The sequence below is a fragment of the Eptesicus fuscus genome, chromosome 10 (genome assembly GCF_027574615.1).
Source record: "Eptesicus fuscus isolate TK198812 chromosome 10, DD_ASM_mEF_20220401, whole genome shotgun sequence".
NCBI lineage: Eukaryota > Metazoa > Chordata > Mammalia > Chiroptera > Vespertilionidae > Eptesicus > Eptesicus fuscus.
Genome location: NC_072482.1, coordinates 44,168,221 through 44,229,168, shown reverse-complemented (window position 1 = coordinate 44,229,168; position 60,948 = coordinate 44,168,221). Strand labels below are relative to the sequence as shown.

Here is a 60,948-nt window from a genome sequence, read left to right as displayed (position 1 = left end):
AAGAGTGGTGAGAGTGGGCAGCCTTGTCTTGTTCCTGTTCTTAGGGGAAAAGGGGTGGTTCTTTTTCAAAATTCAGTGTATAAATGACAAAAATTCATTAGGAAAAATTCATGCAGTTGGCACAGCCTGTATATATCCCACTTTGTGGGATACGAAAAGATGTTCCTGCTACATCCTCTGTAGCATAACATGCTTTTAGGACTCTGCCTAGTAAAGGCAACTATTTGCCATGTCATGCCAGTGTCTTCAGCCAGTCTACCCTCTTGGTAATTGACACTCCAGATCTTAGCATCTGGGAGGTAACTGTAAATGAATGAGGAGTGATTTGCATCTTACCCACCAGCTCTACCAGTTATTCAAGATGGAGAAAACAGAACTGCTAGGAACGGGATAAAACTGTCAAAAATACATGAAAGCAGCTACATAAAATATTTAAACTTAAAAACATTTTTGGTAACTGTACTTTACCCAATTATAATTAAAAATCATATTTTTCCAATTAACTAAAAATAATATCCCCAATTATAATTAAAAGTAATATGTACCATTTTAGAGAACACAGAGAAGTATAACTTATACTATATTAACAGAGAGAAATTTCTCCATAGTATAAACACAAATGCAGAGTTTCTTCAATTTTTGTATTCTGTTCATCATTTTAAGGAGAATTTGAATGGGGATGGGGAGTTATGTATAATTTATTTATGTATGCATAGATTATGTGCAGAAACATATATGAGGAACAGAAGACATAATTTCTGAAGTAGGGGAAGCGAAAGGTCATGTTTGGAAGGGACAATTCTTTTGTATAACTTATTTTGCTACAACATGTTTTAAAAATATATAAAAGCACTGCAAACATTAAAAATGCTCTAAAGTATTCATATGAATTCCCTGATATTCTTATAAACATTCTTAAATTCATATAAAATATATGAAATAAAAATAAAGGCCATTATTAACTAAATCATAAATAATATGAAAATGGTTAATAAGAGCACACAAGAAACAACATTTCTTCTTAATCATCCAAATAAAAAAGAAAAAAGGATTGAAAGAAGGACAAATGGAGGGGAGAGAATAGAATAAAGGAGAGTGAAGTGCCTTAATGGGAGGAGGGAAGAGAGAAGGCTAACCCCTATTTTGTAAAACTACTGTTTGAAATTCTCTGCTATTTAGATAGTCCCTTATTCTGTAAAGTCAACTCTGCTGTTTTTAGACAGCCCCTCATTCTGCAAAAATAACTTTGCTTTCTAGCCTGCTTGAATAATAAGAAAAATTAACTTAGCTGTCTGATCTTGTAGGCCAGAGACTAGACACTCCTGAGCTCTCATGCCATGCCAAAAAATACATAGATGTATTTTTTAATTGAATAGAAATGTGTTGTTTTCAAGGTCACAAGCTTCCAGTGAGATAACTACTAAGCACACATAGGGCTGGCTCTTTAATAAAAAGGAAACTTCTGCTGCCGAAACCGGTTTGGCTCAGTGGATAGAGCGTAGGCCTGCGGACTGAGGGGCCCCAGGTTCGATTCCGGTCAAGGGCATGTGCCTTGGTTGCGGGCACATCCCCAGTAGGGGGTGTGCAGGAGGCAGCTGATCGATGTTTCTGACTCTCTATTCCTCTCCCTTCCTCTCTGTAAAAAATCAATAAAATATATTTATAAAATTAAAAAAGGAAACTTCTGCTTATTGCTTTGCCCAGAATTTGAAAGACATTTTTCTCTGGGACCGCGCTCCAATCTCTCTAAGCGTTGCTTGGTTTTCTCTGGGCTTCTTCAATAGAAGAAGAAGGAATTTTTTCATGACTTGAAAGGTGTCCTTCCCCTGAAACTATGAAGGCTCCAGATTTCCAAAATAAGTCTGCTACTTTGAAAATATGCTGCCAATCCTTTGAGATTTATTAAATCCTCACCCGAGGATATTTTGAGAGAGAAAGAGAGAGAGGGAGAGAGAGAGAGAGAGAGAGAGAGAGAGAGAGAGAGAGAGAGAGAGAGAAGGGAGATCGACGTGAGAGAGAAACATGGATAGGTTGCCTCCCATAAGTGCCCAAACCTGGATCCAACCTGAATCCAACCCACAACCTTTTTGGTGTTGGGACCATGCTCCAAGCAATCCACCCACCCAGCTGAGGCATTTGAGGTTTAAATAACAGAAATTCATGAATAACGATGACACCAATAGTTACCAGGAAAAGGTGAATGGATAGTGTAGACACTGGGAGGAACCATCGGAAGGAGATGATTGAAAAAGGTTTAAGAACAGAAACAAATCAATTTATCACAGGTTTTAAATTTCAAAACAACTTTCTCTAGCCAATTTCTTTGTGTTAAACAAGAGTTGATTTTCTATCACAAGAATCTTCCAAGCTCTCCCTTGGGACAGTTGCTGGTAACATGAATCTAAACCAGTCCCTACAGGAATGGCCCTGAGCCCAGTAGATGGAGACAGGAACCTTTTGAGGATCCTAATCTCGGTGGGGATAAAAGCAGCACAGCCGAAGCCTGAGGAGCTGGGTAGGTTTTAGAGAGACTCTGTACTGGGACTCTTGGGGTTAAATGCCCCACAGCTGACAAACCTCAGCACGTTTATCTTCTGCTTAGGAAGAAACTAAGCTTTACAACAGTGAAGTAAGGCCGGGGGAACAAGGCACAAATGTTGAGCCACCACCAGTCCCTCTCAGAACTGCCTCATACCTTCTCCCTGCATCCTTATTAAATCCAGATGTGCCTTCGATTTTTGAAAAGTCTAAACAGGCATGTGTTTTATTTTTCTGTTTTCTACCGGAATAGTGTTGCACGCCTGGTAATGCTTTGTATCTGCGATCTGAAATTTACAGCTCTTCTCCTGCTTACTTTAAGTAAACATCAGGTACTTAGCTAATTAAATGTCAGACCCGTAGGGTCTTGTTTATAGGAAAGTGTCAGCTTTCAGGATGTTGTGTGTAAGTCTCGATAAAATTACGTAGAAAATGACTGCGTGCTCTCATTTCATAGGCTGACCTTGAGGCCATCACCGCCTGAAAATGGCTCAAAACTAAAAAATGATCTGAGGGTTGAAACAAGATAAGATCAAATTGATGTCATGGTAATTACACAGAGTACCATTCAGTCATTAGATAGATTTTGCTGCTGATCCCTGGGCTTAGATGCCGGTGGGAACATGCAGTTTTTATTTCTCTGCAGGTATAAAAGCAGGTGAGGACTTTAACTGCAGTTACTGAGAAACCACAAAACGAAGCCAAAATTCTTCAGACCCACAATCAACTACCCCGAACACATCCTGCAAAACGTCCGGAGGAAGGTAAAGTAAAATGAAAAAAAATCGGGGGCTTTTAATTGAGTGAGGATTAAAATATTTGAGAATATAGGGGAGCTGTGCATAAACCTTAGTAAAAAGAGGGAGCGGCGCTTACACATTCTCTTTCCAGCACTCATGACTGAATTGGGAGGAAGTCTGTAATATTGTGGTCTATGATCACAGCCTAAGATGTTATCTAACAGAAGCCAGAAACCAAATGTCTCCTGCTGAGATGTGTGAGTGCCTGTCAGTGTCTAAAAAATTTCCTCAAGAAATACTGGAGTCATTTGAAAGGCATTCTTTTGAGTGCTTCCAAGGGGTCAGGCAGAGGGCGAGTAGCCATTACGTATGTTGCTGATATTGTCTTATCATCAGTTTTTAAATGACGCACAACTGAGAAAGCCGCCCACTGAGAAGGCAGCTCACCTGTTCAGCTAAAATGACATAGCTCCTGATATGTTATGAAAAGATGTTCTTGTCTAGATTAGAATAGTAATACTGAAATCTCTTGAACAACATCATTTCCATTTTTTTTCATAAAATGCTACAAAAATAAGAGTCAGTAGTATTTCTCAACTATTACTGATGACCTTGCCATTCTAAATCACTTGCCCAAGTCTGATTGGTTTGTTCCAAAAAGAGTTTCTTGGTGATCTTTCTTAATCCTTCCACTGCTGCCCTTCCTGTCTCAGCCTTGTCTTGATTTCCTGCTGCAGTCCCCATTTGAATTGATAACTGAACCAAGGCAAACAAAATCTTTATCAATTTCAATGTCCTTATTGTCTATGTTAAAGTTGTGTATTCCTTCTGTGGTCATGATATTTGTCTTCTTGATGTTCAAATGCAGTCCTGCTTTGGCACATTCTTCTTTAACTTTCATCAGAAGTCATTTCAAATGATTGTTACTTTCTGCCAGTAAAATGGTGTCATCTGCATATATTGTTACTGATAGTTCTTCCACCAATTTTCAAGGTATAAGTTATTATTATTACCAAATTCAGTATTGCAGATACTGTGTAAAATGCTAAGTCTAATTTTTTTTCACATTTTGTTACATTTCCCCTAATAGATTAGTTGAATAGGTGTTATATAAATAACACTTCACAGGGAGAAAGTATCAGGAGAAAGGAGAGAGGTAAGACTGGGATCCCGTATCTCAGATCCTGGAGGAGAAATTTTTGTTATAAGAGAGAACAGTTGTTCTTGTTATGTAACAAACTACCCAAAAACTTAGTGGGTAAAACAAGTTATTGCTTGTTATCTCTCAAGGTTCTATAGGTGGACTAGACTCATCTGGGCAGCTCTTAACATGAGTTTCCAGATAGTGGCTGGGGCTGGAGTCATCCGAAGGCTCAACTGGACTGGTCATCCTGGATGATTTCTTCACTCATTGCTTCTTGGCTTCTTTCTTGCTTCCCATGTGGCATCTCATTCTTCAGGGCTCTCCATGTGGCTTAGCCTTTTTATCCTCTGATGGTCTCAGAGTAGTAACACTTCTTACATGGTAACTGGCTTCTGAGAGATGGGAGAAGAAACTTCCAGGTCAATGCAGGAATACTGACCCAGTGTTGCTCCTGCCATATTCTATTGGCCCAGTGTTGCTCCTTCCAAATTCTATTGGCCCAGTGTTTCCCTTCTCCTATCCTATTGGCCTAAATAGTCATAGGGCCCTCCTGTATCAAGTGGGGATGCAAATTTAGACATTCCACTTTTTGATATGGAAGTGGCATGGTCATATTGCAGAGGAAATAAAGACTAAGAAATAGTTTTGTGGCCACTTTTGGAAAGTACAAAGCATTGAAAACTTAGGGGCAATGAACAACAAGGAGGCTTCCCTTTGCAGCTCCTCTGCTTTGTTTTTATTACACAATTAAAATCCTTGTAAGGTAACATTCCAGGATTGAGAAATCTATAATCCCAGTTTGTCTATTCTATTATTGAAAGACTTCAAGGAAAATTAAATATGTTTTTATGCATTAGTGCTTTTAACTAGAATGATACTTGGTGTATCAAAAGATTGCCTGAAAATAGCTCAAATAAACACAACAAAATATGGTGCACAAATTTAAAAAGTTACAAGAAAGAGTCTTATATTACCATAATAATCCTCCACATAAAACTTTATTGGCCTTTGGATGTTTTATTTTTTTCTGAGTGACAAATTGACACTATCTAATATTTTATTCCTGATAAGCATATGTTACTGAAATAATGTTAATTTTAAAAATTGAGTATTTAAAAACAACAAACCTTTTAATTTCTCATTTAAAATGATATTTCATGTTGCATAGAGTTTGTTCTATCAAAAATTTTTATTGAATTAGTGTGAAGACAATTTTGAAAAATGCTGATGTGCTAGGAAAACCAGAAGGGTGATAGAAAAACCAAGACTTGCATTGCAAAATTATGTTAACATTGTAAAGTGCCTTTAAATAACAATTAAGGTAGAGAGTGTACATCTTATTATAAGTCCCTTATATTTAGTTAATTTAAAAAAGAAACTTTTCAAAATGTGATTATTATAAGAATGGTCATAAAGAAATTGAAGTCATTTTTATAATTCTATGAACCTTTGAGTTTTCTTCTAGATACTGCCTGCTATTTTAATTTATTTTTTAAAATAAATATTTTAAGGTCATCTTTTGTTCTGTTTTTCTTTATGGAAAACCCGTTTGTGAATGCATAGCTATGCTGTATAAGCTATGCTATGTATTTCCCTTGTCATGGGACTTCTTTTTCACTTCTTTTCTCTCTATTTCATCTGGAAAACAAGTTGGCTCCCTTTTAAAATGTTGTGAAGGTACAAAACAGTCTTAAGTGATGGATAAACAGAAATCCCAATCCAAATACTGCTGTTGAACTTGTGTGATTTCACTTGGCCTTATTTTCCTCTGGATACCGGGGCACTCTGGGGACAAACTATTTGTCCTCTACTTTCTGGGGGAAATTATGAGGGCTACTGAATATATGAAGGTCCTGCACAAATGTCAAAACAATAAAATACATGTTCTTTATTCTCACTAGTTTTTCATCTCTCCATTTTCAAGTACCCAGACTACCAAGGCTCTCAATGTCTACAGGTGCATTTATTACAGCATTCATCACTTTAACTTATAGTTATTTGCTTTTGTATCTGGGTCAGATAGCAGGAAACATTCATATTTGTACTACTTATACTTTGGCACAGTGCCTGACATGTAGCAGGTAGTTATTCAAGTGTTCAATTTAAATCTTAAATTTGGCACTTAACAACATTGAACGCTTGTCAAATTACCTCAAACTCATCTTTTTATTTATTTATTTTTAAAATATATATATTATTGATTTTTTTATAGAGAGGAAGGTAGAGGGATAGAGAGTTAGAAACATCGATGAGAGAGAAACATTGATCAGCTGCCTCCTGCACACCCCCTACTGGGGATGTGCCCGCAACCAAGGTACATGCCCTTGACTGGAATTGAACCTGGGACCCTTGAGTCTGCAGGCCAACGCTCTATCCACTGAGCCAAACCGGTTAGGGCCAAACTCAGCTTTTTATAAGAAAGAACACACTAATTCTCCATATCAAAGAATGGATGAGGGGATTTGAGATGGATCTTGGGAGTGTTAATGAGGCTCTCCTAATCCATCTTCCCAATCTCTCAGATATTCCCTGGCTACCTTGGAGAAAACTATCAGTGAAGGTGTTAATGGGTCTCAAGGTCACTCTAGTGCCTGGGAACAATGTTTGAATGTCTACTTGGAAAAACTAGGAACCTGGAGGAGGATTATTGAAGTTGGGGGCTGGAGCATGGGATTATGGAGACACTGCCTGCTAGGCTGGTGGTTCAAAACATGCCACAGAAAAAGGTAAAAACCCACTTACTGCAACTAGAGTGCATGAGTAAAGAAAACTAGTAGACATGGCCACTGCAAGCTGAATTTCCTGACCACTGACCCCAAACTCTTTAAATTCGTGCACCCAGAGACAGAGGTGATCACTTGGTGGGAAGCAGAGGTGAGCCTGCTCAGGGGTCTGCTCTGTGGCCGGTGGTGGAATGGAGGATCCCAAACACTCTGCTCTCCCTTGTGACTTTCCATCTTCTAACCTTTCATCAGGCTGAACTATTGCTGTCTTCTCTGGGCCAGGAAAGATGCTAAAACTTACAGGCCTATTTTCTGTTTAACAATGATTGAATACCTATCTCATGCCAGACAGTATGCTGGGGATTAAAGGCTGAACTTTCAAGGTTCCCTTTCATTAATTGCTGTTCTCTGAAGGGGCCTACTTTCCCCCTCCTTGGTAGCGAGCTGGGTTAGATGAGGTAATGAGGTGAACTATTAGGTTAACCCTCTAGAAGTCAGTTAGATTTAATCTGTTTTGTTAAAGAATTATGCCTGTTATCCTAGCAGTCATCTGAAAAAAATGTGCTATGAGTAAGCTGGGCTTCCTGGTATGGAGAGTAGAGATGAGTCACCCCATCTATCACACCATCAGAAAAACAGAAAACCTCACTCTCTGGCTGTGGGGAGCAATGGCAGCATCTTTGTAAGTGAAGGGCAGGATGTCACATGGCACCAAAATACTTACAGTCTTCTTGGAACAATCTTTTATATATATATGCATATGTACATACATACACACAATACCCACCTATGTTTCTATCTAATATAAAAAACACACACGTTAAATTTGCCTTGAGGTCTTTCAATAATAAGATAGACAGGCCAAGATTATAGATTTCTCAATCCTGGCACTTTTTAAGGATTTTTGTGTGTGATAAAAGCAGAGCAGAGGAGCTTCAGAGAGAAGCCCCCTCACTGTTCATTGCCCATGAGGTTTTACTGCTATGGCAGGTTGTACTTTCCAAAGATGGCCACAAAAATATCTCTCAGCCTACGTTCCCTCTGCAAAGATAGACACTCCCACATCAAAAAGTGGTGTGTCTGTCTTTGTACCCCATATGTATATGTGTGTGTGTGTGTATATACATGGGCAGCTCCTTAAAGGACTCTGAGGTAGATGGGTTGAGAGGGAAGAAAGGCGGTACAGGACAGGTTGAGAAAACACACAGTTTCTTGGATTCAGATCATCCTGATGAGGCAGGTGGCAGGAGCTAAGGGCATGTTCAGTGGATGTTAGAAATGGACTGTGGGGTTGAATGTAGAGAGTCTGTGGTGTCTACTCGGAATACTAAGAAGCTGTGGTTAGCAAATCTGATTTAGAGCGTTCATATTTTTCAAAATAGCATAAATCTCAGCTGAACATTATTTTTCCTGCCCTGGTTTATAATGTTTTTCTTTCAGATTCCAAAACAAAAAGACATAAAGGTGATTAGCATGATAAAAACATTTATTAAAATGTTTTCAAAAACACCTAGAATGTAAGAGTTAGTCCTTTTCTGCTTGGTTAACCTTATTATTATTATTTTTTTAAATTAAGACAAAGCTGTTTCTGTTGTTCAGCAATGCGGACTTGGGTTCTGTTCTTTTCAATCTTCTCTTTCCTTTATCATAAAGCAAATTCTAAAATGTGGATTGACTTTATGCTCTCACATTCAGCAATCTTGTTATAAATGTTTTTTCCTGAATTAATTCTGATATATGTTCACTGCATAATGCTGAATTTTCATAATATATGAGCTGCAATATCAAAGCACAAAAGTGGTGCTAGTTTAAAAAGGAAACCACTTTTAATTCTGAAAATTTCCTTGTGGCTTTGTACATCACTTAAGCAGTGACTCTCAAACTTTTTGGTCTCAAGACCTGTTTATGCTCTTAAAAGTTATTGAAGAGCCCAAATATCTTTTAAAAATCAAGTTATATTCATCAATATTTACTGACTTAGAAATTATGTCAGTAAAAGTTTCAAAATACTTATTCTTTTAAGAGCAAGAACATCAAACCCATCACATGTTAACACAAATAACATATCTACTCTAATAAAAGAGAAACATGCAAATTAACCATCACTCTGCTATACCCACAAGCCATGCCCACCAGCCAATCAGGAGTGAGTATGCAAATTAACCCAACCAAGATGGCGGCTGGCCACAGAGCTGGAGCAAGCAGAAGGCTTGGGTTGCCCCAGCGATGGAGGAAGCCAAGCTTCCTGCCCGCCCTGGCTGGCCCTGGCCTCCGCTCAAGGCTACCAAGTTTCAATGATAGAAGATAAATAAATCCTAGATACTTGCTTCCAGCTGGCCCTGGCCTCCTCTCAAGGAGGTGTTGAAAAAAAAATAAAAGAAAAAGAAAAAAAGGAGGGGCTGGGACCTTGGGTCACCAGGGGGTGATCAGGCCAGGATGGGATGGCAGGGGCTGTTGGGGGTAAGCAGACCAGCAGGGGGGCAAGTTGGAGGTGAGCAAGCTGTCAGTGGGGTCAGTTGGAGGTGATCAGGACAGCAGGGGGGGCAGTTTGGAGTGAGCAGGCCAGCAGGGGGGGCAGTTGGGGGTGAGCAGGCCAGTGGGGAGGGAAGGTGAGGGCGAGCATGTCAGCAGGGGGGGCAGTTGGGAGTGAGCAGGCTGGCCCGGGGGGCAGTTGGGGGCGATCAGGCTGGCGGGGGGGGGCATTTGGGGGCAAGCAGGCTGGCAGCGGGGGGCAGTTGGGGGCGAGCAGGCTGGCAGGCAGAGTGGTTAGGGGCAATCAGGCAGGCAGGCAGGCAGGCAGGTGAGCGGCTGGAGCCAGCAGTCCCAGATTGTGAGAGGGATGTCTGACTGCCAGTTTAGGCCCGATCCCTGTAAACTGGCAGTAGGACATCCTTCGAGGGGTCCCAGATTGGAGAGGGTGCAGGCTGGGCTGAGGAACACCCCCCCCCCATGCAAGAATTTTGTGCACTGGGCCACTAGTATTTATAATAAAAATGACAATTTCCAAAACAAAATACAATTAGAAGAGTGGCATTGTTTTATCTTTTTGCAAAAATTTAAAAAGACTGGCCTAATAGAACATAGCTACATTCATATGTGTTTCTTTGTTTAGTCTGTTCCAATATCACATGTCAGGTAAGCTCTAGAAAATTTCTTTGAACACTCATGAGAGGATCAGAGTGAAAAAGGCAAATAGCATCTTAGTATTATTATGAAAATCATTTTAACCTCTCAGACCCACTGAAAGTGTTTAGGGCCCCCAAATCACACTTTGAGAACCACTGACTTAGAATATTTATTTAGTTAATTATGGCTGAAGATAAAACTGTATAAGTACATTACATCAGATAGAAATGACGTGCATATGTTTTAGCCTTAACTATACTCATACAGCCTATTTTTCTGTATTATAAACTGTTAGTTTTACTGTTTGACAAATCATTCTTATGAGATATAAACATCTAGCAAAACCATGGTCTTATATGTCAGTCTACATGAAAAATAACTGTAAGTTTTGACTCACATGCAATTATAAATTTCATTCTGAAATGTCTTTTTTTTTTAAACTTTTTGTTTTGAATAAGTATAGATTTAGAAGAAGTTGCAAAAAATCTACAGGGAAGTCCTGGCTACCCTTTAGCCAGTTCCCTCAATGATAATATCTTGCTTAATTACATAGTACAATGAGAAAACCAGGAAATTGACATTGGTACAACCCAGGAAGCTTATTCAGATTTTACTAGCATTGTGTGTGTGTGCATGTGTGTGTGTGCATGTGTGTGTGTGTGTGTGTGTGTGTGTGTGTAGTTCTATTGTACATGGGAAATTTTACCCATGTACAGATTAGTGTGACAACTACCACTTCAAGATACAGAGTTGTTCCATCACCACAAGGCTCCCTTGTGCTGTACCCCTCATCTCTCTCCCCAACACTAACTACACATAAGGACAGTGAGGCTTCTTTACAGGATATTTAAGAAGGAAAATTTATTGTTGCTGTCATTAAGCCCGATTCTACCGGTTGATGTGAGAAATGAGAAGATGCAAATTCCCACCTCTTTGAAAAAGACAAATTGTTTTATACATGGCTTTAGAGGATGTTGGGGGCTGTAAGCAGAGGGATCAAGGCACTGATGACTGTTCTTAGTAGCACTGTTAAAACTACTGACTGTTGTTATGACTGGTAAGCCAATTTTAGAGTTAACTTTTCCCCCCATCCTGTTTTGCAGAAGAGCCATGGATTACTACAGAAAGCATGCAGCTGTCATTCTGGCCACATTGTCTGTGTTTCTGCACATTCTCCATTCCTTTCCTGATGGAGAGTTTACAATGCAGGGTGTGTGACCCCACTTGCATTTGCAGTAATAAGAAAACCAGATGTACACCAATAACTCCACTAATTATATATCCACCTCCTTTTCAAATGTGGTAAATCCTGGCTGCTGGATACATATCTAGGAACTTGTAGATTTGTGAACATAAATTATGTTCCAATGAAAATGATATCTTACATATCTATTTAAATAGCAGCCTATATATTTTCATCTGAAATACATTCCTGATTATTCTTTATCTGAGTTTTATAAGCAGAAAATGTTTCTTATTCAATTTAGCTCAGTTTTGGTGGGCTTTTTTTTTTTTTTTTTTACATTTCTCCTGGAAGACTTGAGAAAGATGAAGTTTCACAGCAGTTAATGAGTGAGAAAGACAAAATCATTTTTATGCAGTAAATTTGTTTTGCTGTATTGTTTGAAACATTTTATAGAGTAGCTGATATAATTCCATCTGCTGTGAAATTGTGAGCTTCTATTGGTTTGAGTTTTTCTCTAGACAAGTGGTAATATTTTAATCTCAGATCCCGCATGCAGATGTCCCCTCTAATATCAGGCTCTCTGCTCTCACCAAGCTTGCTTAAGTCTGACATTGTTTTCTCTATCAATATTTGGAGTTTCTTTGGGAAAGAACAATAGTAGATTCTAAAGGGGAAAATAGTTTGCCGTTGGGCAAAATTCTCCTTTCAGATGAGCATGATGTTTTCATCTATCAAACTGTGTTTTCTTATAGGCATACTATTAGTACTGGGATAGAGAAGTCATGCTGGGAGAGAGAATGCTGCTATTGAGATTTTCCATGAATATCTGTCAAAATTGTTTTCCCACAAAAATAACTCTAATTCATATAATTAGTTATTATGTATGAAGATTACATATACAGTATTCAAAAAGTATTTATTTATTCTAGTCCCAATGGAAAAAAGACTATCTACCACCCCATAATAAGGAAAAATTTATAGTTTCTTTTTGAATTGTGTTCGGATTATTTTATTCTTTGCCTTTTCTTTTTCTTTTTGGCAATAGTTTGCCCAGAATGCAAGCTAAAGGAGAACAAATACTTCTCCAAGTTGGGTGCCCCAATTTACCAATGCATGGGCTGCTGCTTCTCCAGAGCGTACCCCACTCCAGCAAGGTCCAAGAAGACGATGTTGGTCCCTAAGAACATCACCTCAGAAGCCACATGCTGCGTGGCCAAAGCATTTACCAAGGTGAGAACCTAAAGGGCTCCAGAAGCTTTCTAACAGTCTAACCGAAGAAATGTCCCCAGTGTATATTCATGGGATTTAATGTCAGAGGCATCTAATGACACATCCTTGTTGGGTATTAACGCTGGGAGGGGTTGCATTTGTCCTTATTAATCAAAGAGTCAGCAACCTTGTGGGTGCAGGCTGGTTTTATTTAGAATGAAGAGAATAGGGACAGAGGTAGTGAGGGGCAGATTGGGAGAGAGTATGATGCTTACACATGCACATTGTGTGCACTCTCCTTTTAGAGTCAAAATATCAGAATGGGAGAAAATGCAAATCTAACAAGCATCTATTTTAGCTCAGCTGGCTACAGATATTTTTATTTAACAGTTTTTAATTTTGCCTATTGTCTATCTATCTATCTGTCTATCTATCTATCTATCTATCTATCTATCTATCTATCTACCTACCTATCTATCTACCTATCTACCTACCTACCTACCTACCTATCTAATTATCTGTCTTTGTTTGGTTCCCTTTAGGCCACAGTAATGGGAAATGTCAAAGTGGAGAACCACACGGAGTGCCATTGCAGTACTTGTTATTATCACAAATCTTAAATGTTTTGCAAAGTGCTGTGTTGATGACTGCTGATTTCCTGGAATGGAAAATTAATTTGTTCAGTGTTTCTGGCCTTGTGAGATAACACTCTCCTTTTCCTTACCACACCGCCTTTGACATGCTTCAAGGATATACTGCAGCTTTATTGCTTTCCTCTATCCTACAGAATAATCAGTAGTTAGTTCTTTTCATTTGGAATGAAATACAGTATTTAGCATGACTATAAAAAGCTGGTTCTGCTGGAAATAAAGTCTTTTAAATCATCATTCTATCATTGAATTCTGTTTTTTTTTTCTTCAAAGCTTAAAGCCTGTTGATTTTGATAGAATTCATTGAAGGAAGTGAGCCCAGGGGTGAGCGGGAGCCACATTCACTGAGTGACCTGACCCTGGAGAACCTTGTTCCCACCGAGCCTTCCAGAGCAAGGATCCCGTCAGCCAGTGGGCAAGTTATAAGTCATTGGGATGAGGGAAGAAAACATAACTTGCATTTTTATTCATTTTTATAGCATCCCTTGATGTTGACGAATTTTGTAAAAGTATAGATACATTAGTATGTAATTATGCATATTTGGGGATGTACCAACTTTTACTGGTAGAAGTTTTCAATCAGGAAAAAAACACCACCACAAAACACTGCCCCATAGTTTGGAAGAGACAAAATCCTTCCCAGCCTTTCTATCCACTTGCCTTATGTCTAGCGAAAAAGAAAAAAAAGTGCATCTTATTAGTCTCTCGCAGCCAGGTTGTAACCGAATGGGGTGGCTCAGGAAAAGATACCACTATCCTCAACTAAAAATGGGCATTGCTCTGAAATTCCAGCGGCATCAGCTTTTACATGCCACGTTTAGATCTGAGTGGGAATGAGTACACGATAAGCAAAGTATTCACCGAGTGTTCACTGTGGGCTAGATGGAGTACCAAGCACTTTCACTTAGTCTATGCAAATGCTTAAAATATGACATGCTTCAAAGTCACATTTATTGAGCAGTTATACATAAAAACAGAGATTGTTCTTACTTTGAGGACCATGGTTATTACTCAAGGCCACCCAAAAGTTCTAGTTCTAAAGGAACCTAAAACTAGGGGGAAAATCATGCTAGTCAGATATAAAGTTTTCAGTCATCACCAATTTGTCAAGATTCCATTTCTGAGTGAAAAGTCCCTTCTTAAAAGTTTGGTAAATACACCACGTGTCAGGGTAAAAAATTAAAATGAGAGCATGTACTTTTTAAGAAGCACTGAATTCCACATGATCATATTACTTCACATATTTATTACCATTTATTTAATGTCTAGTAAGTGCTGGCAGATTATTAGATCATGGGGATTCAGAGATATCAGGATTCTCTGGAAGATAAGATTGAGAAAAAACGCAGCTTAATTAGAAAGAATAATGGTGCTGATCATTCAGATATTTAACAGGTATTCATTGAGAGTCTTCTATGGGTCAGGTCTTGAGAGCTTGTTTGGATGAGTCAGCAGGAGAAGAAATCTACTGATACACCCTTGACTAGAGTGACCTCTGGGATCATCCCATTTGACAGAGGGGATGGAAGAAGTAATGAGAGATGAAGAGGATATCCTCATGGTCAATCAGATCAGCCAAATCAACCCTGGTGAGCACTAGGGTGAATGTATTGGCCATATTTGCCTCCCATCTGGCCACGTGCCAGGCATAGTGCTGGTCCTGGGAAGGCCAACATGAGTAAGATACAGACCTGCCCTGAAGCAATTCACAGTCCAGTGGGGAAGAGAGACATAAACAAGGAGTTAGAATCTAGTGAGATATCTACTATTGGAGAGGTGTGGACTTCTATGGCATAAAGGAAGGGACGGCTAACTCTGTCTGGTTCTTCACAGAGAATTCATAGGGCAGGTGATTCTTGAGTTAGGTCTAGATAGATGGGGGAGGGGTTCATTCTAGTTTGAGGAAACAGCACAGGTACATGTCCTGAGATGAGAACCAGTACGATAGTCACAGAATCGTAGGAAGTCCAGTGTGAAGAGACTGTAGGTAGCTGGTTGGAAGGTTGGAGCTGCAGAGACAAATGGACACCTGTCAAGAAGGTCATGCAAAAAAAAAAAAAAGTGCATTTTATCTAAGACCCTAGCTTCTCAAATTTAGGGCCTAAGGGTTTCTGAAAGCCACAGGATAAACATGTACCTTCTTGCAGGATCAATTTTGCTTGACAATTTGGGGGAAATGTTACTTTGCTTTCAAAACAAAAACTGATCTATTATAAAACAGAATGCAAAATTGCAAAAATGGGGTTAAAAATTGTGACTTAAAAAGAAATTTCATGTTGTAAGTGAGGACTTCTGGATCCTGCTCTTCTGACCCTCCCAAACTTCCTGGGAGCTTATTCACTCTTCTTACACTAGGAGTACTTAAGTGGAGGAGTTTGAGAGGTTCTATTAAAGGAATAATATGCTCAGCTTTGCATAAGCCATTGTGGCAGCAGTAGAGGGTGGTTTGAGAAAGTGGGAGACTGGATACAAGATCACGAATCTGGGCCTTTGAAATTATCTTGGCAAGAGAGGGTGATGGACTTTGGCAGTGAGGGTGAGGGTAAAAGGGAGGGATGGATTTGGAAGGAATTGGGAGAAAATCAGGAGATGATTGAGGGTGTGGCACCTCGTTTTGGGGTGGCTGGTGGATGACTGCGCCAATACTTGGGAAATGGAAAAGTGTGACATGGCAGCAGAAGGGAGATGACAAATTCAGTTGGGGACCTGCAGACTTGAGGCTCTAAGGAGCAGGTGAGCCTGTCCCACAGGCAGCATGCTCAGTGATACAGAGCCCAGGAAAGGACTCCAGCCTGGAGGTATAGGCATGAGGAGCACCAGTGGCCCGTGGAATCAAAACCACAGGAGTGGCTAGGATTGCTCAGCAGTGTGTGAGGGCGTGAGGAAGAGAAGATGCCGGACCACCAAGGATAGATTCTGGACCAGTCTGTCTGAGAAAAGAGGTGCCATGTCTTTTGGGATAATTAGAAAGCTCTGACAGGAGCCCTCTCTAGAGAAGAAGATTATAATCTCAGAGATATAAGCTGTGAAGAGAGGCAGATATGGAGGCTGGGAATGTTGCTTCAAGCCTATCTGTGAAAAATGCCTGAAAGAAGTAACAGAGGTAGAGCCAGCACATGTTTGAGGGGTGCTTCTTTCAGAAAATGTTCCATCATTCACCTCAGCCGGAGGGCTGCATGAAATTCTCCTGTTTGAGATCCCTTCCTTATAGCTAAAACACGGTATTTCAGGCACCTTCCTTTAAAATAGCAACACATCTGACTGAGGCAACACACTTGGCCATTAATATCACAAGGTAAGTTAACAGACCACTAGTCTGTCTGCACTGGGGGTCCTGGATCCTGGTTACCAGAGAGAGAGAGAGAGCGGGAGTCTGGCAGAATTGTAAAAGGATAGACCAGAAGCAAGACTTCTGCTATTTTGTAATTGTGTCAAGAATTGACCCTGAGGAGAAACTCCTAAGTGATCACAAGGATGTCACTGATGACGAGGGCTCAAGGAGGAGGTCAATAAAACAAACAGGGACAGCTCCTGTGCCTCAGCCTGTCTCCTGGGAGTGAGAGGAAAGGGCAGGAAAAGATGAGAGTGAGATAGAGGACAGGGAAGAGAAAGAAGAATGAAGAGGGTATAAAATTTTCCTTGAGCAGAAGGAAAATGTGCAAGAGAGAAGATGGAGAGGCTAGAAGGGCTGTTGGAGGAGTCTGTAGTCTCAGAGGAGGCTGACCTGGACGGAAGCAGAGAGAGAAAGCCTTGACTCTCCTTGCTTCCACCTCCCCCACCCACTACTGTCAGAGTCTAAGTAATCACCCAGCCAGGACCTCTAGCCTCTATGAAGCTTTTGTGCAAACAGAAAAAGATGCCCTCTCTGGGCAATGCACCTGGAGTAAATGCTTCAAGATTAAATGGCACAGAAAAGTGGGTATCAATCAGTCCTTAACCCTTGGCTGGGCACCTTTGTATAATATGCAAACTGTGCAATCTTACATGACAGCCCTGCCCCTAATCTCTTCATCCTAAGATGACCAATTTGGAGAGATCACATCTTAAATTGGCAAGAATCTTAGTTGACATTGAAGATTCCAAATACTGATATCTTCATTATTCATATACCGCTGGGAGGCTGCTGGAGAAAATGTTGCCCACCAATAGTTCCGCGTGGCTTTTGCCATCTATGGGAAAACTAGATGAGCTGCCCATAATCTGATCCCAATAGGAAGATAAAACCAAAGAACCCACGTGTAAATGCCCATGAAGCTGACATGAAGAAGTTGGTTAGGACCACAAACCTCAAGAAATTCAGAGAGGTCCGCTGAATTGGCAAAAAAAATTAATCGACACCAAACCACCCGATATGAGTACAGCACTTTTACTTTCTCACAGCTTTCTGTGCCTAATGTGTCATGAGTCTCAATCAGCTCCTTGTGGACCACAAGTCAGGGCAGGTGGCACCATCTCCATTCGGCAATTTGATAAATGGAGGAATAAAAAGCATTGGCTGTACAGGGACTGAGACCAGGTGGAACGCTGGGTCTCCACTATCTCCAGTTTTGTGCTGCTTCCTTTAAATTCCAATTTCTTCTCAAGGCAAATAACTTAGTTCTTCCTGGATACTGAATAGGAGGGCTCTCTTGGGGATTTGCCCAGGGTGAGAAGCCATCGTATTAAAATAAACGAAGCCTGAATTGTGAATTAATTGTCCACTGATGTTTTTTGTCTGGCAGCTCAGACTGCAGCTTCACCTTCACAGCTCCTCTTGGTTTACTCAGCGCCTCCTTCAGACACGTTCCTTTTAAGCTGAATGAGGAGAAACACAAAGAGATTTCTCTGTTCTGAAAACCAAGTAGGATTTTCATATTCTCCTATTCAAAGCTGGATAGCATATGGAATTGTAAATATGAAATACTGTTTTCACAAAGAGCGGAAGCTGGGTCTGAGTTTCCTTGGAGCAAAGAGAGAAGTTAATTATTGCATCAAACTTCAAAACAGGAGACATAAAAAGAAACTAACTGTTGGATGTTTTTTTTTAATGAATTCTGCTCTGAACCCCAGAAGACCACATGCTCTGAAAAGCACTTTCCTATTGAACCTGCCTTCCAGGATTTGCCTGTCTGAAGGACCTGAAAGCTCAGGTTTTGGGAAGAGAGTGAGGAAAATGGGGGTCAGGGTAGAGTCTCTGAAGAAGAAGCCAAAAGCTTGGCACACAATTAAAAATTTTCAAGAATGTTTCTCACAAAGACATTCTGCTGTTTTAAAGCCATTTCCACTAATATTTTCAGAAAGCAGGATAGGAGAGTGGAAAGCCCAAAAAACTGTATCAATTTTCTCCAAATGCTCTTGATCAGAAAGTGTATTTGAATTATAGTCTCTCTATTGTAAATTGTCTGTGAACAGTAATTGATTCTTGACTAAGTTGACAGTAAGTAGAATTTCAGCATGTGCAAATTCCCTTCCACACACCCCTTTTCTCAATTACAACTCAGGTTGGGGAAAAGTAGGAAAAGCCAGTATTAGGGGTAGGCTGGGAAATGGAGGGGAACTGGGAGGGCAGAGCAGAAGTAGTGGTTTGCCCAAGACAGCTTCAGAGAAATAAAGGAAGAGGAAGAAAGAAAACCTGGGTTTGACCTAGAAATGCACTGCAGCTTTGAGAAGTTGAAGGAAGTGGGATGGGCGTGTGTCCAAGGAGTTGTTAGCAGATACACAGTTGGGTTGAAGCTATGGTGGAAGGAACTAAAGTCTTAACCTTGGGTATTAGGGAGAGAATTTATTAACTATCTAAATCATGGTTATGCTGGTGACCGTATGTCTCTGGTATCACCGCTCTCTGACATGGAAGAGAACCACTTGCCTTGGCCGAGTGGGCTCTAGGTGCACCCTGTGCTTCCTGAGGCTGACGACACCAGTGCTCACCACAGCATCGCGAAGCTTGAGCGTGGCCAGACAGAGGCTCTCAGCATATCAAATCCTCTATTCGTCAGCTGCAGAGGCACTCTGCCCCTAGTGGACAGCGTCACATGGAGCTTTTGAAAGGTTAGTAGTGGATGAGCTTGTGGAGTGTGTGTGCTTTTCCACGGATGCCTGGTACCACGGGCCTACCTGACTGAGTACATTTGTCTTCATATTGATGGGATCCTTCCATTCATTTGCCTCTGATGTGCCCTTTTAGTGGCATCTAACTGGCGGCAGGGGGACAACTCTAATGCATGGTCATTCAGCAAATTACGGTTTCAACATCACTTAGAAAGATTTGATAAGCTAAAATTGAAGCTCAAAATCCATTCACATTATTATACGAATTTCAACATGGCATTTGTCAATGAAATAAAAAGAAAAGCTATTAGGTCGTTTAAATAGAATTTAAACTATTATAAAGTTGGAATGGTTATGAAATAATTGTTCCAAGAATTTGTTATTACCTATAGTGCACTTTTTTTTTCTTTTTGCTGATAGTGACTGTCAAGAATTTGAAGAGACTGTCATAAAAGTCTTGATGATGAATTTCATGTTGCCATTTCCATCATAAAACCTGACAAAAAGCTCAAATTTCCCATTGAAATATTGGAAAGTGTTTTACTTGAACGTTTTACATAAATCTGATACTTTGTATTTTTCTCATAACTATTCTTTTTTAAAGCCAAGCCTCATAAAGGCATCCCCCAAAACCCTCCAGTTTACCCCATTTTTTTCCTGTGTGCCATGACATGAAAGGTTGGAAAACAGTGGGATAGAGAACTAGATTTAATAAAAAAGGACTGGTTGCCATCTTATAACAACATACAGCACACACAAAAGCCTCTACTGAACACCAGGAAAGGGAGGCACTGGAAAATGCTTAGCAAGCTAAGGATGGGAAATAGTAACCTGTTATTACTAGATTAAGATGTGTGACAGCCGTTAACATTACCTTCTTTCGGTATGCTGTCTTCATTGTTTTCCACAGTGAACATACAAATATTTACAAGTGCTTTTTATAGTTGATTTACAAAGTCCATTTTCTCTCCTGCGGTTGGGAGAAGGGTCACTAAATATTTTTTTCATATCTATGGGCTCATTTAATCACGTGTCTCTTTACTTGAAATTGAGAGCTGAATTTGGACAGGATGGTAAAAATAATTTGCTATTAAGGTTTCAGAGAGTTCTGGGTCTTGTTTATTGCAGAGGAAAACTAAAGCAAGACCAGTGACTCCTGACCTTTGAAAGACATCGTTTGCCTCCACCTGTCTATACACTGCTTGCTGGTGATTTACACGAGGGGTTTGCAGATGGACCCCTTTGCTGCCCTAGTTGGCCCTCCCTACTCCCTCCGGAGCGTGGAGGGAAGAGGACAAAAAGAAGGCAAAGGGGTGGTTGAGAGAGAGGAAAGGTGAGCAGGTCTTTTACTGGGCATTCCACGAACTTCTCTCTCAAAGAATTCTACCCCATCTGAGTAGAATTTTAGCATGTGCAAATGACCCCCGATATGATGTGCTTTGAAAAAATTCAGTTACCCCTTGCACAACTTTCCTATGGGCAGCAGCCAGTTGCTTCAACATTTGAAGTATTTGGGCTCTTTTATTCCAGATAGCAGAACCTTAATAAAATTGATTATATTTCAGATAGAAATAATACACTTTTACCTTTTAGCATGACAAATGGTCAACACAAAAATGGGGAGCAGTAATTTGTGGTGAAAATTGGGGGTGAGGGAGACCTTCCCAAAGGCTGATGCTTACCCCACACCAGGGATGTTAAAATCTCGGAAACTCTCCTAGCTCCCCAGACAGACCCACTGTAGCCCCAGGTGGCCCCTTTGCTTGCTCTCTCACCCACCCTCATACCCACTTGTAAGATGGCAGTAGATAATTAAAATCATACTGTGCACTTTCTGGCAGCCTTTGACGTTACCCAAAGCTCCCAATCAGTCTATTTCAAGGTTTGAGAAAGAAATGGAGGAGTATCAGAGTCGAGCATTGCAGTATAATCTTTCCACAAGGCTGGTTTATTTTAAAATGCAAAATCAAGTCTCTAAATTAGAAACTCATCCTGAGGGAGCCATGTTGAAAAGCACAGGAACCAATCTGAAAGAGCTCCCAGTGGCCCAAGCTGAAACAATGTGAACAAAAAAATAAATAACAATAATAATGGATTATTACCCATAAGACAAATATCTATGAGTCCATACTGATATAAATGCGGAATTATATATGTAAATGAGGAGAAGAGTCAGCCCTGCCTTACAGAAAAATTCCAATAATAAGTGTGGAAGGAGGAAAATCACAAACAGAGCAATCATTGTTGCGGGCAGGTCCACTGTTGGATGCTAAAATTAAAAGTGGGCAGAAATTTGAAGAGAAACAAGATATTTGCAAAAAGTATCTTCTTCAAGATATTTATTACAAAGGGAAAAGTTCACAGTGGAGAAAGCTGGCAGGTATAGCCTTAACCAAGTGATCAAGTAATAAGGTCTTATCAACATCATAAGCCCCTCAATATGATTTGCTAAGAAGGACCCAAAATGCATGACCTCAATCCAAGTATGAGAAGGCATCAGAAAAACCCAAACTGAGGGACAATCTACAAAATAACTGGCCTGTACTCTTTAAAAGCGTCAGTCATGAAAGACACGGAAAGGGGAGGAGCTGCCACCGATGGGAGGAAACTAAGGAGGCTTAACAACTAAATGCAAAGTGGGATTCTTGGATGGGATCCCAGAGCAGAAAAAGAACATTAGTGGAAAAACTGGTAAATCCAAATAAAATCTGTACTTAAGTTAATCATATTGTACCAATGTTAATTTCTTGGTTTTGATCATTGTACTATGGTTTTGCAAGATGTTGACATTAGGGGGAGCTGAGTGAAGGGTATATGGGAACTCTCTGTTCTATTTTTTGCTACTTTTCTGCAAGCCTAAAATTATTTTCAAAATAAAGTTAAGCCCTAGCTGGTTGGGGCCATGCTGGGGTTGTGGGCTCAATCCCCAGTGTGGGGTGTGCAGGAGGCAACTGATTGAAATTTCTCTCTCCCTCTCCCTCTCCCTCTCCCTCTTTCTCCTCTCTCTAAAAGTCAATTAAAAATATAAAATAAATAGTTAACAAAAATCCCCCTTTTATCTGATTTCTGCATCCCCTATGGTATTGAGTTTCTTTCTATTCATTGTTGACCTGTCTATTTGCCAAATTCTATTGTTTTTGTTTTTCGGACATTCTTGCCCTCTTCCTCTTGTAAAAAAAAAATAATAATAAAAATGGAGCCACTTTAAAATGGAGTCTGAGTTGCCATTCTGTAGGGCCTGCTTTGCACGTCTGTGCCTCAAAACTTTGGAATGTGAAACAGGGAAAATAACCTTTGAACTGGGCCTAAAGCAGCATCGTAGCCCACACCACTGTTTGCAAAGATAACAAGAAAGCCGATATTATGATTACTGGACTGATAACTACCAGACTGAAAATTTAAAGCATTCTTAATTTCGAAACACTGCTTCAAAGTTCTATATTTTGCATTTCTTCTTCCTTAAGTCTCTTGGATAAACATCCTGAGCATCAGGAAGAGATAGCAGTTATAACTATTGCCTTTAGTCCCTGAAGTTTTGGCTTCACTTAAATTAGAGGAATTCTCTGATAGGTTCATTTGTCATGTCACTTCACATTTTCATGCAAAGAAAGCTGGTTATAGAGTTCTTATTAATGCATGTTCTTTCTCTTAGGACACAGGTACTAAAAAATCACCACCACCACAAATAACAGCATGAAATCACAGCACAAATGAAAATGCTAAGTTTTTAACTTTACTCTTGACCCAACACATTCAAGTGTTCATTGTTTAACCTTCCTATACTGAGAAGGTAAAGAGAATATGTTTTACTTAGTCCCATTGTATAATCATTCTATTAATAAAAATATCAAAGAACGCCTAGATGATTAATTAATTCAACTCAAAGAGACAGATATTAATGGAGTTTAGAAGAAATTTAATTTCCTGGTCCAGGAATTAAATATACTGAAGTAATCTGCTTGGACTCTCTATTTTCCCGTGTGACATTTAACTGCATCACTGAGTTTACTATTGCTTTCCAGAAGCAACCAACAGTAATATCCATTAGAGGAAAAATGCAGAGCAGTGTGTCCGAGACATTTTGGGTAAACACAGGAATGCTCACCAAGAGTATGTACATTCCACCCTCACAGGTAGGTAAAGCCATGTGACCACTCCTGGCCAATGAGTGAGTGAAACTGACTTGTCACTTCTGGGCTGGTGTGAATTTCCTTTGCCTTCCACAGGGACTATTACAGAGTGATGTTCCAGATGATGGAGCCTCTATGAGCCTGGGTCCCTGACTATGCGTAGCAGGCTCCCCGTCTACAATGGACATGTGGCATAAGTGAAAAATTAACTTTGTTCCATTGAACCTCTGAGATTGTGGGATTGGTCCCTGTCGTCTTGCCTACCCAGACTTTACCAACACAGACACTGTGAGATATAAAACACACACACACACACACACACACACACACACACACACACACACACACACACAACCCCAGGACATGGGCTTCCTTGCTATGTTTGCTTCAGAGTAATGAGTATTTGGAAGATCAAAATCAAACCTCTGGGAGGGCAGGCAAATTAAAGCAAGCACATGTTTCATTTTACCAACATTTTGGCCAGAGGATGCTGATACTTAGAGACTAGCTCTTTATGCAAGAATGTTAAAACCACTAAAAAAATACTGTATGTCCTTCTTTGATCATTCCTAACATTTCTCAGTACTGGCAGTCTTCCATCACAACCTGAGAGGTTGCTAGAGTTTTTGTTAGCTAGAGCCTGCAGGAAAAATCGATCTGCTTGGTGCTTGGTGCCAACCATACTTTGCTACCTTAGGAAATCCAGAAGGACCAAGTGCTTTACACACACCTTCTTAGAAGCTTCCACTTAAGTATTCAGGCTCTCCGGATCATGACAGACCCCTGTTAGCCTGGAGGAGGAGTTCTCTCCAGCTTTGTTCTGGGGAAAAGTTCCGTCAGTGCTTCCCATATACCAGCCACAGAAATTAATATACACAATTAAACAGTCCCTGCCCTCAGATTGCTTATAATGTGCCATAAAACAGGAGAAAAATAACAATAAAACAATGAATAAGTGCAGTGCAGAGAAATGCATGACTATACCCCACTCCCACCCCCACCACATCTGTGGGAATTCCGACTTAAAAAATTACTTCAGGACGAGGGAAAATAGAATTTAACCTATGTTGTATATGATGCCACCCTTTTACAGATGAGGGTGGGCATAAAGGCATGTGGAATGGTGTGTACAAAAGCATGGTATGGTCATGAGATATGACTAGAATAAGGCAAGAATGGGGGAGAAAAGTTTAGAAAGATTGGTTGAAAGCAGATTATGGAAAAGCATTGGATTTTAGACTAAGAATATAAAACTTTAGTTTCTAGATAATGGAGAGTCATGATTTTTTTTTTTTTAATATGGAGAGTGTCATAAACTGGATGGCATGTTAGTGGCACTAGTCTACAGCCAGCTGCAAGATTCTTTGGAGAGGTTGGGACCTGGAAGTGAAGATGCTTTCCTGGTAGACCAGGAGCCATGTGTTGAGAGAGGAGGCAGGTGAAGAGGCTGTGATTGGAAGAGGGGCTGCAAATCTGGAGATGCCGGCTTAATGACAGCGATAAGAGTCAACATTTATTGCTTCCTACACTGTGTCAGGCATTAGAAGCGTTATATATAGTAACTTGTTTAATTCACACAACAACCTAGGAGAGAGGTATTGTTATTGTTGTTTCAAAGATTTAAAATCACAAATGAGGTTAAGTAACAAGTCTTACAGCTAGATTTGGGGTGCTTTCCAGTGACGGCCATGGGATGGCAATCAAGGTCAGCAGAATCCAGTTGTCTGATGAGCCTCTTCACTGGATGCAGAGGGGAAGCTGAGCCAACTGGGGTGACACACCCCTTTGGGAAGCCAGGGTGTGGTCTTCCTTCATCCTCAGATCATAGTGCTGCTCTGTGGGACCTGGGGAAGGGTCAGCAAGGTAGCTCATAACCAAGACGCCTTCCCTCAGGCTGAGTTCTTAACGAGGACATCCTGAAATCTCAGTGAAACGCGCTTACAGAAAACGAAGAGCATGCACTCAGGCACAGAGATGCATCTGAGCCAGGCACTGCCTTTTCCTAGCTGTGTACACGCGCAAAGGTTAATTAACCCTGCGAGGCTTCATTTCCATACTTGCCAAGTGGAGATAATAATAATCCCTTCCTCATAGGATTGCTGAGTATTAAAGGGAGCAAGGAGGTAAACTGCCCAGCACCTGCCATGTAATAAAGACTCATTATTTTAAGTGTCAGCAATTTTTCAATGACTTAGCACCACCAGCTATTTTGTTATTACCTAACTATATCTTGTTAGACGTGTATTAGGTAAGCCAGCACAATAAAAGGATACTGAAAATTGGAAACACGTTAGCATAGTTACAAAAAAAAAAATGCTAGAGCCAGTCAAGACACACCCGATTTCCATCTTCTCTTTGCCAAAGGACCTTTCAGTGCATGCTCTGTAGATAATGAAAAGCTCATTATTCTCCCGCCCTCTGCTCTGCAGCCCTTCCTTTCAGGAGTTTGACAAGGGGAAAGTGCAAGTTGCCTTATCTAAAACAGCGCAATACATGGTTGTCTGAGTGGCATTTTGTATTTGATTTTCCCAAGGGGATAGTCCTGGAGCCAGACAGACCGTCTGGACCTCAAGGGCAGCCCTGGCCTTCTTCGTAGAAATGTGTTTAACACATGAGATTCATACATCCTCACAGTGTACACATGCAGAAGGCAGCTGCAGAAGAGGCAAGCGCCTTTGTGCAACTGAAAAAACCCCCAACAAACAAACAAAAAACCCCACCAGCAAACCTTTGGGCAATGACCTCAATTCTGTCATTATTATAAGTGGCCAATTACACCCCCAGCTAAAGGAGATTGCACAATATTGATCTCTGAAACTGCTTCAGCAACCTCTTTCCTAGCTGGCTGTGTTGTGTATGTTTTTTGTTGCTGTGTGTGTGTGTGTGTGTGTGTGTGTGTGTGTGTGTGTGTGTGTTTCAGTTGCAGAGATTTTTAATATATTTTTATTGATTTTAGAGAGGAAGGGAGAGGAATAGAGAGATAGAAACATCAATGATGAGAGAGAATCATTGATTGGCTGACTCCTGCACAACCCCTACTGGGGACGGAGCCCGAAACCCAGGCATATGCCCTTGGCTGGAATCGAACCTGGGACCCTTCAGTCTGCAGGCCGACGCTCTATCTGCTGAGCCAAACCGGCTAGGGCTCTTTTTCTTTTTAAAGATGACCACTTCCTTTATTTCCATGTTTGTGCTTCTTTGTACATCACTACAAGAGAAAATATTTTAAATGTTTTGTGTGTGAGTCTGAAAACCCGTCAGTGGCTGCCTGCTTTTATTTACTTGCTTTTTGTAGTTCCAGATATTTTGTGGACTTTGAGCACCACCCAGTGGCAATGTGTAGTCAAAACTTAAAAAAAAAAAAAAAAAAAGAATTTGGAGATGGAAGAAAACAACAGAAGCAATTGATGATTTTCTTTCAAATGAATTAGAGAAATGGGTGCTTCCAAAGCAGGACTATGATCAAGTCATTACAATAACCATGACTGTAATCCGGGCCTTTTCTTCCTTCTTGCTTTTGTTCCCTTGGTTATTTTGTGCCATTTTATTACACTGTTGCTGCCATGTGTTAAAATTAAAACAAAACAAAACCAAGTTTTTGTGATGGTTTGTAGTTCCTATTCCTTGAGGCTATTATTGAAATAGACATTTAAGCAGTTTGAAGATTGGGTTGAGCCCTAGCCGGTTTGGCTCAGTGGATAGAGCTTCAGCCTGCAGACTGAAGGGTCCCAGGTTCGACTCCAGCCAAGGGCACATGCTGGGATTGCAAGCTTGATCCCCAGTAGGGGGTGTGCAGGAGTCAGCTGATCAAGGATTCTCTCTCATCATTGATGTTTCTATCTCTCTCTCCCTTCCTCTCTGAAATCAATAAAAATATATTAAAAAAAAGAAAATTGGATTAATATCTCTGTGATCCAAGTCTGTATATAATGACCATCACTTTGTGAGGATCTCTGAGAAGGGTAATGGGACTCTAATGAGGAGAGAGCTACCTGCTCTGTGTTTTGCAGCTGGGGCCTGCCACATCAGTTTTCTCTGATGTCTATCTTGTCAAGTACCCTAAATTTGCATCTGTTACGGCTCTCACAAACGTTAGCACATAGCAAACTCAAAGCCACTCTTTTTAGACTTGATGCTTAGTCCAGTGTCAAGTGCAAATGTCAGAAAGATCAAGCACAGGAACCTTCTTTTTCTAATCAAAGTTCACCTTGTTGGTTTTGGTTCCATTGACATTGGGGACCCCTGAAATGTTTTATCATCTCGTCCAGTTTATGTCATCTAGAAATTTCATACATGTCTCAAGCTATTGATAAACATGTTGAATAGGACAGAGGAAATAAGTGTGGTGGCAGCACAGTAGATTCTGTTCAGGACCCTTACTCAACATTTTAAGGTGTGACTTCAGGAGTTTAGCTGGCTATCGTGAAATTAAAAAAATAATCACAACTACACCGTTTGGATCATCTTTTACATCTAGGCCTTGGTTAGGTCCCTTGACATGTATTATTTTGAAGGCGCATGGCATTTATGCAAAACAGGGATTATTATCCTCATTTTTAAAGATATCAAACAGAAGAATAGAGGCATCTATAATAATCCTATCTAATAATAGACAAATATGCAAATTGACCATACCTCCGACACACCCACAAGTCACGCCCACAAGCCACGCCCACCATTCAATCAGAGCGAGCATGCAAATTAACCCAAAACCAAGATGGCTACAGCCACAGAGTGCAAGGTTTCCTAGGTAATAGAGGAAGCCAAGCTTTCCGCCTGCCCTGGCCAGGCCTAAGCCTCCACTCAAGCTACAAAGTTTCAATTATAGAAGGTAAACAAATTCGAACAAATGGCGGCAGAATGGAGCTTGAGAGAGCAGGCCAGGGTTGCCGCTGGCAACAGGGGAAGCAAAGCTTTCCGCACACCCTGGCCGGGCCCATCCGCTTAAGGCAACAAAGTTTCAATTATAATCCCAACACAAATGGCTGCTGGCCTCGAGGGAGCCCCAGGCTTGGCTCCGCTCCAGGCTACAAAGTTTCAATTGTAGAAGGAAAATAAATTCCAGATACCAGGGCCTCTGCTTGGGTTGCCAGGGGGCGTGGCCGGCCTGCAAACCACCACAGGCCCCTCGCTCAGGCCGCCCCACACCCCAAGGGAACCCCCACCTGATCCCAGACGCCCTTCAGGGCAAACCAGCTGGCCCCCACCCCTGTACTAGGCCTCTATCCTATCTAATAAAAGAGTAATCTGCAGATTGATCATCACTGCAACACACAATATTGCTGCCCCCATGTGGTCAAAGATCCTGCCCCCATGTGGACACAAGATGGCCACCACAAGATGGCCAGCAGGAGAGGGCAGTTGGGAGGCACCCGGCCTGCAAGGGAGGGCAGTTGAGAGGGACCAAGCCTGCAAGGGAGGGCAGTTGGAGGTGATCAACCCTGCAGGAGAGGGCAGTTAGGGGTGACCAGGCCGGCATAGGAGGGAAGTTGGGGGCAAACAGGCTGGCAGCAGAGTGGTTAGGGGGTGATCAGGTTGGCAGGCAGAAGCGGTTAGGGGCAATCAGGAAGGCAGGCAGGCAAGCAGTTGGGAGCCAGCAGTCCTGGATTGTGAGAGGGATGTCCGACTGCCCGTTTAGGCCCGATCTCACCGGGCCTAAACGGGCAGTCGGACATCCCTTGAGGGGTTCCATATTGGCGAGAGTACAGGTTGGGCTGAGGGACAACACCCCTCCGTGCACGAATTTCGTGCACTGGGCCTCTAGTAAAAGTATAATATGCTAATTAGACCAGATGTCCTTCTGGACGACCTTCTGGACGAAGCCAGGACTGTGAGGGAAGCCCGGGTCCCAAGTGCCTGCCAGCGACCAGAGGGAAGGAAGGCCTACTCTCGCATAAATTTCATGCATCGGGCTTCTAGTTAAGTGATATGCCCCAGGTCATACCCAACTTGGATGTGAAGACATACCTGGCTGACTTCAAGGTTGCACTCTTTTCACTGTTCCAAATTGCCTCATTGACTCATCTTTTGAAGGCATCGGTCTCTAAAAGGTAGTTCATTTTCAAAAGAAGCAGAGAAATAGGATTACAAGCCCACAAAAGCTCAGTTCAAAACAATTAGTATTGTTGGTGCAATTAATTCATTATGAAAGGAAGTTGGAACTGCATATTCATAATTGTTCCTGGGAATATGACAAAGTCACATTGTGATGGGAATGTCAGTCTAGCTGTTGTCAACATAATAAATGGAGCAGGTACCAACTATTCACTAGTGAGTTAAATGTTTTCAACTTTATTTACAGACAAAGACTAGCAATGACAGTGCATCCTTGCACCTCTCCTGACTCTAGTGGGGATGCTGTTAACTTTCTACTCTTACTTGTGCTGCTTAATGCATATTTCTGTTTGCTAGCTTTCATTGGGGTGAAGAAGAAGTTTCTTTCTATATCTGGCTTGCTGAAAGGATTTTTTCAAAAAGCTAATGTCTTTTATGTGTTTAATGAAATGGTCATCTTAAACATTTTCATTGTAAAATACATCCTGTATAGGGAAGAAGTCTATAAAACACATGAGTACAGTCCAAAGAACAATATTAAAATGAACCCCCATGCCTGAACCCACTTGTCAGGTAAAGAAGTAGTGCTATCAGTCCCTTGGAAGTCCTATAAGATTCTTCTCTTTGATTTTATTTAAGTTTTCACTTATCCATGTACATATCATTAAGAATATATAATTTAATTTTGCCCATACTTGAACTTGATACACGGAAACACTGTATTTCATTATTCTTCTGCAACTTCCTTTTTTTTTTTAGTCCCAACATTGTTTGAGTTTCATCCATGTTGATGCAACATAGCTGTAGCCTTTTCATTGCTGAATAGCTTTTCACTGTATGCCTGTGCCACCGTGTCTTCATTCATGCTCCTGCTGATGGGCACCTGAGTTGTTTCTAGTTTGGGGTTATTATAAACACTGTGCTACAAATATTCTTTTACATATGTCTTAGAACACATATCCTGTTTCTTCCCTGTGGCCGCCATTGAAGGGCTCTGCTCATAGTTCTTTAATAGAATCTGCCAGGAGGAGTGTGCCTGATTGACAGCCCCTGCTGCAGCACCTTTGGATCTAGGGTGGGTTCAGACCCGGCATCCCTCATCCTGAGTTGCTCCCAGCCAAAGACTCAGTGCAGTGTAGGTGCAAGAACTGTAGGACTGCAGACTGTTCTGAGACAGAATTTCACTTCAGGGCCTTACCATCAGCCTGGCTGAGATTTCTCAGAATTACACTGCTGTCTGACACTCTTCCTATCCAATCCTCCCCCACCTACCCTGCCTGACTTTCACTTAGGTCCTGGGCCCATATAGGGAAGGCAAGGGGAAACATCTGAAGCATCTAAAACCGCCCTGCCCCAGCCACTAGTAACACAAAATCACATCACATCTCAGGCACTGGTGCCACAGGAAACAAGGGTTGCAGGGATGGTGGTCCTTATTTCCATATACAGTTGACCCTGGACAACATGGGTTTGAGCCATGTGGGTCTACTTATATGCAGATTTTTCCCCCCAATAAATATACAGTTGGCCCTTCTATCTCCCCAGGTGTCGAATCCATGGATTCAACCAACCTTGGGTCCAAGACTGTAGTTTGGAAATCTGTGGATGCAGATGGCTGACCACATGCGTTTTAGATCAGAGACCCGAGTATCCACGGGTTTTGGTATCTGCCAGGGAGTGGAGTGGGGGCTGGAACAAAGGGGCAACTGTAGTTACGTTTTTTTGGGGTAAAAGGTTATACATGGATTTTCAATTTGTTTTTATTTCTACTACATGAAACTCAATGCTCTTAACGCTTGCATTATTCAGAGGTCAATTGTATTTGATTCTGAAAGCTGATATTTTCTCATTGATATAGAAAGCCCCTATACTCCCCTTGCAACCAGATTGCCAGATGCTCTGTTCTGACTCAAGTCTCTCCCTTTTCCTTCCTACTTTCCACAGATATAATACACTAGTGACCTGGTGCATGGATTTGTGCACATTGAAAGGAAATTAATTAGAAGGTGGCCAGCGGGGTGGGACTGGGCGAGATAGGCTGGACATGCCCTGGAGCTAACATCCTTCAGTCCCTCCCCGGCATCTGCGGAGTGAGCGGGGTCCCTCCGGCAGGTGGGGTCCTCAGCCTGGCTTGCGGGGATCAGACTGAAACCGGCCCTGAGGGGTCCCGGAGTGTGAGAGGGCACTCTGCAAAGTTGCTGTTGTACAGGGTGTGGAACACAAACTCAAGTGTACAGCAAACCAGATTTGGGGCCGACAGTGCCCCGGCAACAACATAACCCAAGGCTGAAGGTTGAATAGTGCAGCCCCATGAGGAATAAGGTTCCCTCCTCTCTGGTTTCGGGGTGGGTCATCTGAGAACCATCGCTGCCAAGTCACTGCAGCTCGGCAGCTCCTGTGTTGAGCACCTGCACCCTGGTGGTCAATGCACGTCATAGCGACCGGTCAGACGGTCAGACACTTAGCATATTAGCAATATATATATATAGTATGTTCCTCTAATTCTGACCTTTGTAAGCCACACAAGCTTTTTATGCAATCACACAACAAGCTACATAATTTGCAGGACCCAGTACAAAATGAAAATTTGGGGACCCTATTTTTAAAAAGCAGGAAAAAATATGAAGCTTTTTTCTTGCTTCCACAGTCTCTCACCTCAGTTATTACAGTGATTTTCATTTGCTACTTAATGTCATTCTAAGTAAAGAAAAATTAAAATTTTAAATTGTCATGAATATTATTCATCTTATGTTGTGTGATGACAGTTTTTAAGTGTAAGAGCATTTATCTAGTATGTTGAATCACTGAAATTACACTATTTGTATTTTGTTTTTCACTCAAGCATATATATATTTGCTTCTCTTCAGTACAATGGAAACATTTCATAAAACGAATTCAACTTTTCTTCTTTCACTTTTGGAAACACATCTACCAACACTTCCTACCTTCATTTACTGATGAGTAAGGAAGGACTGAAATGAAAAGAACTATGCGATACTTTTTTTCCTCCCACTTTCTTTCTGAGTCACTATTTTCAGCTTAAGTGGTTGACTAATACAGAGACGTAACAGTAAGGAAATATCATAGGGGCCCTTGGTCACTGATGTTTCTTACAATGCCATTGCCTCCTTTCTTTGTTCAAAGCAAGTTCTGGTTGGAACAGAAAATGTAGCCTCTTGGGGCTACTATAAATCTCTCCAAATCCCTGTGGAGGAAACAGGAAACCTCATTGCGCTGAAGAGGAAACGAAGGCTAAGATAGTTATAGAATATAGGTTTGTTATTGTTTGTTTACCGATAGACACTGGAACCCGGGAACACTTCCCCTTTTATTTTAAATACATCTAAACTTAATCAAGCAGTAGATACACGATACAACCACACCTGTACAGAGTAAGTAAGATGTTGGCTGGGGAGTTAAAAGATGACTTGAAGTCCACACCTTAAAGCTCAGGAGAGACCACTTAAACAACTTAGTTTCTACTCCAGGTACTATTTTGCACAATCCTCTTTCTCCCTTATGTCCTTGTTGTCCCCCTCCACATCCCCCCCACTTCTTCTGGAGCCCAGCTATTGATTTACTATGAAGAAATCGGCAATCAGTTAACTCCTTGGACTTGATAAAGTTTAAAAACTATTTACTCAGAAGTGTGCAGCTTATGGGCACTGATTCTGGAGCTCAGGAGCTGAACTCCAGGTTCGCCCACTTAATTTGTTTGGTAACTTGTAGGCGAAGTTATCTAACTTTCCTGAGCTTCAGTGTCTCCATGTAAAGTAGGAGTCATGGTAATTCCTACCTCATAGGGTTGAGATGATTAAATGAGTAAAATATGTAGAACAATATCTGGACCCAGTAAGACTTAAATAAATATTAGTTACTCTTATTATACATTAAGAGTCTGAAATGTGAATTTATATAAAGGGTGCAAAGAAGGAGCACTTGTACCCTTAGTATAAGAGACAGATATGGCATCCATATTGACAAGATGTATTTTGAAGTGATCTTGATCACACATATACAAAAGTATATGAAACAAAAACATGAAAATGTATACATAGGTGTTTGTTAAAGTTTCTGTTGATTTTATTTTTGATGTAATGGTCTCTCCATTCCCTCTTATTTTTCTTAGATTCTTTGGAGGTAGTGTGGAGAACCTGAAACTTCTGGTCCTGATTCTAATTCAATTGGTCTGGGGTAGAGTCCAGTCAGGCATTTTTATTATCCTTTAAATCATCCAGGTTTGAGAACCATTGACTGCATGATCTATGCATTCAGATTATTACTAGCAAAATGAACATACCCATTCTCTACCTCAGTCTTTTCATACAAAACATGGGAACATTGGGTGAGACACTTTTAAATTAATCTTTCGGTTGAAGCATCCTAAGTTTGGCTAGCAACCATTTCTCTTCTAGGCATGAACATTTCTACAAACTTGACCCTTAAAAATTATAGAAGTAATTTATCTTCATTAGAAAATGTTAGAAATAAAGATAGAGAGAAAAAGGACAAAAGACATTTTTGACATTTCATAAGCTTTCTATACTTTCAGAATGAATGGGGGCAATCAAGCCTGCAGCGGAGGGCAGTTAGGGGTGACCAGGCTGGCAGAGGAGAGAAGTTGGGGCAACTGGGCCTGCAGGGAAGGGCAGTTGGGGGGACCAAGGCCTACAGGGGAGAGCAGTTGGGCGGGGACCAGGCTTGCATGGGATCGGGCCTAAATGGGCAGTCGGACATCCCTCGAGGGGTCCCAGATTGGAGAGGGTGCAGGCTGGGCTGAGGGACACACACCCCCTGTGTACGAATTTCATGCACCGGGCCTCTAGTTGATAAATAAAGATGCAAACATAATGAGGTTAAAAACAAAGAGGGACATTTGAGCTGGTGATACAGATTCAGAATCAACTCCACAGACATAATAATGGAAGCCAAGAGAACAGGGAGAGAGGAGAAGAAGGTGAGTGGGAGACTCTTCCAGAGGTCCCAACTGTAAGAGGTGGGCAGAGTCAGAGGAGCTGGTGAAGGATGCTGAGAGGATGTGGATGGGCTAGGATATTGTCATGAAGACTTCGTACGAAATTTCATGAACAGGACAGATTTAAATTTATTTACTTAATTAACTTCTAAGCTATGATTATTAAAAATAATAGTATATTAAAAATTATCCTGGAAAATAGCCTATAGATAGTATCTTGTCTAATTAGAGTAAGCTTTGCCAGAATGCCAAGTCCAGCATTCGCAAAGATCCTACCTCCCTTAATTTCTATCAATTCCCCACGTTTTCCTTTGTACCTCTTGTTATTGCCTTTGAAAGCAGGAGAATTAAGTTATTCTGAGCAGTTACTAGGTAAGTGTAGATGGTTTTGTGTCGTTGCTGGGTGGCAAGCTCTGTGACTCAAATATATACTCATAAATCAAGTTTGTCCAAAGCGTGGAGCATATCACCTCTTTACAGGAGCTCTATTTCACCAACCAGTTTTTCCATTTCTCTCTCCCACTCAACTACAGCAAAGCACCTGAGTGAATTCTCATGTATCATGATCAATAATCTCTTCCTTGCTCCTGGAAACATATCCATTTTTTCTGTTTGTTCCTGAGTACTTTTCACATGCAATAAACCCAGCTGACATATGGTTCCATTGATTAGGTGTGTGGCAGCTCAGTGACTGAGGGTACCTAAGGAAACTATTACTGAGGATCAGGTCTAATAGTGTTTGCTCATAGTGTAAATCAACTGTTGTAGTCTCTCTTTATGGACCAAGCAAACTAGTTAAATGTGAGTTACATCCACAAAACCCATGGTCTTTTAGTTTCCTCATTGCTACCTCCTTTGTTAAGAGGAAGGTACTGGTTAAGAACATGTCATTGGCAAAACCCTTCTTTGGTCCAAATCCTGTCTTATTATTTATAAGCTGTGTGATCATGAGCAAGTTGTCTTAGCTCTTTAACCTCAATTTTCTCATCTATCTCCCAGGGTTGTTTGTACAGGTTAAGGCATAATACAGTGTCAGCAGCTGTAAAAAATTTGGAAGAGGTTATATCTGCCAAATTAAGTCACATGCACCAAAAAGAAAGTCCAACATAGTTGCATTTCTGTCCACCTAATTACTGGATTCGGAAAAAAGGGGCTATAATTATTCATTACTTGATAAGAGTCTTGAGGGAGTGAGTTCACGTTTATGTAATAGGAAACCACAGAAATCCCAGATTGAACAGACCTGGCTTTCTCTTTGCTCTTTAGCTCTGAAATATCCTCTCTCATGAAGGAGGTTCATTGGATTACTTGTTTTCACAATGTGAACTCAAGCCTGTGATCACGTAGCACCCAGTTCGCTAACTGACAGGAAGTTAGGGTGTTTTAACTGCAGAAAAGCTAGAGTATAATTTCCAACAACTTCCTTTTGTAAGTGTCAGTATCCATTTCTAATAATTATGAAATTAATTTCAGTCTGTTCCCCCCAGGATGTAATGAGCCGTTAAATAATATTTAATCATTAGAAAATGGGGAGAGAGGAATCCATTTTTCATTTTTTATTGAGTTATGCCCTTAAGTATTTCCTCAGGAAAATTTCCTCATCCAATGCACAAGAAAAGTCACTACTATTTTAATATAAAGATTTTGGTCTGTTCAACTTGAGAATGTTGGTTTTTATTCTACAAATGGCTGGCGTGTAGTCAGAAGCTTCCCTGATCTAACTGACCTGCCTACCAGACAGCTGCATTTTAAAAGGAACGTTTCTTCCTTCTGTTTATTTTGGCATCATGTGAGCAGAGTTTCTGAAATGCTGGTGGAAAAATAGTCTTCAGAGAATGAGAGGTCCAGTATCTCATTCGAGATTCCACTGAAAACACTAAAGCTCTTTTATCTTTTAATTCCCCCAAATGAAATGAGCATAAAAGAGGCAGGACAGAAAACTTGAGAAATAATAACACTGCCTGAAGACTTTGAAATGTGACAAGGATTCTCCCCAGCATATTTGTTTGTGATGAGATTCCACTTAAGTTGTCTATTTTTGCCTCCTCATTGGCTGATGAGAAGAATAATTCAGGGTAAGTTTTGGTATGGAGGTGAATTTCAACTTGGAAAAATTTTGGGGGAAAACTATTTAAATAATCAAATGTTAAACAAGAATCACCATCAAGTATGCAAAATTAAAAACAAAACAAAACACATCATCTATATAATATAAAAGCCTAAGCGACTGATCGACTGTCGACCATTCGACCGGTTGCTATGATGCTCACTGACCACCAGGGGGCAGAAGCTCAATGCAGGAGCTGCCCCCAGCCCATAGGCTCCAGGCCAGCCAAGGTGGGTATTAGCAGGGCCCCCCCCCGATTGCCCTGTCGGTCGCCCCACAGATGGGCCCTGATTGCAGGCCAGGCCTAGGGACCCTACCCATGAACAAATTTCATGCACCAGGCCTCTAGTTATAACTCTAATACCATTAAACCAAAATGATTTTTATCTGTGACATAAATGAATAATTTATTTTGGATGTATGTGCTACAACTTAGTTTTATGGTTCCCCCTTCCTTCAATTTTGGAATCTCTAGTACCAAAACAAGAGATATTTGGCAGGGGTTTGGGGGAGGCTTTGATTCAGGGTTAACCCACAAAACTGTCAAATTTCTGAAATTTGAATGTTCTTTTTTTTTCTTTGCCTATAGTATGCCATCTGTTTGGTGTATTTAACAAAACAAAGGAAAAGTCTCTTTCTAGTTGAAAGCTTTCATTGTTTCACTAGATTTCAAATAACTTTGCAAGTAAAAGATGGTGGACTTTGGTGCTTGTATTTCAGCCATCAGTGTATTTCAGCCATTTGGAACACACTACAGCTGAATATTAGTAAAAACAAGCTGGTGAAATCTTTTGCATTTCCAGACTCTCATGTATGAGACAATCTCTTGAATCTCTGAATTGGGGTCTAGTCAGCAATCCCATAATCCCCTGTGCTTAGGAAAAATTAAAAGATCTAGCAATGACCAATTTAAACAAGGGATCATAAGAGTTGAATTCAAGGGGTCGGGGGAATAGCAGGCTAATATTTGAAATCTCATGGTGTGTCAATTAGCTTTTACTGAATAATGAACCACTACACAACTTAGTGGTTTAAATCAGCACCCATTTATTTAGCTCATACTTCTTTGCAGGGGTAGTTTGAATGTGCTAGGCCCGTGGTCGGCAAACTGCAGCTCGTGAGCTACATGCGGCTCTTTGGCACCTTGAGTGTGGCTCTTCCACAAAATACCATGGCCTGGGCAAATCTATTTTGAAGAAGTAGCGTTACAAGAGGTTTAAGTTTAAAAAATTTGGCTCTCAAAAGAAATTTCAATCGTTGTACTGTTGATATTTGGCTCTGTTGACTAATGAGTTTGCCGACCACTGTGCTAGGCAATTTTCCTGGCTTAGGCTTGCTCTCAAGTATCTGTAGTCAGCTCTGCTTCTGGGTGTGCAGTGGTTCTTGGATTGGGTGGTAGAGCTGACTGGACCACATGACTTTTATTATATAACTAGAGGCCCGTTGCACAAAGATTCGTGCAATAGGCCTTCCTTCCCCTGGCTGCAGGCACCGGTTTTCCTCTGGCACCCGGGACCCAGGCCTTCGCTTCGGCCATAATGGAGAAGCCAAGCCTCGAGGCTTCTCTGCTCTGGCCGCAGCAGAGAAGCCCAGTCTCTTCAGTCTTCAGTCTTCACTTGGGCTGGAGCCTTCAGTCTTCGCTCTGCGCCTGCGTATGCAAATTAACCCACCATCTTTGTTGGGTTAATTTGCATACTCACTCCTGATTGGCTGGTGGGCATTGCTGAGGTATGGTCAATTTGCATATTTCTCTTTTATTAGTGTAGATAGTCTTGTTTGGGTTTCTTCACATGGTGGTGGTGGTAGTGGCATGAGGGGAAGCCCCAATGCACAAGTGATTTTCAAGCCTTTGCCTGCATCAGGTTTGCTAACATCTCATTGGTCAAAGCACATGCCAAGGCCAACCTCAGAGTCAAGTTTGAGGGCTTCCAAGCTTACATGACAAGGGGGGGATATGAGTAAAGTGAGAGGGATCATGTGTAGCCAGTTTTCCAACTTAGTGCATATGGTTTACTAAGTAAGATCAACCTTGAATTAAATGGGAAACCTGTTGTATAATTTGGCACAAACTAAAAGCTATCATTTAAAAAATGTTTGGAGATGAGTCAAAGGTAGGCTTAATGTCAAATAATAGATATGTTCAGCTAAAATAAATACTTTGCCCCAAAACTTTTGAGAATGCTGTTTGGATTATCAGACCACAAGGAATTCAGTCAGAGGGAGTTTCGAGCTCTCTGCTTGGAGTTTTACAGTTTGTATTAGAAAGTGTTGCGAATCTGTTTAGGTTGTAGCACGGTTATCTTAGGCAATTCAGTGAAATCCATCCAATCCTTTTGTGTCTAGAATTTTAGTAAAATATGTATTTTTAGCTTATATGTTCTAAGTGTGTATATAATTATACCATAGATGACTTTTAGTGGGGTGGTAGTTGTAAGGGCAGTTAGAATAAGAAACTGTAATTCTTTAGGGTTGAGAATTGTTGATTCAGAGCTAAAAGGCAATTTTCATCACTGCCTAATCTGCTCTTAGATGATAGGATTCAAATGAAAAAAATTCAAACACTATCCCACTCCCATTCTACTTCAGTCCATTGTATCCAAAATATTACTTTAATACTTCAGAAAATTAAAAAGGTTTGGATTCATTTTGTTTTAAGGAAAGAAACTAATTTTGTTCTGATTATCTAATTAGCACCAATTGCTTCTCCACTTAGTATTTCAAGTAAAACTTTTCTTTCTTTCCTTTTTTTTTTTTTTTTTTTTACCAGAAGAGTATGAAAAAGTTTATTACTCACATGATGAGGTTTTTGGGGGAGAGTAGGGTAGATCTCAGAGTAGGTCCCAAAATAACTGCGAGCCCAGGAAAAAGGAACTAGCTTGTGGTATTCATGGTGGTTCCTGCGTGCTGTTGGTGGGAGCTGGCTGACACTAATAGAAGCTTGTTTGAAACTTCCCCCCTGCATCAAAGGATGGAGCACCTGGACTATCTCATCAGCTTTCCCAGGTGTAAGGTTAGGGAGGAGAGAAGGGTGAGTCCTAAAAGCTTTCCATATTCAAACATCAAAACTGGAATCAGGAACTTTTTGTAAGTGTTCCTTCAATAACAAGGAGCACATACAAAATTTCTTCAAGTTGTTCATCATTTGACTCTGATGATACTGATTGTAAGAGATTCTGAAGAAGATGAACTGAAAAAATAAGGCATAATTTTTCTGTAAATGTATCAGTGAATCTATACAAGTATGACCTGTTATTCAAATTATAAAATGAAACCTCTCCCAACTCACAGTCCAGAAAACTGCCAATCTTTTATTTTTTAAAATATATTTTTATTGATTTCAGAGAGGAAGGGAGAGGGAAGAGAGAGAAATATCAATGATGAGAATCATTGATTGGCTGACTCCTGCATGCTCCTGGGATCAAGCCTGCAACCAGGGCCTGTGCCCTTCACCAGAATCGAATCTGGGAACCTTCAGTCTGCAGGCTGACACGCTATCCACTGAGCCAAACCGGCTAGGGCTAAAAAGCCAATCTTTCTTTTTTTAAAATATATTTTATTGATTTTTTACAGAGAGGAAGGGAGAGGGATAGAGAGTTATAAACATCGATGAGAGAGAAACATCAATCAGCTGCCTCCTGCACACCCCCCACTGGGGGTGTGCCTGCAACCAAGGTACACGCCCTTGACTGGAATCCAACCTGGGACCCTTCTGTCCACAGGTCGGTGCTCTATCCACTGAGCCAAATCAGTTAGGGCTAAAAAGCCAATCTTAAGAGCTTTTTTTTTTTTTTTTTTCCCTATAGTAAAACTTTCCTAAGTGACTCCTCCTTTGACTACTGCTCAGCGATCCTTTCCACCTCTTCTACGGAATTTGTCAATTTTCAAAGCTCTTTCATGTTTCTCCTTGCTATCACATACTTGCTGGTCCAGAATTGGTTGTGATGTCAAGCATGAATAAAATGCCAGCTGCAGCACCGCCTCAGTAATTACCATTAGTTGAGAAGATTGATCTGAAGGAGTGAAAGGTTTGAACTCAAGCCACTTGGGAGAGAAAAATATTTATCAAATGATGTTTCCACACTTGGTTGAACTCTTTGGATGTTTAAAAAACAGTAAAGTCAACGTTGCCTCACTTGAAGGAATTTTCAGTCCATTATAAGACGTGCTTATGAGAATTAAGCAGGAAGAAAAGCTGTACTGTGTCGCGGGGAGTGGGGGAAGTGGATCTTGAAATTAAGAGAAGAGCAACTCCTGAAAAATGAGTAGGAAAACCCGCCTTTCTTCAAGCAGCTAGGACTTAGAGGAAGTGGGAGTTCTCAAAATGAAAGTGATTAAGGAACTGAGACCGGAAATCCAGGCTATTGGAGCAAGGGATACATCTGTAATTTATAGACTCTACTTTGTGAGAGTCCTCTCCAATGTGTGAGGTCCTTAGGCACTAAGGACAGAAGGGGCAAGCCAGGGATGAACGGCCAGGGATGCCCAGGGGCCACAAGAAGCGTGGTCGGATGGAAGAAGGGGGTCATACTGGGGAGAAATGGGAGCCAGTGGTGGGTACATGAATAGGACTGAATTCAGGAGGGCCTTGACTGTCCAAATGAGGATCCTGGATGTGATTTCTATACATTAAGAATTCAGGAGTGTTTGAAAAAAAATATTTTTAAGATGAGAACACTGACTTTATAGTTATTTGACTGAAGATAGGCAGTGAGTGCTTGAAGGGAGAGACTGCCAAACTGCTTTTATGACCAGATGAAGGGAATTAGAAACCAGCTCATTATGTACATAGCAACGGCAGAAGTTAAAATTTATTCTCTGTTGGTTTCCCAACTTTTCTGCAATCTTATTAATACTTGCAATTGCCTCAGTAATTCCTTTTGCCTATATGGTACAAATGGAAGGTTCAGAGTCTTTAGTGAAACAGCACCAATTCCAAATGAGTGGTATCTGAATCAATAAGGCATTACATATGTTGAATAGTTTTCCTAGACCTTTGAAGAGCTAGAGAACAGAATTCAATGCTGCATGCCTATCTCTGGCAGTCTTAGCATTAATCAGGGTGCTGTTATTGTAGAAAAGGTAGTGTTATAGACGGAATTGTGTCCTCCCTCTCCTCCTCCCCCCCCCCCCGCCCCGCACCCCCGGCTCCCAGATAAAATCATATGTTAAAATCTTAACCCCAGTGTAACACTATTTGGAGACAGGCCCTTTAGGGAGGTAATTAAGGTTACGTAAGGTCATAAGGGTGGGGCCTTAATCGGATAGGGTTGGTGTCAGTATAAGGAGAGGAAGAGACACCTGAGAGCTCTCTCAGTGTGAGTACAGAGGAAAGGCCATTGAGGACACAATGAGAAGGTGGCCATCTACAAGCCAGGGAGAGAGATCTCAGCAGAAATGGAATTTTCTGACATGTTGATCTTGGACTTCTAGCCTCCAGAACTGCGAGAAGATAAATTCCTGTTATTTAAGCCACCCAGTCTGTGACACAGTGGCCTACCCTTATCTGCAGTTTCAATTTCTGGGGTTTCAGTAACTTTGGGTCAACTGCATTTTGAAAATATAAAAGTAAAAATCCCAGAAATAAACAATTCACAAGTCTTTTTAAAAAAATATATTTTATTGATTTTTACAGAGAGGAAGGGAGAGGGATAGAGAGTTAGAAACATCGATGAGAGAGAAACATCAATCAGCTGCCTTCTGCACACCCCCCACTGGGGATGTGCCCGCAACCAAGGTACATGCCCTTGAATGGAATCGAACCTGGGACCTTTCAGTCCGCAGGCCGACGCTCTATCCACTGAGCCAAACCGGTTAGGGCCACAAGTCTTAAATTGTGCACTGTTCTGAGTAGTGTGGTGAAATCTCATTCCCACTCTGTCCGCCTGGGATGTGAATCCCCTCTCTGTCCAGCATATCCAAGCTGTATATCCTCCCTGCCCATCAGTGATCAGACTGACTGCCCCAGCATCACAGCGCTTGTGTTCAGGTAGCCCAGTGGTCGGCAAACTCATTAGTCAACAGAGCCAAATATCAACAGTACAACGATTGAAATTTCTTTTGAGAGCCAAATTTTTTTAAACTTAAACTTCTTCTAATGCCACTTCTTCGAAATAGACTCGCCCAGGCCGTGGTATTTTGTGGAAGAGCCACACTCAAGGGGCCAAAGAGCCGCATGTGGCTCGAGAGCCGCAGTTCGACGACCACGGAGGTATCCCTTCTTTTACTTAATAATAATAGAGTAGTTTAAGCTTTATCACAGGTATGTATGCATAGGAAAATGCATAGTTTATATAGGGCTCAGTACTAATCGCAGTTTCAGGCCTCCGCTGGGGGTTTGGGACATATCCCCTTGGATAAGGGGATTATTGTGCTTCATCCCCTAGCAAATTAATACAGGTAGTGACCCTCAAAATTAAGAACTTTAGGGCATGTGGGCCGTGGCCTATAGCTGCTTAATTTGCCTTGTTGTTCATACTGAGTTGTAGGCATGGGAAGTACCTAGGGTTGCAGGTTTCTGTTAGAAGTACTGTAAAGAGTGGGAGATCCCAGATCTTGACTTTGTCATCGTTATGTCCATATAGCTGTCAAGTGTCAGGAGAAAATTTCTTCACAATACCTTGGCAAGGACTATTGTAAATGTTGGTCACGGGTGAGAAATTCATGAGATAATTTCCCTGAGGAAATCTGGACTTTTGTGCTGATGGGAGTAATTATGCTTCTTAAAGCAGAGTATTGATTCACGGGCTCTAATTGAAGTTGGCGAACGACTGATTTCCTGACAGTAGCAGGGAATGACACATCTACTGGCATAGCAAGCAGGTTTCCGTTTGGTTGATGGGCATTATTTGGTACTATGCCAACAAGCTCTTTATCTTGCACAAACCTGCGTTACAATTTCTATTTGCATAATGGTTGGTTTCCAGGCAGAGTCAACATGATTTTGAAAGGTGATTCTCACCTATGTATCCTAGGACTCTTTCGGGTTTTCCATTCCCTTCCAAATCAATTTGTGTGATTCTAAGGTTAAAGCTGATCTGCCAGAAACTATGCATTTTTTTCCCACTGGATGAATAATAATTATAATAATAATAATGTCTCCACTCTTTCCTCATAGAATGCTACCTGGTTTTCTTTTTCTTTTTTTCTATCTCTTTGGCATGGAAAAAAAAATCTGTTAATTCAAGCAGACCCTATTAAGACACCTTGTTTTCATGTTTTTTAAAAAAATTATTTTAGTAGGAAAGTTACAACATTTTCAAGATCAGTTCTGGTCATTTGGGACAGAAGAAACTCGGCCTCACCTTGCCCGACTGTAACCTGAAATTGGTGTTCTCTGTGTGACTCATGCCCAAATGCTGGTTTTCCTCTCATGGAGCATTTCATGGATCTTTCAGACACCCCTCCTGCTCCCAGAGCCTTCAACCACTCCCTGAAGTTGGCTTGCTGTTCCCTGGCTGACCCCTGGGATGCCTGCTCTTGGCTGTGCCTGGCGGTCTCTTTCCGTGGGGCTCGCCTCATCTCTCCAGCTGTGCTCTGTGGGCAGGGCCCCTTAGAAGTCGCTCAGGCTGACTCTCTTCTCCTGTGCCCACTCCAGCCCTTTGAAAACACACTCCCTTGGCCCACTATGGGTGCAAGTGCAGCTTTCTCGAATGCTAGCCTTTTCTCCTGCCCCTGCAGTCAAAAGCCACTCCACCCAGCCTCTAACATTCAGATTTTCCAGATAAGAACAGGTCCCAGTATCGCACTCTCCACCCCAGAGGACAGAGGTTAACCTCTCCCGTGGCTGCACCAGGCAGACTAACACAAGCTTGCTTCTTCTCTTGCCCCACCCCCTCCCCCCAAGGCTATTTTGTTCAATTAAACACAGAGTTTTTGAGGTCCACCAAGCCCCAGGTCATTATAAAGCATGATACTGGGGTCAGTTAAACGTAGATAATACTTACACCACACATTCTTTTAGGCACCTAGTCTGAAAGCTCTTATAGGATACTAGAAGCCCGGTGCATGAAAATTCATGCACTGGAGGAGGGCGTCCCTCAGCACGGCCTGCCCCCTCTCATAGTCCGGGAGCCCTCAGGGGCAGAAGGTGACCCAGCGATCAGGGGAAGGCGACACCCTCATCACACCTCTGCTGCTGTCCCTGCTGGCAGCGCAAGCCTCGGCTGGCCCTGGTTACCTGAGCCTTGGGCGGTCCTGGGTGGCTGGGCAGCCACCATCCGAGGCTTGCCTGCGCCTCGGGCCTGCCCTGGGCAGCTGGGCAGCCACCATCCCTGGGTGGCTTGGGGGCTGAGGGGACTGGGGGACTCCTGAGGCAGGTGTGTGGAGGCGGGCCTGGCCGTGCTGTGCGCCTGCCGCCCTAGCGGGGCTGAGGGGACTGGGCGAAGCCATCTTGTGCCTGTGGGTGCTGCAATCTTTGAGGGTGTGACAGTCAATTAGCATATTCCCTCCTTATTGGCTGTGGGCACTGCCATCTTTGTGAGGGCGTGATGGTCAATTAGTATATTCCCGCTTTATTAGATAGGATGTACATGAAGTGCCAAACTACAGGGAACATATAAGAGAGAACAACTTGGCAAAGCATTCACATCAATAGTGCAGCATCGATTTTGGGTTTATTTAGTGCCACATCTAAGATAATGAGATTGTTAATTGGGCTTACAATGAAACACATGTGAATGAATGAATGGAATGCACCAACATTTTTATAAGTAACAATAAAAAGTTGATAGAACAGTAACAGGTTTTTAAAAATTCCTTTTAAGTAAATTTTTATTTTAGAATAGTTTTAGATCCACAGAAGAGTTGCAAAGATAGTACAGAGAGTTCTCACCTACTCTGTATCCTGTTTCTTCTACTGCTACTATTTTATATAAGTATGATACATTTGTCACAACTAGTGTATATATAGTGCATGTAATGCTAATGATACATTAACTAAAGTCAATGTTTTATTCAGATTTCCTTAGTTTTTAACCTATGTTTTTCCTGTCCCAGGATCCTACCCAAATGCCACATCACATTTAGTCATCCATTATGTCTCCTTAGGCCCTTCTTGAATGTGACAGTTTCTCAGACTTTATTTATTTTGGATGACTTTGACAGGTTTGAGGAATATTGTAGAATGTTATTAAATTTCGATCTCCCTAATTAGACTAGAGATATGGGTTTTGGGAGGAAGACCACAGAGGTAAAATGCTATTCTCATCGCATCATATTAAGGGTACATGCTATCATTATGACTTGTCACTGTTGATGTTAACCCTTGAGCATCCGCTGAGGGAGTGTCTGTCAGGTTTCTTCACTGGTACAGCTACTCTTTTGTCCCCCTTTCCACACTGTACTCTTTGGAAGGAAGTCACTGTACCCAGCCCACACTTAAGCGATGGGGAGTTATGCTCATCATTGACTATTTGGAATTCTGTGTGAGAGCTTTTCTATTCTATCTCATTTACTTATTTATTCAATTATTTATATCATTTTGGAGTCACGGATATTTATTTTATTTTGGACTATAATCTAATACTGCATTATTTATTTTGTTGCTAAAATTGTTCCAGCTTTGGCCACTGAGAGCTGTCAGTTGGCTCCGGTATCTCTTTGACATACTCCCATCATTGCGCTTTTTGAGCAGATCTTTGCTTTCTAGAACTACAAGATGCTTTAGGCCCATCTTGTATGGTCCCCGATCCAGCCCTAGAATCAGCCATATGGGCTCCCATAAGGAGCCCAAATTCCCTTTATTAGAGAATATTAGAAACCAAGATCTGGGCACTGGGCGTACGCCTTGCTGCGGAGGACTAGTTGTATATTTAAACTCTGGAATTTCTGTGGCATCAGGAAAAGAAGTAAAAACAGTAGTAATGGCTGTGGGCATGTGATCTATCTGTGTGGGTCAGAGATCCATGAAGAAACTTCCAGCAACACTGGTGCCTGGAGACCGCCCCTGAGAGAGGTTTTAAGTATTAAAGGTTGAGGACCTTCAAGGCAATCAGGATAGACTTCTGAACTGGGAGTAGAGACTTTTGTTCTGAGGAGAAGTAGGAAATGTACCAACCTCCAAGCGCTGTATTGCCTGAGACTGTGAGGACAGAGAGGTGGGTGTTCCCAGCGGTGGTGGAGTCCCGTGTTGCTGGAGGCCAAAGCATAACAGCATTAGCATGGAAGTGCGAGAGAGACATTGGAAGGCCAAGGGACCTTAACCTCAGCAGGGCTGAAACCAGCACAAGATTGCTCCCGCTGTGATTGCGATGGCTGGAGGCAATTTCCTGACCTGGTCATCTTTACATGGTTTACCAAACTTTACCCGTGATCGGCCTGTATGCACTGCTAAAGGGCAAATGTGTAATCCAACTGAATAAAAAAGCAGGCTGGACCCGGACTTGTGGTTCCTCTTCATGAAAGAGGTTTCCACTTGGCCCCCCCCATGCCTTCAAAATTCATATTTCTTGTTTAGTGTATTCATTGTGTGTTGTCGGCCCTCCTGCAAGTCGTCCTGAACCCGCCATGCAGGTGGCGGCACCGTGTCCTACTTGTGTGTAGCATTTAAGAGATGGTAGGACCTTGGATGGGCACCTTGGTGGGCACTCTCCTAAGACTGGAGGCCTTGGGTTACCTTAGAAGCCCCATAGCAGAATGGTACCAGGAAAATATAATGACTGTGAAATAAGACACCTTCAATGGTCCATATGAGGAGGCAAAAAGGGCTAATTCCAATGTAACCCTGATATTTGGGGCTAGTGATCTGAATCCAAGCCAGTAAGCTCGGTGTACATTCCTGATAACCTATAATTAAGTCACTACCTCTTTCCCAGACACTGGTCTTGCAGAACCGGTTACAGAGGCCATTGGACTGTGGACAGTGCACTGCCCAGAGGGAGGGCTCCTAACTCTGACGCCAGGCCAGACCACCAGATATGGCCTGGAGACCCCCAACACCTGGGGGCCTTCTTGCAAGGCCCGAGAAAAGGACCGGAAGCATGATCCATGCTTGTGGGACAAAGAGCACAGGGAGGGAGATATGAGGGAGGGCCCCATGCGTGTTCCTTCACTCAGATTTGGAAGGCTGTTCCCTGAGTCCGCTGGCGTTATTAAACAGTGTCCCTCCAACTTCCTCAGAAGCGTCCTTGGTCTTCTTGGTCTTCTGCAACACACATAGTTTGGGAAAGGATAGTGACCTGAGAATAGGGCTCTCTTTCTTATTTTCCTGGAGTACAAAGCCCTGAGTTCATTTATGTTTCCGTGCATTCATTCCAAACAACAACATTTATTTCTTCTTAAGAAGTGAAAACGAGCCCTGGCTGGTATTGCTCAGTGATTAGAGCTCAGCCCACACACTGAAGGGTCTCAGGTTCGATTTCTGGTCAAGGGACACCTACTTGGGTTGCAGGTTTGATCCCTGGCCCCAATTGGGGCACCTTCTGGAGGCAGCCAAATGATTTCTCTCTCTCTCCGCCCCTCCTCCCCATTTCTCCCTTCCATTTTCTCTAAAAATCACTGAGAAAAAATATAATTGAGTGAAGTTTAACAACAACAACAACAAAAAGAAGTAAAAGTGAGTCAGCCTAAATTTTGGGAAGTGTGTCTATACACTTGTGTTTCAGTTTCACGAGTTTCCGGTTTTCTATGCGCTTTTGTTAGAAACATATCTTACAAACATCTAAGTCATGAATAAATGTGATTGCTAGAGCTCTTCCATGTTTAGCGGACTGGGACAAGGTCAGGAACTCGGGGTAACAAGAGATACTAAAATTGAGTGGAGTAATGTTCTGGTTACTATTGCTGCATTAGAAATTACCCCAAAATGTATTAGGTCAAAACAGTCACTTGATTTGCTTACAATTTTATGGGCAAATACCGCAAGAAGGGTTGGGGCAGGCAGTTTTTGCTTGCGGTGTCTCACACATTTGCTATTGGATGTCAGCTAGGGCGGCAGTCATCCGAAGGCTCGAGACTCCTGGTCGTACAATGGCTCGCTGTCATGGCCGTTGACACTGGCTGTCAGCTGGGAGCTCATCAGGCTGCCAGCTGGAGCGCCGGTCTGAACTCTCAGCCTAGCAGTCTCAGGGAAGGCAGATTTCTTCCACGGCAGCTGACTTCCTCCAGAGTGAGCATACCAAGAGGCCTCGGTAGAAAATGGATGGTCTTTTCTGACCTGGCCTAGGAAGTCAGAGTACACGTTTGTCCCACTCTTTTGGTTTCGGCAATCACAAACCCATCTAGATTCAAAGACAGAGGACATATATTCTGCCTCAACATGGGAGCAGTATCCAACAGTTTGGGGACTATGTTTTAAAACTGCCACCAGCAACAAAGTGTTTTCAATTTTGAGTGTGTTTATTACCTCAGTCTATGTAAGTGTGTCTGTCTAGCATTTGAATTTTGATTCTGAATTTCACCAAAGAATTTGTACTTGTCCCATCTCTTTGAGGCATGGGCTCATGTTCAGGGATGAGTAATAAGAGAGACAAGGCAGTAGATGGCTTAGCTGTTATAACTTGGGGTGTGGACAGGGCATGGCAGTGCATGAGGCACAGTAAAGAACATGAGCTTTGGCATGAGAAAGCCCTGAGCCCTAGCTCTGACCCTTACTGGCTATGTGACCATGAGCAAGCTTTTTTATGAGTTGATACTTTTTATTTATAAGATAAGGACAATTATAATCTTCATTAATTGATTTATTTATACAATTACTGAGCATCTATTTTGTACAAAATTTACAGCATTATAATGAGAATTATGCATGAGAAGCCCTTGTGGTGCTTGAAAAAGGACTAGAACTCAGTGACATTTAAAATTATTATTATAAGCAGCAGTAGTATTTTGGAAGCCTGATGTAGACAAGGAGGAAGATGAACCTGTGATTCAGCTGGAGACCCAGCCAGGAGACCAGAGGAACCAATATAAAGGTCTGTTGCCAAGGTTGATCATATTCTGTGTTCAGGGAAGAAGTGCTGGTAGAGTCAAGCAACAATCAGAAGCTCAGCTTCCATGGGCAGGTAGGAGGGGCTCACCCTACCAGCAGAACATTCGCACAGGGATCCTCAATCACACATGAGGTCTTGCTCCCTGCGGCCTATTAGGTATTCCTTGGGTTAAATTGTGCTCCCCCCAAGGTTCATATGCTAAAGCCCCAACCCCCACTGCTTCAGACTGTGACTTTATTTGGTGATAGGGCCTTTAAAGAGGTGGTTAAGTTAATATGAGGTGATTAGGGTGGACCCTAATCCAATTTGACTGTGTCCTTATAAGCAGAGGAAATTTGGAGACACAGAGAGACACCTGGGAAAAGCCGTATGAGGACACAGCAAGAAGGCAAGCCAAGGAGAGAAGCCTCAGGAGAAACTACACTTGCTGACACCTTGACCTTGGACTTCCAGGCTCCAGGACTGTGAGAAAATACATTTCTGTTTTTTAAGCCACCCAGTCTGAGATATTTTGTTACGGCTGTCCTAAAAAGGAATACTGACATTGGTCTGGGGATGTGAGGGACAGGTAGAATAAGGGATGCAGGTAGGAAGCAAAACAGAAGTCTGGGACTAAGAATTGGGGTCCACAGGGTTATTTTGCTGAGTGATAATTTTGGGTCTCAGTAATTAGTTATATATTTTCAAAAATAGGAGTAGCTCTTACTTACGTTGACATGGAAATTGTTGAATTTTGACATTCCTAGGAAAAATAGAAGGTGCTAAATTTCAAAATAAATAGTGTGATTTCTAACTTTCTAAATATGTATATACAGCCTCTCAGTGCCTTAGTCTTATCATCTCTTAAATGCGGAAGACTGAGGAAATACTCTCCACAGTCTTTTGTCGTTATATCATAATGTGACAGATGAGTCTGTTCACCTCCGCCAACAGGAGACTGTAGATGCGTCCTGCAAATCTGCCACTGGGGGGCTCCCTCGACTAAAGCAGAACTTGTATTAAAAGTGCCATACAGTTTCTGGACATTGTGTGTCTGATTTCTTAGCATTATTCATCAAAATAGAACCCTTATTGCATTGCATTATCTTATGCAGTTTTAGAGATTTTTCTGATTTCATTTCCTATCCCCTCCAACCCTCTCTCAACCCCCCAACCCCCAGTTTTGCAGTTCAACAAAGCACCTTTTTTGAGTATTATGTCATTTAAGTCTCACAACATCGTAGAAGTAAATATTTTCACTCCTGATTTTATGGATGGAGAAACTGAGGCTCCAAGAGATTAAACAACTTTTCCCAGTGTTACTCAATAATTTTGGAATGGATATTTAAGTCTAGTTTGTCTTACTCCATGTTCAGTATTCTTTTCAGTCTATCCGAGTAAGTCCCATTTCTCTTTAAATGAGTTTGGATGATAATTCCCTAGACTGAGTTATGTGATCCTATGTCATGCAGAGTGTGGTCCCTAGACCAGGAACATCAACATCACATGGGAACTTGTTAGCAATTCATAATCTCAGGTCTCACTCCAGACCTACCAAATCAGAAGTACGAGAAATACTGTCCTTTACTGCCTTTTAACACACTGTATTGAAAATCCTTCTTTAAATGATCTCTCTCTTTCATTAGACTGAAACTTTAGTTAGGTAAGGAATCTGTATTGTCTAGTTTACCACTGAATATCTATGATCTAGCATAATTACTGGCACATAGTAAATATTTGTTGAATGATACATGAATGGATATCTGCTGGAGTAAAGGTTGTTTGCTTAACCGAGTTGTTAAGTAACCAATGTGTTTAGAAGGGCTCAATGAAAGAGTATTGCTAACAGTGCAGACCAATCAAGAGTGGAATGAACACCTCTGATCCTATTGTTATTTCCTAGAAGAGATTTTCTGTCCAGTTAACTATGGTTAATAGGGGTAGACAGTCTCCAACATAGAAAAAGCATTAGGTTATTTGTCCAAGAAGATTACTCTTGCTGTCTACTATATTCTCAAATTGTGAATTTATGATCTGCTGCTGAAATTACTCCTTGTTCCCCCTGGCAGTCTGAAACTTTGTTGTCTTTCAATTTTAAAAGGTCGTATTCCAGTTAAATAAACTGATTTGTCTTCCCTCCATTTTTAATCTCTAAAATCTAAAATCTCCCCACCCTCTCTTTCCCCTCACTTTTCTTTTCTTCCCTAGTACCGACCCCCACTTCTCGCGCTCTGGCTTATTCCAACACCTGTCTTCCTGGGCTTCATTCTTCCATCCTCTTTGATTCAAGGATGCTTCCAGAACTGCAGATCTGGTCATGTTCTCCTTTGGTTAAATCCTTGGGCAATTTTTTGCTGTCTCAGGATAAGATCCAGTGTCCCAGGTGAGGTGTTTAACCCTTCACAGACGTGCCTGCCCAGCCAGCCTCCACACCTGCCTTTCTCCTTCCCACCCCACACTCTGGCCACCACAGACCACTTCTCTCTCATTCCCCGAACACCATTTGGATCTCTGCATCTCCAGGCCTTTGTCCATGCTGTTTATCTGAATAAATAAATAGTCAGCTCAGAACTAGAACTAGAACTCTTCTATCATGTTCTAGTTCAAATGTTCAGTGAAGGCTCCTTTCCCACCCTCCACAGAACTGTGCGTTTCTTCTCTGTGCTTACATAGCACATTGTACACAATGTGCTCTGTTACGCAATGTGTCCCACTTCATTTCAATCGCGTACTTGTTTCCTTGGCTTTCTCTTTCGATAGACCATATTTTTCTTAAGGGTTGGGGTTCTGTCTGACTCACAACACAATATGTTGCAAAGCTTCACACACAGATGTTAAGAAATGTTTGTTGATTAAATGAACTTTATCTTCAAATTATTTTTTTAGTAAATTCCACACCCCCCTGCTCGATTTTACTCATTTTTTTGCTGTTTGTTTCTATTAAGAAAAAGCTCATCTCACTGGAAATGTGCCTACTTTCTGGAGTATATTCAGATCTAAAACATTTTTATAAGATTAAAGGAGATAATTCTATTCCCAGGATGGCTGTGATTTAGCTAAGCCTGGCGAAGTACATAGTGGTTGTTAATGTCACGACTCTGCTCCCCAAAGCCCTCAAAACACCCAGAGAGGCTGCAAGTGGAACTGGCAAAACCTGGCTCACAAACCATTTAGAGATGCTTGTTAGTGCTTGTCATGGACTGAATATTGCATCTGCATCTCCTCCAAATTCATCTATGGAAACCCTCTCCTCCCAATGCAATGGTATTGGGAGGTGGGGCCTTTGGGAGATAACAATGATTACTTGAAGTCATGATGATGCAGTCCTCATGAGTGGGATTAGTGCCCTTTTGAGAGTCACAAGAGAGCTTGCTTCCTTGTGAGAATTCAAAGAGAAGTCAGTAGTCTGCACCCAGAAGAGGGCTCTCACCAGAACTAACCAGGCTGACAACCTGATCTCAGACTTCTAGCCTCCGAATTGTGAGAAATAAATTCCTGCTGTTTATAAGCCAACAAGTGTAGAGTATTTTTGTTATAGGCTCCTGAACAAACTAAGACAGTACTTTGATCTCTCTGCCCACTGTCACTCCCCCCAACCCCTTCCCCCTCCTTTCCACTCCCAAGATAAAACAAATAACAACAACCTCCAAACCACCACAACAAACAATCTATGATAGATAGAATTGAAATCTATGAAGTAAAAACTAAACAGAGAAATGTAGTTTCATGAAGGGAACAAAAGGGTATCAGGGAGTAATGGAAACTATGTACATTTCCACACTAGAAAGGTCAATGGAAATGAAAAGATCTGAATCTGGTCCAACAGCACTTACTGTCCAGATGGAGCCGGCGTGCCTGTCCCAGACGCTCACAGCTCAGACACCTAGGGGCTCCTTTGGTTGGAAGAAAGAGCAATGCAGGTTACTTCAAGTGGTGGTGGTTGATTGTAATGATAACTGTTAGAATAAGGGAGAAACGAATTTCTGGAATATTATTACGGCTAAACCTCAAGGATCTGGAGCATAGTTTGGGAAGCAGAAGACCATCTGGGATTGTAAGGGGCAGCGCCAGAGGACAGGTGACACTGTTAGTTTCTCAGCAGCAGGAATAGACCTTCATTCTTCTGCTTTGCCATGGACACACGCCAGCTGCTCTTTTTGTTTCAGCCTCACTTTGCTTATCTTTCTACTGCTGCTTCCACTGGCGATGGGATGTCTCTTCACATAGTTGCTGTTTAAATTCTTGAGTGGTAGAATGCATCCTTGCAACTAATCACCTTCTTTCTGGGGGTAGCTTTTGTACCTCATAGCACATGCCCAGCCTATAGATATGGCTGTTCCTGGGCCATATGTCCAACTGCCCCAATCAATCAGCGGGTAGGGGAGGGCGGCGTATCTGTGTGTGTGTGTGTGTGTGTGTGTGTGTGTGTATGAGACATGGTGTCACATGGTGCTACATGGTGGATCATGCTTAAAGAGCCACCTAGAGCTGCTTTTCTCAGCAGGAGCTGCCTTGGAACCCAGTTAGAAGGAGTTTGTGGTCAGGCAGCCTTTCTAGGGCAAGATCTCTTCCATACAGGTATATTTTGGAAACTCTGATAATGATTTCTCCTAAGCTTCAGCAATGAGGCTGATACCTTCATATCCTCTTGTCCTTTGCTTTCTTGTGCTCATATCCTCTCTTCTGCTCTCCTTCCTGGGGTTGAAAGCATTGTTTTTGTTTCTATGTTCACGTGAGTGATTAGAAGGTGAAGTCAGGCCTTAGTTTTTAATTAATGAAAAACTGATAAATAAGAAATAATCAGGTGAAGTTGTCGGGTGAAAAACTGCATGCTGCCTCAAAGGTTTATATGTCAACACCACTTGCATTATGGTAGTTCTTAGTGTTCTCTATAAAGCATCTCTTTTCTGTCTCTTCCCCTACCCCCAAAGTACAGAAAGAAAGGATGGCCCATGATTTAGCTTGCCGCCTCAGCTTTTCATAAAGTGCTTCATATCTTTGGATCCATATTTTATTAGCATCTTTCTTACTGACTTACGTAAATACTTCTGTTAGGTTGTCAACTTGTTCTCCTTTGCCACCAACATCTAACTCAGGCTTGATCACTTACCTGAGTAATAAGTTTATTCATCTACCAATCCCTTGTTAAACTGAGTGCTTAACCACAAACCAGAGCCACTTGGGGTCCCAAGTCTGCTTATTATTATTAGGCTGCTAATACGTCTAAATTTCCCTTAGAGAGCTGTTGCCATCATCATTCCTTTGGATGTTTTCAAATTAGTTTTCCTTAAATCATCCCTTGATGACGGTTGATACCATACAAACTGGAAAAACATGTCCATATGACCTTATTTATTGTGCCCATGTTGTTTTTACATTTTCTTTAAAGAACTGTCCATCCCCCCATTCTTCTGAGTTTCTGGTATCACCTTCATTCGCCTAAGGTGCACATGTGCACGATGCTCTCCTCTGATCCTTGGTCCTCACGCTCTTAAGCAAAAACAAAGTTTATCCGAATAGAAAACAAATACAATCAGCTTTCCACAAATCTGCTCTGGAGATCTGGGTCTCAGAGTTTTTCACCTGGATTATCTGTCCTCTTCCCTCCCCCTTTCCCCTCACAGAGATCCCAGTGCCTGGTATAATGCCAACCTCAGGGCAGGTGCTTGATTTGTGTTTGTGGCTACCAAGCCACTCCCAATGTCATCTCCCAACCTCTCCTCTTTTTATTGCTGTGTGCTTGCTTTCTTCATATCATTGTTCTTATACCTCTTTTTCAACTAAAATTTTTCATAATCCACTCAAACTCATGGCATGTGAGCAATCAACATTTTTTTTATGACCTAAAATTCTGCTGATACTATCTTTTAACTTCTGCTGCTGTTTCTTTTGTGTTATCACTGTCCTGATGCCTCTCTTTAATTTAAAAATTTTAAAATATTTGACAACTCCACTTCCAAATGAGAAGGTACCCTCCTTACCCACCACATAATTCTGCTCCTGAAGTCTGTGATCAGTATGTTCCTTCCAATGAAGTCCAACAGACATACATCATGTAAATTGAATGCCATTCTGCATCACCCTTTATACTAGGTTATAAGAGCTTCCAGGAATCCTATATAATAAAGATGTAATATGTAAATGGTCGTTATGTCGTGAAGCGTAATGACTAACCGAGTAACGACCGGATTACAGATCAGCAGGAGGATGGGGCAGCAAGCTACAAGTGGGCGGTGGAGAGCTACAGGAGGGGGTAGGGCAGCAAGCTATAAGGGGTGTGTGTGTGGAGGGAGCTACAGGAGGGCGGGGCAGCAAGCTATGAGGAGGGTGGGAGAGAGGGGAGGCAGGGGGAGCTACAAGAGGGCGGGGCAGTGGGTGGAGAGCTACTAGATGGCAGCAGCGAGCTACTGGTGAGCTACTGGCGCACTGATTGGTGTGCAGGGCTACTAGTATTACAATATTTTCCTGAAGCAATTCTCCCTTCAGAATGATTCTATTCGTAGTAAAATAATTTCATACTATTTTGTGTGCGTGTGTGTGTGTGTGTGTGTGTGTGTGTGTGTGTGTGTGGCGAGGCTGAAACCTGCTGTGTATTCTCCAGGGTAGGGTTTATGGGGAGACAGGAAGTTCCCTGTATAATTTAAGGGTGCAAGGAACATCCAATTTCTTTCTACCATTTGAAATACCCTCTCCTCCTACTGACAGGTGCTGGAGATTGCCCTTTAATTCTAAGTCTGGGGTCTTTCCATCCAATAAGGATGTAAGTCAATTTTCTGAAGCATCACTACCAGGCATGCATTCCTCCTGGCTGATAGACACTTCCTGAGTCCCTTTTGTTAATGATCTCTGCTAATGTCCTGGGAAGCTCTTTAACCAATGTGGTGCCTGTATTTGTTGGCCTGACCCTCACTTTGATATTGGGTAGATTCAAATCGTCCTTGAGCCTTAAAACCCTCACGGCTTGTAATCACAGTTCACAAGCAGCACGTTCACCATGTTCAGACTTTACATTCTCAAATCACCCCTAGCTGACACCCGAATTAACATTAGGCTTTGAGCATCCCATGTTGATGCTGATACCCGAGTTTCTCAGTAGGCAGTCACATTGGCATTTGGGGTAGTGCAATTCTTAATTGAGTGGGCCTGACTTTTTTATTGCAGGATTTAGCCTCCTGGTCTCCTACCACAAAATGCTATTAGTGTTCTCTGTCGGGATAACTAAACATGCCCACACATATTCTCAAACACTGTTTAACGATCAGACATTTCCCATCTCATTAGTCACTTTTCCTTATTTCCAGCTGATTATAGTCTATAATTTAGGCAGAGTGCTTTTTCACATGTAGCATATGGTGGCCCTTGAAAATTGAACCAAATGTGATCATGTTTTTCTATATAATGGTTGTCATTTTCTCAGCTATTTTAATAAAAAAATTACCTTTACTTGTACTTTTATTGTAGTCATATGCTTCTTTTCACTAACTTTTCTGATGTTCTCACTACATTTGCAAATACTGTCTGTAATGAAGTTAAAATTTGTTGTGTGTAGAAAACTTTAAAAACGAAGCAAACACAGCCAACACACATTAGCAGACTAAGACCAATGTGATAGTAGAAACTAAAAGGCTTTGTGCTAGTAACTAGCACAGTTGTTGGATCTCGTGCTCAAACTTACCTTGTATATACTAGTAATTATCAGTTTGTAAACTGAAGTTCATTAGGTATAGGAGGCTTATAAAGTATCCAAAGCAGATATGCTAATAGGGATTCTTATTGCTACCAATTATAATCAAAGCATCTACTAGGTCTACAAGAGACTTATGTTCAAGAATTTCACTAAGTACACAGACCAGGAAGTCCTAATTTATTAGTTAATGGAGGTGATTAAAATTTCACCTCTGGAGTTTACTTTTAATCTGTTAATGTTTACACAGGAAAAACAGACATAGAAGGTTCTGTTACTAACTACATAGAAGGTTCTGTTACTATACTTCACTCAAGCTTTCATGTAAATGGGCAAGAGTGGTCAATAGTAGCTAGCATAGCCCTATTGGTTAAATAAATCAATCAAACAACTGATTTTTTCAATAGGTTTGATTTATACAGGAACTATATAGAGATTCTTCTTTGTTAATGGCAGAGGTAGGTATGAGAGAAATGCCTTTGATTGGGACTTATCTAGTAAATTGGAAATGAGTTGTAAGTAAAAATTAGTTATGTATCTCCCTTTTGCTTTTTATTTACTTAGACTTTTAAAATTTTAAAATTCTTATAATTGCTAAGATAATATGTGGAGGATGATGAGAAAGCAAGTGAGTTCCTCATAAACACTGAGTGGCCAGATTATTATGATCTCTGAACGCATAATAATCTGGCCACTTAGTGTATATCCTATATAATAAAAGGCTAATATGCAAATTGTCCCCTCAACCAGGAGTTCAACCAGCAGGCAGGCCGGCCAACTCCCATGTCCCCTCTCCCTGGCCAGGCTGGCAGGACCCCACCCATTCACAAATTCATGCACTGGGCCTCTATATATATATATATATATATACACACACACACACTGAGTGGCCAGATTATTATGCGTTCAGAGATCATAATAATCTGGCCACTCAGTGTAATTTCTAGATATTATACGTATTATGGTCATAATAAATACTGGATTTTCAGCTAATGCACAACCTCAGTCAATTAACCTGTAATTTAAGTCTCAACATCCTTATATGTAGATCACCATGAGCTGGGAAGCAATTTGACTTGCCAAGTAATATTTGAGCTGCACATACAAAAACCCATATTCTCTTGTGGCAGAGACTGTCCATTGTCCCTTGTATCCGTCCTCACCTTCCTTTTATTATAAGGTTCTCATTTTTAGCAAGGCACATGACTGCCCAGCTAGAGCTTTACTCTCCTATTCTCTCTTACTACTTGGTGAGGCCAGATGACCAAGTTATTGCCAATGGAATGCAAGTAGAAGTGATGTGTACGACTTCTTTAAAAGGAAATTGTTTGCTCTCTTCCTTCCTATGGGCTGGAACGTGGGTGTGATGGGCAGTCAGCTTTGGCCATGCAGGTGAGGACAAGCCCTGAGGGGAAGGCAGAACCACAGATGGAAGGAACACAAGACCCTGGGTGACTTTGTGGAGTACAGCCTCCTACTCACTCTGGCTACCCTCCTATCTCTTTCTTTCTTTTTTAAAAATATATTTTATTGATTTTTTTTTTTTTACAGAGAGGAAGGGAGAGGGAGAGAAAGTTAGAAACATCAATGAGAGAGAAACATCGATCAGCTGCCTCCTGCACACCCCCTACTGGGGATGAGCCTGCAACCAAGGTACATGCCCTTGACTGGAATGGAACCTGGGACCCTTCAGTCCGCAGGCCGACGCTCTATCCACTGAGCCAAACCGGTCAGGGCTGCCCTCCTATTTCTTGACCATCATGTGAGAGAGATAGAAACTATCTGGTCTGCGCTGCACTACTATGTTTGGGGATCTTGTCTTTAAGAGCAGCTTAACCTGAATCTTAACTAATAAAGGACATTCATTTATATTCAATGAAAAGTTCCATTTCCTTTCCATGTGAAAGCATATGTTAGCTTTTTTTTTAAGTGGCTGGGAATTTGAGGAAAAAGGAAATCAGGGTTACATCATGAGATTTTAGAAGTTTGGTTTTCTCACTGAGAGAAGATGGCACATTTACATTTTTCTCTTCCAGGGACATAATTTCATTCACATTAATAAATATTTATTGAGTGCCTGCTGTGTGTAAAACACACTAGGAGTCCTGAGGAATATAGAGATGAAATAGACATAGTTCCTGTCCTGAAGAAACTCACAAACAAGCAGAGATACACAAACAAATGCACTACAAGATTGGTTGGCTACAGTAAGAGAGATGCAGGTGAGTTCTATAGGGGCAGAGAGCTGGGAGAGAGAACTTCCACAGAGAAGGAAGGAGGGTCTCAGGAAGACTTGACAGAGAGATTGCATTTGAACTACATGATGAAGAATTTGTGAAAGAAGATGGGAGGGCACAGGGACAGGTTTCTGAAATGCAGTGGGAAAAAATATTAGGAGAGTTCAGGAAACAAGGAAATATCCAGACTTTTTTGGAGTTTGAGGTGGTAAAATAATACTTTAGAAAGGTAGTTTGAGGCCACATAGTGAAGGAGCCTTGAATATTATAGTAAGGAATCTAAATTTATTTTATACTGTTGGGAAAATAGTAGATGATTTTGAGTACGACAATTAAAAATCCATGGCACACTCTATAGGATAGTGATTCTTAAACTACAGTATGCACAAGAATCTCCTGGAGGGTTTGTTAAAACAGAGATTGATGGGCTCCCCACTCAGAACTTCTGATTGAGTAGGTCTTCAGTGGGATTTTGCATTTTGAACAAGTTCCCAGATGGTGCTAATGCTGCTGGTCTGGAGATGCCACTCTGAGAAACACTGTTCTAGGAAGACGTTATCTGGCGGTGTACAAGAGCAAAGCTGCAGGTTGAGTCCACAGATAAGTGGATCAGATGAAGAGCTGAGTCCAGGTGAGAGGACCAAAATATTGGAAAAGAAAAGGGAATATACAAACATTCCTGCAGAGGCAAATGGACAAGACTTTAAGATTATCTGGATGTGAGGGACTAGCCACAAAGAGAGAGAATCACATTTATCTAACTTGAATAAGCAACATGGCAATCCTGTTATCTGAGATGGAGCAAGTAGAAAGAGGAGGTTTCAGTATGGAAAAATGATTATGAGTTCAGTTTAGAAAGGTTGTGTTTGAGGCACTGACCAAATAGTCATAGGGAGATGTTCACCAGACCTATAGATCTGGAGTGTAAGAAAGAAGAAATCAGAACTAAAGACACACATTGAAAAGCCATAGGCATAGAACTAATTGTTGAAATGATGGAGTACAAAAATACAGGAGGTGAGAGCTGAGGACAGGCCTCAAAAAAGAAGACAAAGAATGAGGAGGTAGTGAGAGACCAGGAGAGTAAAGTATCTTAGAAGGCATGGGCTTAAACAAGAAAGGGGTAGCTAGCTGTTTTAATTGATGAGAGGATGGGAGGTAGATAAGGACAAAGGGAAGACAAGTCACCAATGACTTTTGGGAGATCCATTTTAAAAGAACTGGGAGAAGCATACTTAGATGGCAAGGGACAGAACATTCAGTGGAAGGTGAGAGTAGAATGAGTGGATTGATGATTGGAAAAACTTAGGTGGGAGATTGAGGAGAAAGATAAAGCAGGTGCTTGAGGGGGAAGTAGGACCACAGGAAGTTTACTCTAGTGTTAAAGAGACTTGAGCAAATTAATATGTGAGATTAAAGAAGAAGGGGTGGGATCTAGCTGGTTTGGCTCAGTGGATAAAGCATTGGCCTGGTGACTAAAGGGTCCCAGGTTTGATTCTGGTCAAGGGCACGTACT

General features: G+C 41.6%; 1 protein-coding gene across 1 annotated transcript; it reads left to right on the top strand.

Annotated features, from left to right (window-relative positions):
• The first annotated feature begins 3,254 nt into the window (after positions 1-3,254).
• Positions 3,255-13,532, top strand: CGA (glycoprotein hormones, alpha polypeptide). Its single transcript, XM_008146482.3, has 4 exons — positions 3,255-3,302; positions 11,375-11,481; positions 12,503-12,687; positions 13,209-13,532. The coding sequence occupies exons 2-4, from the start codon at positions 11,382-11,384 to the stop codon at positions 13,284-13,286; spliced, it is 363 nt and encodes a 120-aa protein (XP_008144704.1). The 5' UTR covers positions 3,255-3,302; positions 11,375-11,381; the 3' UTR covers positions 13,287-13,532.
• The last annotated feature ends 47,416 nt before the right edge of the window (positions 13,533-60,948 follow it).

Coding starts and splice junctions, on each gene's coding strand:
- CGA (XM_008146482.3), top strand. CDS start 11,382: ATGGATTACTACAGAAAGCATGCAGCTGTCATTCTGGCCACATTGTCT. Junction 11,482..12,502: donor TGGAGAGTTTACAATGCAGG/GTGTGTGACCCC, acceptor TTTTGGCAATAG/TTTGCCCAGAATGCAAGCTA. Junction 12,688..13,208: donor TGGCCAAAGCATTTACCAAG/GTGAGAACCTAA, acceptor GGTTCCCTTTAG/GCCACAGTAATGGGAAATGT.